This window comes from Hippocampus zosterae, chromosome 1 (genome assembly GCF_025434085.1).
Source record: "Hippocampus zosterae strain Florida chromosome 1, ASM2543408v3, whole genome shotgun sequence".
NCBI lineage: Eukaryota > Metazoa > Chordata > Actinopteri > Syngnathiformes > Syngnathidae > Hippocampus > Hippocampus zosterae.
Window position 1 is genome coordinate 27505754 of NC_067451.1, and position 72089 is coordinate 27577842.

Genomic DNA, 72089 nt, shown 5'->3' on the forward strand with positions numbered 1-72089 from the left:
CTCACTAGTTCACTAGTAAGGTCATTTTGACGCTTACTAGTGAACATGTAAGCCACAAAACCCCCACTAGTTCACTAGTAAGATCATTTTGAGGCTTACTAGTGAACATGTCAGGCCATAAATGTGCCCACAAGTTCACTAGTAAGATCATTTTGAGACTTACTAGTTGACATGTAAGCCACAAAACGTCCACTAGTTCACTAGTAAGATCATTTTGAGGCTTACTAGTGAACATGTAAGCCACAAAAGGCTCACTAGTTCACTAGTAAGGTCATTTTGACGCTTACTAGTGAACATGTAAGCCGCAAAACGCCCACTAGTTCACTAGTAAGATCATTTTGAGGCTTACTAGTTGACGTGTAAGCCGCAAAACGCCCACTAGTTCACTAGTAAGATCATTTTGACGCTTACTAGTGAACATGTAAGGCCATAAATGTGCCCACTAGTTCATTAGTAAGATCATTTTGAGGCTTACTAGTGAACATTTATGCCGCAAAACGCCCACTAGTTCACTAGTAAGATCATTTTGACGCTTACTAGTGAACATGTAAGGCCATAAATGTGCCCACTAGTTCACTCGTAAGATCATTTTGAGGCTTACTAGTTGACATGTAAGCAGCAAAACGCCCACTAGTTCACTTGTAAGATCATTTTGACGCTTACTAGTGAACATGTAAGGCCATAAATGTGCCCACTAGTTCACTCGTAAGATCATTTTGAGGCTTACTAGTTGACATGTAAGCCGCAAAACGCCCACTAGTTCACTAGTAAGATCATTTTGACGCTTACTAGTGAACATGTAAGGCCATAAATGTGCCCACTAGTTCATTAGTAAGATCATTTTGACGCTTACGAGTGAACAGGTAAGGCCATAAATGTGCCCACTAGTTCACTAGTAAGATCATTTTGAGGCTTACTAGTTGACATGTAAGCCACAAAACGCCCACTAGTTCACTAGTAAGATCATTTTGAGGCTTACTAGTGAACATGTAAGCCACAAAACGCCCACTAGTTCACTAGTAAGATCATTTTGAGGCTTACTAGTGAACATGTAAGCCACAAAACGCTCACTAGTTCACTAATAAGGTCATTTTGAGGCTTACTAGTGAACATGTAAGCCGCAAAACGCCCACTAGTTCACTCGTAAGATCATTTTGAGGCTTACTAGTTGACATGTAAGCCGCAAAACGCCCACTAGTTCCCTAGTAAGATCATTTTGATGCTTTCTAGTGAACATGTAAGGCCATAAATGTGCCCACTAGTTCATTAGTAAGATCATTTTGACGCTTACTAGTGAACATGTAAGGCCATAAATGTGCCCACTAGTTCACTAGTAAGGTCATTTTGACACTTACTAGTGAACATGTAAGCTACAAAACGCCTACTAGTTAACTAGTAAGATCATTTTGAGGCTTACTAGTTCACATGTGAGCCGCAAAACGCCCACTAGTTCACTTGTAAGATAATTTTGAGGCTTACTAGTGAACATGTAAGCCACAAAACACTCACTAGTTCACTAGTAAGGTCATTTTGAGGCTTACTAGTGAACATGTAAGCCACAAAACGCTCACTAGTTCACTAGTAAGGTCATTTTGACGCTTACTAGTGAACATGTAAGCCACAAAACCCCCACTAGTTCACTAGTAAGATCATTTTGAGGCTTACTAGTTGACGTGTAAGCCGCAAAACGCCCACTAGTTCAATAGTAAGATCATTTTGACGCTTACTAGTGAACATGTAAGGCCATAAATGTGCCCACTAGTTCACTAGTAAGATCATTTTGAGGCTTGCTAGTGAACATGTAAGCCACAAAACGCCCACTAGTTCACTAGTAAGATCATTTTGATGCTTTCTAGTGAACATGTAAGGCCATAAATGTGCCCACTAGTTCACTAGTAAGATCATTTTGAGACTTACTAGTTGACATGTAAGCCACAAAACGTCCACTAGTTCACTAGTAAGATCATTTTGAGGCTTACTAGTGAACATGTAAGGCACAAAACGCTCACTAGTTCACTAGTAAGGTCATTTTGACGCTTACTAGTGAACATGTAAGCCGCAAAACGCCCACTAGTTCACTCGTAAGATCATTTTGAGGCTTACTAGTTGAAATGTAAGCCGCAAAACGCCCACTAGTTCACTAGTAAGATCATTTTGAGGCTTACTAGTTGACATGTAAGCCGCAAAACGCCCACTAGTTCAATAGTAAGATCATTTTGAGGCTTATTAGTGAACATGTAAGCCGCAAAACGCCCACTAGTTCACTAGTAAGATCATTTTGACGCTTACTAGTGAACATGTAAGGCCATAAATGTGCCCACTAGTTCACTAGTAAGATCATTTTGAGGCTTATTAGTTGACATGTAAGCCACAAAACGCCCACTAGTTCACTAGTGAGATCATTTTGAGGCTTACTAGTGAACATGTAATCCACAAAACGCTCACTAGTGAGGTCATTTTGAGGCTTACTAGTGAACATGTAAGCCACAAAACGCTCACTAGTTCACTAGTAAGATCATTTTGACGCTTACTAGTGAACATGTAAGCCACAAAACGCTCACTAGTTCACTAGTAAGATCATTTTGACGCTTACTAGTGAACATGTAAGCCGCAAAACACCCACTAATTCACTAGTAAGATCATTTTGAGGCTTATTAGTTGACATGTAAGCCGCAAAACGCCGACTAGTTCACTAGTAAGATCATTTTGACGCTTACTAGTGAACATGTAAGGCCATAAATGTGCCCACTAGTTCACTAGTAAGATCATTTTGAGGCTTATTAGTTGACATGTAAGCCACAAAACGCCCACTAGTTCACTAGTAAGATCATTTTGAGGCTTACTAGTGAACATGTAAGCCACAAAACGCTCACTAGTGAGGTCATTTTGAGGCTTACTAGTGAACATGTAAGCCACAAAACGCTCACTAGTTCACTAGTAAGATCATTTTGACGCTTACTAGTGAACATGTAAGCCACAAAACGCCTACTAGTTCAAGTGTAAGGTCATTTTGAGGCTTACTAGTTGACATGTAAGCCGCAAAACGCCCACTAGTTCAATAGTAAGATCATTTTGACGCTTACTAGTGAACATGTAAGGTCATAAATATGCCCACTAGTTGACTAGTAAGATCATTTTGACGCTTACTAGTTGACATGTAAGCGACAAAACGCCCACTAGTTGACTAGTAAGATAATTTCGAGGCTTACTAGTTGACATGTAATCCGCAAAACGCCCACTAGTTCAATAGTAAGATCATTGTGACGCTTACAAGTTTACATGTAAGCCGCAAAACGCCCACTAGTTCACTAGTAAGATCATTTTGAGGCTTACTAGTTAACATGTAAGCCGCAAAACGCCCAGTAGTTCAATAGTAAGATCATTTTGACGCTTACTAGTGAACATGTCAGCCCATAAATGTGCCCACTAGTTCACTAGTAAGATCATTTTGAGGCTTACTAGTGAACATGTAAGCCACAAAACGCTCACTAGTTCACTAGTAAGGTCATTTTGACGCTTACTAGTGAACATGTAAGCCACAAACCCCCCACTAGTTCACTAGTAAGATCATTTTGAGGCTTACTAGTTGACGTGTAAGCCGCAAAACGCCCACTAGTTCACTAGTAAGATCATTTTGACGCTTACTAGTGAACATGTAAGCGACAAAACGCCCACTAGTTGACAGGTAAGATAATTTCGAGGCTTACTAGTTGACATGTAAGCCGCAAAATGCCCACTAGTTCAATAGTAAGATCATTTTGACGCTTACTAGTGAACATGTAAGCCACAAAACCCCCACTAGTTCACTAGTAAGATCATTTTGAGGCTTACTAGTTGACGTGTAAGCCGCAAAACGCCCACTAGTTCAATAGTAAGATCATTTTGACGCTTACTAGTGAACATGTCAGGCCATAAATGTGCCCACTAGTTCACTAGTAAGATCATTTTGAGGCTTGCTAGTGAACATGTAAGCCACAAAACGCCCACTAGTTCACTAGTAAGATCATTTTGATGCTTTCTAGTGAACATGTAAGGCCATAAATGTGCCCACTAGTTCACTAGTAAGATCATTTTGAGACTTACTAGTTGACATGTAAGCCACAAAACGTCCACTAGTTCACTAGTAAGATCATTTTGAGGCTTACTAGTGAACATGTAAGGCACAAAACGCTCACTAGTTCACTAGTAAGGTCATTTTGACGCTTACTAGTGAACATGTAAGCCGCAAAACGCCCACTAGTTCACTCGTAAGATCATTTTGAGGCTTACTAGTTGAAATGTAAGCCGCAAAACGCCCACTAGTTCACTAGTAAGATCATTTTGAGGCTTACTAGTTGACATGTAAGCCGCAAAACGCCCACTAGTTCAATAGTAAGATCATTTTGAGGCTTATTAGTGAACATGTAAGCCGCAAAACGCCCACTAGTTCACTAGTAAGATCATTTTGACGCTTACTAGTGAACATGTAAGGCCATAAATGTGCCCACTAGTTCACTAGTAAGATCATTTTGAGGCTTATTAGTTGACATGTAAGCCACAAAACGCCCACTAGTTCACTATTGAGATCATTTTGAGGCTTACTAGTGAACATGTAATCCACAAAACGCTCACTAGTGAGGTCATTTTGAGGCTTACTAGTGAACATGTAAGCCACAAAACGCTCACTAGTTCACTAGTAAGATCATTTTGACGCTTACTAGTGAACATGTAAGCCACAAAACGCTCACTAGTTCACTAGTAAGATCATTTTGACGCTTACTAGTGAACATGTAAGCCGCAAAACACCCACTAATTCACTAGTAAGATCATTTTGAGGCTTATTAGTTGACATGTAAGCCGCAAAACGCCGACTAGTTCACTAGTAAGATCATTTTGACGCTTACTAGTGAACATGTAAGGCCATAAATGTGCCCACTAGTTCACTAGTAAGATCATTTTGAGGCTTATTAGTTGACATGTAAGCCACAAAACGCCCACTAGTTCACTAGTAAGATCATTTTGAGGCTTACTAGTGAACATGTAAGCCACAAAACGCTCACTAGTGAGGTCATTTTGAGGCTTACTAGTGAACATGTAAGCCACAAAATGCTCACTAGTTCACTAGTAAGATTATTTTGACGCTTACTAGTGAACATGTAAGCCACAAAACGCCTACTAGTTCAAGTGTAAGGTCATTTTGAGGCTTACTAGTTGACATGTAAGCCGCAAAACGCCCACTAGTTCAATAGTAAGATCATTTTGACGCTTACTAGTGAACATGTAAGGTCATAAATGTGCCCACTAGTTGACTAGTAAGATCATTTTGACGCTTACTAGTTGACATGTAAGCGACAAAACGCCCACTAGTTGACTAGTAAGATAATTTCGAGGCTTACTAGTTGACATGTAATCCGCAAAACGCCCACTAGTTCAATAGTAAGATCATTGTGACGCTTACAAGTTTACATGTAAGCCGCAAAACGCCCACTAGTTCACTAGTAAGATCATTTTGAGGCTTACTAGTTAACATGTAAGCCGCAAAACGCCCAGTAGTTCAATAGTAAGATCATTTTGACGCTTACTAGTGAACATGTCAGCCCATAAATGTGCCCACTAGTTCACTAGTAAGATCATTTTGAGGCTTACTAGTGAACATGTAAGCCACAAAACGCTCACTAGTTCACTAGTAAGGTCATTTTGACGCTTACTAGTGAACATGTAAGCCACAAAACGCTCACTAGTTCACTAGTAAGGTCATTTTGACGCTTACTAGTGAACATGTAAGCCACAAACCCCCCACTAGTTCACTAGTAAGATCATTTTGAGGCTTACTAGTTCACGTGTAAGCCGCAAAACGCCCACTAGTTCACTAGTAAGATCATTTTGACGCTTACTAGTGAACATGTAAGCGACAAAACGCCCACTAGTTGACAGGTAAGATAATTTCGAGGCTTACTAGTTGACATGTAAGCCGCAAAATGCCCACTAGTTCAATAGTAAGATCATTTTGAGGCTTACTAGTTGACATGTAAGTCGCAAAACGCCCACTAGTTCACTAGTAAGATCATTTTGAGGCTTACTAGTTGACATGTAATCCGCAAAACGCCCACTAGTTCAATAGTAAGATCATTGTGACGCTTACTAATTTACATGTAAGCCGCAAAATGCCCACTAGTTCACTAGTAAGATCATTTTGAGGCTTACTAGTTGACATGTAAGCCGCAAAACGCCCAGTAGTTCAATAGTAAGATCATTTTGACGCTTACTAGTGAACATGTCAGCCCATAAATGTGCCCACTAGTTCACTAGTAAGATCATTTTGAGGCTTACTAGTGAACATGTAAGCCACAAAACGCTCACTAGTTCACTAGTAAGGTCACTTTGACGCTTACTAGTGAACATGTAAGCCACAAAACGCTCACTAGTTCACTAGTAAGGTCATTTTGACGCTTACTAGTGAACATGTAAGCCACAAAACCCCCACTAGTTCACTAGTAAGATCATTTTGAGGCTTACTAGTTGACGTGTAAGCCGCAAAACGCCCACTAGTTCACTAGTAAGATCATTTTGACGCTTACTAGTGAACATGTAAGGCCATAAATGTGCCCACTAGTTCATTAGTAAGATCATTTTGAGGCTTACTAGTGAACATGTAAGCCTCAAAACGCCCACTAGTTCACTAGTAAGATCATTTTGACGCTTACTAGTGAACATGTAAGCAGCAAAACGCCCACTAGTTCACTTGTAAGATCATTTTGACGCTTACTAGTGAACATGTAAGGCCATAAATGTGCCCACTAGTTCACTCGTAAGATCATTTTGAGGCTTACTAGTTGACATGTAAGCCGCAAAACGCCCACTAGTTCACTAGTAAGATCATTTTGACGCTTACTAGTGAACATGTAAGGCCATAAATGTGCCTACTAGTTCATTAGTAAGATCATTTTGACGCTTACGAGTGAACAGGTAAGGCCATAAATGTGCCCACTAGTTCACTAGTAAGATCATTTTGAGGCTTACTAGTTGACATGTAAGCCACAAAACGCCCACTAGTTCACTAGTAAGATCATTTTGAGGCTTACTAGTGAACATGTAAGCCACAAAACGCCCACTAGTTCACTAGTAAGATCATTTTGAGGCTTACTAGTGAACATGTAAGCCACAAAACGCTCACTAGTTCACTAGTAAGGTCATTTTGAGGCTTACTAGTGAACATGTAAGCCACAAAACGCTCACTAGTTCACTAATAAGGTCATTTTGAGGCTTACTAGTGAACATGTAAGCCGCAAAACGCCCACTAGTTCACTCGTAAGATCATTTTGAGGCTTACTAGTTGACATGTAAGCCGCAAAACGCCCACTAGGTCACTCGTACGATCATTTTGACGCTTACTAGTGAACATGTAAGGCCATAAATGTGCCCACTAGTTCACTAGTAAGATCATTTTGACGCTTACTAGTGAACATGTAAGCCACAAAACGCTCACTAGTTCACTAGTAAGGTCATTTTGAGGCTTACTAGTGAACATGTAAGCCACAAAACGCTCACTAGTTCACTAATAAGGTCATTTTGAGGCTTACTAGTGAACATGTAAGCCGCAAAACGCCCACTAGTTAACTCGTAAGATCATTTTGAGGCTTACTAGTTGACATGTAAGCCGCAAAACGCCCACTAGTTCACTAGTAAGATCATTTTGAGGCTTACTAGTTGACATGTAAACCGCAAAACGCCCACTAGTTCAATAGTAAGATCATTTTGAGGCTTACTAGTGAACATGTAAGCCGCAAATGCCCACTAGTTCACTAGTAAGATCATTTTGACGCTTACTAGTGAACATGTAAGCCGCAAAACGCCCACTAGTTCACTTGTAAGATCATTTTGACGCTTACTAGTGAACATGTAAATAAATAAATGTGCCCACTAGTTCACTAGTAAGATCATTTTGAGGCTTACTAGTTGACATGTAAGCCACAAAACGCCCACTAGTTCACTAGTAAGATCATTTTGAGGCTTACTAGTGAACATGTAAGCCACAAAATGCCCACTAGTTCACTAGTAAGATCATTTTGAGGCTTACTAGTGAACATGTAAGCCACAAAACGCTCACTAGTTCACTAGTGAGGTCAATTTGAGGCTTACTAGTGAACATGTAAGCCACAAAACGCTCACTAGTTCACTAGTAAGATCATTTTGAGGCTTACTAGTTCACATGTAATCCGCAAAACGCCCACTAGTTCACTAGTAAGATCATTTTGAGGCTTATTAGTTGACATGTAAGGCGCAAAAAGCCCACTAGTTCACTAGTAAGATCATTTTGAGGCTTATTAGTTGACATGTAAGCCGCAAAACGCTGAATAGTTCACTAGTAAGATCATTTTGACGCTTACTAGTGAACATGTAAGGCCATAACTGTGCCCACTAGTTCACTAGTAAGATCATTTTGAGGCTTACTAGTTGACATGTAAGCCGCAAAACGCTGAATAGTTCACTAGTAAGATCATTTTGACGCTTACTAGTGAACATGTAAGGCCATAAATGTGCCCACTAGTTCACTAGTAAGATCATTTTGAGGCTTATTAGTTGACATGTAAGCCACAAAACGTCCACTAGTTCACTAGTTAGATCATTTTGAGGCTTATTAGTTGACATGTAAGGCGCAAAATGCCGACTAGTTCACTAGTAAGATCATTTTGACGCTTACTAGTTCACATGTAATCCGCAAAACGCCCACTAGTTCACTAGTAAGATCATTTTGAGGCTTATTAGATGACATGTAAGGCGCAAAATGCCGACTAGTTCACTAGTAAGATCATTTTGACGCTTACTAGTGAACATGTAAGCCGCAAAACGCCCACTAGTTCACTAGTAAGATCATTTTGAGGCTTATTAGTTGACATGTAAGCCGCAAAACGCTGAATAGTTCACTAGTAAGATCATTTTGACGCTTACTAGTGAACATGTAAGGCCATAAATGTGCCCACTAGTTCACTAGTAAGATCATTTTGAGGCTTACTAGTTGACATTTAAGCCACAAAACGCCCACTAGTTCACTAGTAAGATCATTTTGAGGCTTACTAGTGAACATGTAAGCCACAAAACGCTCACTAGTTCACTAGTAAGGTCATTTTGAGGCTTACTAGTGAACATGTAAGCCACAAAACGCTCACTAGTTCACTAGTAAGGTCATTTTGAGGCTTACTAGTGAACATGTAAGCCACAAAACGCTCACTAGTTCACTAATAAGGTCATTTTGAGGCTTACTAGTGAACATGTAAGCCGCAAAACGCCCACTAGTTCACTCGTAAGATCATTTTGAGGCTTACTAGTGAACATGTAAGCCACAAAACGCTCACTAGTTCACTAGTAAGGTCATTTTGAGGCTTACTAGTGAACATGTAAGCCACAAAACGCTCACTAGTTCACTAGTAAGGTCATTTTGAGGCTTACTAGTGAACATGTAAGCCACAAAACGCTCTAGTTCACTAATAAGGTCATTTTGAGGCTTACTAGTGAACATGTAAGCCGCAAAACGCCCACTAGTTCACTCGTAAGATCATTTTGAGGCTTACTAGTTGACATGTAAGCCGCAAAACGCCCACTAGTTCCCTAGTAAGATCATTTTGAGGCTTACTAGTTGACATGTAAGCCGCAAAACGCCCACTAGGTCACTCGTACGATCATTTTGACGCTTACTAGTGAACATGTAAGGCCATAAATGTGCCCACTAGTTCACTAGTAAGATCATTTTGACGCTTACTAGTTGACATGTAAGCCACAAAACGCCCACTAGTTCACTAGTAAGATCATTTTGAGGCTTACTAGTGAACATGTAAGCCACAAAACGCCCACTAGTTCACTAGTAAGATCATTTTGATGCTTACTAGTGAACATGTAAGCCACAAAACGCTCACTAGTTCACTAGTAAGGTCATTTTGAGGCTTACTAGTGAACATGTAAGCCACAAAACGCTCACTAGTTCACTAATAAGGTCATTTTGAGGCTTACTAGTGAACATGTAAACCGCAAAACGCCCACTAGTTAACTCGTAAGATCATTTTGAGGCTTACTAGTTGACATGTAAGCCGCAAAACGCCCACTAGTTCACTAGTAAGATCATTTTGAGGCTTACTAGTTGACATGTAAGCCGCAAAACGCCCACTAGTTCAATAGTAAGATCATTTTGAGGCTTACTAGTGAACATGTAAGCCGCAAATGCCCACTAGTTCACTAGTAAGATCATTTTGACGCTTACTAGTGAACACGTAAGCCGCAAAACGCCCACTAGTTCACTTGTAAGATCATTTTGACGCTTACTAGTGAACATGTAAGTAAATAAATGTGCCCACTAGTTCACTAGTAAGATCATTTTGAGGCTTACTAGTTGACATGTAAGCCACAAAACGCCCACTAGTTCACTAGTAGGATCATTTTGAGGCTTACTAGTGAACATGTAAGCCACAAAATGCCCACTAGTTCACTAGTAAGATCATTTTGAGGCTTACTAGTGAACATGTAAGCCACAAAACGCTCACTAGTTCACTAGTGAGGTCAATTTGAGGCTTACTAGTGAATATGTAAGCCACAAAACGCTCACTAGTTCACTAGTAAGATCATTTTGAGGCTTACTAGTTCACATGTAATCCGCAAAACGCCCACTAGTTCACTAGTAAGATCATTTTCAGGCTTATTAGTTGACATGTAAGGCGCAAAATGCCGACTAATTCACTAGTAAGATCATTTTGACGCTTACTAGTGAACATGTAAGCCGCAAAACGCCCACTAGTTCACTAGTAAGATCATTTTGAGGCTTATTAGTTGACATGTAAGCCGCAAAACGCTGAATAGTTCACTAGTAAGATCATTTTGACGCTTACTAGTGAACATGTAAGGCCATAAATGTGCCCACTAGTTCACTAGTAAGATCATTTTGAGGCTTATTAGTTGACATGTAAGCCACAAAACGCCCACTAGTTCACTAGTTAGATCATTTTGAGGCTTATTAGTTGACATGTAAGGCGCAAAATGCCGACTAGTTCACTAGTAAGATCATTTTGACGCTTACTAGTTCACATGTAATCCGCAAAACGCCCACTAGTTCACTAGTAAGATCATTTTGAGGCTTATTAGTTGACATGTAAGGCGCAAAATGCCGACTAGTTCACTAGTAAGATCATTTTGACGCTTACTAGTTCACATGTAATCCGCAAAACGCCCACTAGTTCACTAGTAAGATCATTTTGAGGCTTACTAGTTGACGTGTAAGCCGCAAAACGCCCACTAGTTCACTAGTAAGATCATTTTGACGCTTACTAGTGAACATGTAAGGCCATAAATGTGCCCACTAGTTCATTAGTAAGATCATTTTGAGGCTTACTAGTGAACATGTAAGCCGCAAAACGCCCACTAGTTCACTAGTAAGATCATTTTGAGGCTTATTAGTTGACATGTAAGGCGCAAAATGCCGACTAGTTCACTAGTAAGATCATTTTGACGCTTACTAGTGAACATGTAAGCCGCAAAACGCCCACTAGTTCACTAGTAAGATCATTTTGAGGCTTATTAGTTGACATGTAAGCCGCAAAACGCTGAATAGTTCACTAGTAAGATCATTTTGACGCTTACTAGTGAACATGTAAGGCCATAAATGTGCCCACTAGTTCACTAGTAAGATCATTTTGAGGCTTATTAGTTGACATGTAAGCCACAAAACGCCCACTAGTTCACTAGTAAGATCATTTTGAGGCTTACTATTGAACATGTAAGCCACAAAACGCTCACTAGTGATGTCATTTTGAGGCTTACTAGTGAACATGTAAGCCACAAAACGCTCACTAGTTCACTAGTAAGATCATTTTGAGGCTTACTAGTTGACATGTAAGCCGCAAAACGCCCACTAGTTCAATAGTAAGATCATTTTGACGCTTACTAGTGAACATGTAAGGCCATAAATGTGCCCACTAGTTCACTAGTAAGATCATTTTGACGCTTACTAGTTGACATGTAAGCCACAAAACGCCCACTAGTTCACTAGTAAGATCATTTTGAGGCTTACTATTGAACATGTAAGCCACAAAACGCTCACTAGTGATGTCATTTTGAGGCTTACTAGTGAACATGTAAGCCACAAAACGCTCACTAGTTCACTAGTAAGATCATTTTGAGGCTTACTAGTTGACATGTAAGTCGCAAAACGCCCACTAGTTCACTAGTAAGATAATTTTGAGGCTTACTAGTTGACATGTAATCCGCAAAACGCCCACTAGTTCAATAGTAAGATCATTGTGACTCTTACTAGTTGACATGTAAGCCGCAAAACGCCCACTAGCTCAATAGTAAGATCATTTTGAGGCTTACTAGTTGACATGTAAGCGACAAAACGCCCACTAGTTCACGAGTAAGATCATTTTGAGGCTTACTAGTTGACATGTAAGCTGCAAAACGCCCAGTAGTTCAATAGTAAGATCATTTTGACGCTTACTAGTGAACATGTCAGCCCATAAATGTGCCCACTAGTTCACTAGTAAGATCATTTTGAGGCTTACTAGTTGACATGTAAGCCACAAAACGCCCACTAGTTCACTAGTAAGATCATTTTGAGGCTTGCTACTGAACATGTAAGCCACAAAACGCTCACTAGTTCACTAGTAAGGTCATTTTGACGCTTTATAGTGAGAGCCATCACTAATTCACTAGTAAGGTCATTTTGACGCTTTATAGTGAGAGCCATCACGGGGATGTTGGGTTGTTCCTCTTCATACCTGCATTTAAAAAAATGAAGTTTTTTCAGATTTCAGCCAGAAATAGATTTACTCCCATTCATGATGTTGACCTGGAGGAGCATGTCAGAAGATTGCACAGCCAATTTCCCAGATCAGGCTCGGAAGCAAGTGTACTGCTACATACTCTTGTCCTTTCATGTATATATCATTATATTCATTGTGAAAGTGTACTTTCTTTATTGTGTTGTTTTATGAACCTGTTGCAGATGATGAGGGCATACCTGCGTGCTGATGGTATTGTAGTACAAAGAAAAAGAGTTCGAGAAATCCTCAACCGTATTGAGCCAGCTGCTGCAGCCCAGAGATGGAGCCAGACTGTGGCTAGAAGAACATACTATGTGCCATTCCCCAATAGTTTATGGCACATAGATGGGCATATGTGTCTCATTCGGTAATAAGGGATCATCTTATATTTGTACTCGTGGGAGCATTAGAAAGCCATGATGTATGGACAGCACAGATTAAATTGAATTTTATCATTTGTATGTCCAAGTTACACAAACTCCAAATTGCCTCCATGTAGTCTTAAGTGCACAGCAATATCATCTCTACTGAGATGATATTTCAAACAAGATATGAAACTTGATTGTTTTCTTGTATTTAATCATTATTCTTTTTGTTTGTTTTACAGGTGGGGGTTTGTGACACATGCTGGCATTGATGGGAATTCCAGGCTAATAACGTACCTCAACTGCAGCACAGACAACACAGCTTTGACAGTGTTGAAATATTTTGTCCAAGCCACCTGCCTGTATGGGTTACCCTCCAGAGTAAGATCCGACCATGGTGGTGAAAACACTGGTTGCTCTTTTAATGAACCTACTGCAGGGACAAGAGCATGCAAGGCACATTACAGGCCAGTCTGTGCACAATCAACGTATCGAACGCCTTTGGAGAGATGTTTTTCATCAGGTTGTGCACTACTTTTACAAGCTGTTCTATTCGTATGAAGATGAACAAATACTGAACCCTGAAGATATCATTCACAAAATGGCACTACATATTGTATACAAGCCAGAAATTGAAAAACGACTGCTTATTCAAATGTGGTTGGAACAACCACAGAATGAGAACAGCAAACAACCGCACTCCAACACAAATTTGGATGGAGGGCATGTTAGCCAACAGTGAGCAGGAAACAACAGCCCTCAACAATGTCTTTGGAGATGATCCTTACAGCCAAGAAAATCTCGAAGCTGGCTTGGCAAGACACGGCATACAGTTCAACCAGTTTCAAGGAAACAGTGAGGGTCTTGAACAACCAGTGACTATATCACAGCAACTTAACCTGAGCCCAGAGCACCTGCAATATATTCAAAATGCAATCAATGAAACAACAGACTTGAGGGAAAAATACCTGGTGTGTGCAAGAACGATTCAAAATATTATTGAAGGGAGATAAACACACCTCTACACCTTTCCAAAGCCCAAGGAGTCGCCTATTGCCTGGGAGAGCATCTGCTCTAAGTCGTTCTCCACTGTAACTCCTCTCGGCAGGTACAAACACAACATGCAGGTAGACGCGTAGGGCAAACGTTGCATGCCCTCAGCCTGGTCATAAAAATCGATGCAGATGTTGTCGCGGAAACCCAGGACAGGAACTTCATCTGCCCCAGTGATGAAGACGAGAAGGTCTTCAAATCTGATTTCAACCATTTTGTCTGCCATTGGACACAAAAAAGTCAATCAAACATAACATCTGGACAGTATTTCACCATCTTCTCGTGTAACAAATTTAGGGTATATGAACATAATCTAAGGAAAAAGATTTGCATTTCATTAAAAGTTTCTAACAACCCTTTCTTGTGTCAATTACATTGTCTTCAAGTGGTAAAACATCAGACTATAGCACTTTGATCAGTCCGTCAAAGTAGTGAACATTTTAAGTGTGCCATTTTGTTTGTGCAAGGTATTTAATAATTTCTGCAACAAAGGCTTGATTAAGTTACCCTCAATCATATTCAAAACAATTTCCCAGCTGTAGAGGGTATCCTCCTCTGTCTGCCGATTATTGGTTCCTCTGTCACTGTAATTATAAGTGAGAATGGCTTTGAAGGCTGCCTTTGACATAGGTTCCTGCATGTTGGTGAACAGGGGCAAGAAAGCGATCCAGTTTTTCTTGACTAGGTCCCACAACTTTCCGTATGCATTCATTCCCTCCGTGAACTGGTGTATCATCTTGGCCGTTCAATAATGCAACAGTGAGAACATATGCAGAGTGTATTAGTCTGTAACAGTTTTGAATCCCTGATATACATTTGGAGTTTTTCATAAAACGCATAATTGGGCCCAAATTCATACGACCGTAGGGTATGTAGTCATAATTATGTTTTTACAATAGCTTTCCATTTTTAGCAGTCATGACCAGGTCAGAAAGGGGAAAACCCCTATACGCATACCTTTTCATGATTTAATTTCATCTGTTTCTTGTTTCAGCAATGAGAAACACATTTCTAACTGATATTCAGCTGGGACCTCTGTCATTTGTAAGAGCAACATTATTTTTGTCCTGAGAATTAGAAACACTAGTATTGCCGATTCTGCAAAACCGGAAATGTTGGAAAAAGCAAGCATTCGTGATAATTTTTTACTCTTCTAGATGGTACTCTTGATTTGAAGATAAACACTAGTGCAGTGGAAATTTAATATATTTCCACTGCATCTTCATGTAGTTCCTGATTGGTTTGTGTGCGCCTATTTGGTAGGCGGAACTACCTAATAGGCGCACACAAACCAATCTGGGGCTACATTTAGATCGTGAGTGCCATATAGAGGAGTCAAAAAAATAATTACTTCATGAAGATTAATTTGTCCATCACGATTTGTTGTTGATTCAAAACTAACATTTCAAAATATAAGTTAGTCAAGGCAGGGTCTGATTGAAATCTACATATTTACATCACCTCAGTGACACTATTTCGTAGCAGTTAAAAGTTGAAATGTTTCTTTCCTTTGCATGTTTTTACCTGAGATAGATGTAATGCTTGACAACATACGCATAGATGTTTGGCATGTCTTCAACTTTGGCACTAAATATTCCTGGGATGCCACACTCAGAAATCCAGTCCCCCAAGTCACGTTGGAGTGCTATCAGGTCCTCATTTGTCTTGCACTGTTGAATCTGACAGACAGGAGTGGGAACAATGCAGCCGAGTCACAGACTGAACTTTCTTTTCATAGAAATAAACAGTAACTGGTAGCAGTTTGACTCTTTACAAATACATCTTTAAATGACAATCATGATGTACCCTTTTGACTTTGCTTTGCACATCTGGGTCAGTCAGCACATGCCAGTCAAACTGCTCCAGTGTTGGCTCCTGGCTGCACATCAACTGGAAGAGGCAAGGATCCAGGGTCTTAATGCATGCACCACCATGAGCAATTGACCAAGCGATAATGTTGCCACCTTTCAAATATTTTTGCTGGTCTAGAGCCGTTTGGTCATAAGTAAGAAAGACCTGGCCAGCCTTTCCTTCAAAAATTCTGAGGGAGGTCTGTACCTCTATCATCAGGAGTCTAGGATAAAAGTCAAAAGAAAAGGGTTTCTTTCAGCCATTCATTCATCTTATGAATTGCTTTGTAGGCGTGCTGGAGCTCATCCCAGCTGTCTTTGTGCGGTAGGCGATGTACACCCTGAACTGGTCGTCAACCAATCGCAAGCTACACTGAGACGAACAACCATTCGCACCTGCTTACAATTTGGAGCAGTCAACTGGCTGGCAACCAGTTTAGGGTGATGTGTGCATTGCGCCTGAAGACAGCAGGGATAAGCTCCAGCACCCCTGTGTTGAAAATGGAAAATTAAAACCGGCATTCATACCTGAAAAACTCCCGCTGTGGTCCCCCCATATCATCTGCATCTTCTCCTACAAACTCTATGTGTGGTGACTGCATCCAACAGAAAGTCACTCTGTAGATTGCTTTAATGGTACTCTCCAGAAGCTTACTCCTTCTGATACAGATGGTGGATACCAGATTGCCAGAAATGTGATCCTCGTGAAAATTCCTCAAAATAGTGGCAAGATCCACTTCTTCCTAATGTATATTAGAATTGAATGGCAAAACAATGGCAGAGAGAGGCAACAAATTACTTCCACTTATGAATATTTAAAATGCAGTGTCATAAACAACTCCTGGAAAAAAAACATTTTGGCCTATGTTATGTTTAAAAGAGCTCTAACTTACTGATGGAGGACTGTCATTTTCATAAGCAACTGCCATGAGGTCATCATCTGACCTCTCTTCTTCAGAATCATCAATAAAAAAGTCATCCACACGAGTCCTAAAAATCAGATTACCCAAATCATAATTACATACTGGAACTCCAGACTCTCAAACCATTTGCATCATAGATGTGCTGCATTTTGATTTATCTACAGATGTATTGTGATTTAATTCATGCATGTGGTTCTCCTTAATTTCTTATTCATTCACATTGGTGTCCGTAGAGTAAAATCATTTATTTGCTTTCTGTATTTTCCATAGTTTTGCTGGAGAAAAAGCTTCTTATAGGACAAAACTTTCTCCAGAGTGTTAATAAGAAAGGGCTGTTGAACTATCTGTCAATATACAGGGCACAGCACAAGTGTTGAGGACAGAACAGAAATTGAATAGAATTCCGTGTCACATATGGTACACGTTTCTAAACCTACAAAATACCTGTTCATTGATTCCAAGTGTGTCACTGTGTAAAATACCATCAAAAGTACAAATGGTGCATGTTATAATGTGAAAACATGAACATGTCTGCAGTCATATTTTCAGAACATATGACAGATTATCTATAATCTCCATGTGGGGATATACCTCTGGGGTCCCTGCATTGAGCCGCTGTGCAGAATCCAAACTTGACTCTAAACTTGGCTCCTGTTGGAACGAGTTAGACTTATATCCAGCTGTCTTTTTTGACGTGAACACAGAGAGGGTGCCTTTTAATCTCCAATTGTAACCATTTAGCTCACAATTGCCTCCAGTCTGAATTATTAAATATAAACTACAACATTGTGGACAAACACCGGTGAGCTCTACCAGAGGCCAGGAAGCTTGAGGGTTCTGCGCAGTATCCTTGCTGTTCCCAGCACTGCACATTTCTGGACTGAGGTCACCACCCCGAGTGCTCCGACTACCACAGGCACGACTGTCACCTTTACCTTCCAGGCTCTCTCCAGCTCCTCTCTGAGCCCTTGGTATTTCTCGAGTTTCTCATGTTCCTTCTTCCTGATGTTTCCATCACTTGGGACCGCTACATCCACTACAAGGGCTTTCCTCTGCCCTTTATCTATGATCACGATAGCTGGTTGGTTCGCCATTACCATCTTGTCAGTCTGTATCTGGAAGTCCCACAGGATCTTCGCTCTGTCATTCTCCACCACCTTCGGAGGTGTTTCCCATTTTGACCTTGGGGTTTCCAGTCCATACTCCGCACAGATGTTTCGGTAGACTATGCCAGCCACCTGGTTATGGCGTTCCATGTAGGCTTTCCCTGCCAGCATCTTACACCCTGCAGTTATGTGTTGGATCGTCTCAGGTGCCTCTTTGCACAACCTACACCTTGGGTCTTGTCTGGTGTGGTATATCTGGGCCTCGATGGCTCTGGTGCTCAGGGCCTGCTCCTGAGCAGCCAGGATGAGTGCCTCTGTGCTGTCCTTCAGGCCAGCCCTCTCTAGCCACTGATAGGACTTCTTGAGATCAGCCACTTCAGTTATGGTCCGGTGGTACATCCCGTGTAGGGGCTTGTCCTCCCATGATGGTCCCTCTTCCAGCGCCTCATCTTCTGTTCCCCATTGTCTGAGACATTCTCTGAGTACGTCATCCGTTGGAGCCTTCTCCTTGATGTATTCATGGAGCTTGGATGTTTCATCCTGGACAGTGGCTCTCACACTCACTAGTCCCCGGCCTCCTTCCTTTCGGTTTGCGTACAGTGTCAGGGTGCTGGATTTAGGATGGAACCCTCCATGCATGGTTAGGAGCTTTCGGGTCTTAACGTCCGTGGTCTGAATCTCCTCCTTTGGCCACCTTATTATTCCTGGAGGGTATCTGATCACTGGCAGGGCATAGCTGTTTATTGCCCGGGTCTTATTCTTGCCATTGAGCTGGCTTCTTAGGACTTGCCTCACTCGCTGGAGGTATTTGGCCGTAGCCGCTTTCCATGCTGCCAGTTCGAGGTTGCCATTGGCTTGTGGTATACCAAGGTACTTGTAGCTGTCCTCAATGTCTGCTATTGTTCCTTCAGGGAGTGAGACCCCTTCAGTGCGGACTACCTTTCCTCTCTTAGTCACCATCCGACTACATTTCTCAAGCCCGAATGACATCCCGATGTCGCTGCTGTAGATCCTGGTTGTGTGGATCAGTGAATCTATGTCCCTTTCGCTCTTAGCATACAGCTTTATGTCATCCATGTACAGGAGGTGACTGATTGTAGCTCCATTTCTGAGGCGGTATCCATAGCCTGTCTTGGTGATTACTTGGCTTAGGGGGTTCAGTCCTATGCAGAACAGCAGTGGGGAGAGTGCATCACCTTGGTATATGCCACATTTGATGGACACTTGGGTAAGTGGCTTGCCATTGGCTTCAATTGTGGTTTTCCACATCCTCATCGAGTTCGCAACGAAGGCTCTTCACGTCCTGTTCACCTTATACAACTCCAAGCATTCAGTGATCCATGTATGTGGGATCGAGTCATAGACTTTCTTGTAATCAATCCAAGCTGTGCACAGGTTGGTATGTCGGGACCTGCAGTCGTGTGCGACTGTTCTGTCAACCAGGAGCTGATGTTTGGCTCCTCTGGTATCTCTACCAATGCCCTTCTGCACTTCGTTCATGTATTGATCCATGTGTCCACTTATCTTAGCCGCAATGATGCCTGACATGAGCTTCCATGTTGTGGAGAGACAGGTTATTGGCCGATAGTTGGATGGGGTTGCACCCTTCGAGGGATCCTTCATGATGATGATATATATATATTACTATACTGTACTATACTGTATATATCACAGGGCACTGTACAGACCAACTCTTTGTTAACAATCAATTAACAAGTCATTTTTTCCATCATAGACGGACAGATAAAACAATCAAATTATATATTATGGGCCAACGGTAGATATTTTCTGTGGTGTAATCTCACTACAGTTCAATTATAAATTACAGTTTACAGTGTGTTTTATCTACTCATGAGATTTTTTGTTGTTGTTGTTGTCAGATTCCACATGAAACAATACATTGCCATGTGTTTTTGTTCCTGTGCTATCTTGGGACACATTTTCTGCAAAATCTGTGTTGTTGCTGTTCCAAAAATGCTTGCAGTCTGTTGAGAAACTCAACCTCAGACAAGAAACCTGTCTAGATTAGGTGAATCGGAGCCAGCTGTTATGCAGTCCGATTACTGCATATTCATAAAAGTCCTATATTTTGCACTGCAAAATGTCACATTTCCATTCAATCAAGAGCTATGAAATCTGAAATACTGAAATGAATCTCACCTGTTGCTTTTGTATGGCTGGGTTTTGCATTGGAGATCATGTGGGAGGTTCAGGGACATCCAGAGGGAGCCACTGCTCCTTTCACTGAAGAGGAATCTTGGATGCATCATTGTTGCCTCATGGAGGAGCTGTTCCACTCCAGTCACATCTAAGTGGATAGGAGTCTCAGCCTGAAAATCTGATGGTATACCACAATTAAATACGGAGACGGTAAGGCCTTGTGTTGATTTGCTGAATCTGCTCTCACATTGGTCTAAGCATGATCTGGCACAGGCATTGAAAGACTCCTGACATTCTGTGAGAAAGTTCAGCCATCCATTTTCCGATCCGGGAAGGGTCGCGAGGGTTGCTCAAGCCTATCCCATCTGTCTTCGGGCAGTTGGCAGGGGACACCCTGAACCGGTTGCCAGCCAATCACAGGGCACACACAGACGAACAACAATCTGCACTCACACGACACCCAGGAACAATTTAGACTCAGCAGGGGTGTCAAACTCAGGTCCTGGCGGGCCGCTGTCCTGCATGTTTTCCAAGTCTCCCCGTTGCAACACACCTGATTCAAATGAACAAGTTCAATGTCAGAGCTTGCTGATGATCTGATCATTCGACACCTGTGATTTACAGTGTTCAATCAGTCTGCCATCCATGTTTGTGGAATGTAGGAGGAAACCGGAATATCCAGAGAAAATCCACGCAGTCCCATGGAGAATATGCAAACTCCACACAGAGAGGCCGGAGCTGGAATTGAACCTAGTAGGTTCATTAACCTGTGAGGTCAATGCGCAAACCACTGGACCGCCGGGCCGCCTTATGTGAGAAAGTGTATGTCAAAAATACTACACAAGGCTTGGGAGTGAAAAAGGATGAGGAAGAACGAAAGCTGTATTGAGGGAGACAATCCAGCCCCCAAACGTGAGTTAAAAATAGACAATTAGAAGTATCGGAGGGTCAAGTTGGACACCCTGGTAAGCTTCATACCTTTAGATTTATTGTCACATTACTATCCTCATTTCATTGTAAGCGTCTTTCTATTTCATGTTTACACGTTGTTCGTCTGCTTCTTCTTTACCCAAATCAGTGTTGGTGACGCCAATGCCATGAAAGGGGAAAGACTGTGTTTGTCTTTATCGGAAGGGCTTTTGCAGTCTTTTGTAACCACCACACACCCTTTTAATTTGTATGTGTACTGTTTGAATAGGTGTGCCAGTGATGTGTTCAGAACTGAAAGTTATAAACCAAAGTCTACTGGATAAGATTATGGAGACAATATATAAATGCCCTCATTCACATTTCTTGTCTTGTTTCCAATTGTTAATGTCACAGTATTCTAATTTGCAAATAACCTTGATAGTGTCTCATTTTATACCGAGGTTACCAAGAGGTTTGGGTGTAAAAACATGTCGAGATGGAGATTTCAAAATAAGACCCATAAACATTCACAACACCCCTGTGTTATTATGTATACATCCATCCATCCATCCATTTTCTGATTCGCTTTATCTTCACCAGGGTCGCGGGGCGTGCTGGAGCCTATCCCAGCCATCTCCGGGTAGTAGGCGGGGGACACCCTGAACCGGTTGCCTGGGACCTAAGGACAATTTAGAGTGTTCAATCAGCCTGCCATGCATGTTTTTGCAATGTGGAAGGAAACAGGAGTACCCAGTACGATTGGCTGGGAACCAGTTCAGGGTGTACTACTGCCTGAAGACAGCTGGGATAGGCTCCGGCCAGCACGCTCTGTCACCCTTGTGAGGATAAGCGGACCAAAAAAGTGATGGATAGTCCCCCCCCCCAAAAAAATAAATAAATCTAGAAACCATGTAAAAGCTGTCATTGTGTTGACATTTACAAAGAAGAAGTAACCCAAAGATGACATGACCAGATAATTATGGCGAAACAATTCATTGTCGTAAGTGCTGTGCTTTTGTTTTGAAACAAAATGGTGGCTTGTGAATGAAGCCAGTGTGCATCGGTGCGAACTCTATTTGTATGAAGCTCTTTATTTGGGAGGGCTTAAATGGGGACAGCTCATTAGGGAGGTCCTCTGAAAAGGGAATCATCAGAATGCTTGAATGATGATACATACTGGACTTGGGCAAGCTCCCATTGGGTTTGACCAGTTCAGCCATTTTGTTGGTTGGCCACACTGGACACTGTAGATCCAATATGGAACCTTGCCCCGCAGTCCTGCCCATCTCTCACGACTTCCCTCCCACATATGTGTGAGAGAGAGCAACAGTGGAAAACTTGATCACATGTCAAGTTTTACATTTCCTGAGTTGCTTTTGGTTGTTTTGATTGCCTCTGTGCCCATGGAGGAGGACTGCTGACACATCATTGGCTCTTGTATGTGTTAATCATTTATATTTATAGAGACAGTTATCACTTGAAGGAACAAGTGCCAAAGGTCTCCTCATAACATTGGAGGGAGAAAAGCCTTCTGTGTGTGTCGCCGGGTAAGTGGATTCCGGCATTTTAAAATCAAATGTCATTTTGTGTTTTTGATGATGTTCTAATCTATAAACATGTGATATATTCAGAAAGTCGCAAAAAATAAAGATAATGAAATCATTATTCACTGTCAAGAATGATTATGTAGATTTTATTTAGTAATATATCCAACTCGTTATTCAGTTCCCAAAGATGAATGTACAGTAAAAGATTTAACCCTTGAAATTCAATGAATGTCGCAAGCAATTTGCGAATTTTTTAAGAACAACTTAAGTTTAATGGCAGGTTTCAACGGCATACCCACTTTACCATCAATTCATGGATAACGCTAATCTCAAGTCTCTTTTCGCACCAACCCAGTGATGACACAACAGCTTTAATAAACTGGTTGCAATGGCCAGACATGCTTTCTGTCCATCTTAAAGTCCCATAAATCCGTGAGGGCAGAGTTTTTTGACAATTAGGTGTTGAATGAATATTTTCAAGATCATTATGTTTGTACTTCTAGGGACAGACAACCATTCACTCTCACACTCACACCACCATAGTCAGGTGACTGTACCAATACACAGTGACGTATTTCATATACCGTATTACGTAACGATACAATCTTGTAGAATACACATAATCTCAGTGAGGTGTCACAAGACGTCTATTTGAATACAGTATGAAGCATTTAGAATGTGGGAGCAATTAAACTGAGTTAGTAATGGTATGAAATACAACTCTCTTATAAACCCTCAGCAGATGTATTGTATTACAGTACATATGGCACAATGCATCAATATTGTGTCATATGTACTGGCCCATGTAATAATGTATTGTTTTTAAGTAAAGTAACTCGTAGGTGTGTCGGTTAACCACTGATGCAAACAGTGGCACTTAATCTAATTTCTTATTCCATGCGGATGAGGCGACTCATGCCAGTTGCCAAAGTATGTCAGTTAGCGCTGTTTTAGCCATGTTATTAAAAAAAAAATAAAAATCAAGAACATTTAAAACATTGGAAAACAGTGCATTGCTGTAGCCTCACAATTCAGCGCTGTTTTATTCTCTCTCTTTATTCTCTCTTTATTTTCAGCAATTAGCTGCAAACACGTGTCATGATTGAGAAATTAATCTCTGAAATGACTTTCCAGGGTCAAGTAATCCAAAAAAATAAAGTAATTTTTGCCTTTGACCGATATTAAAAATTAGCCAGAGGAGGATTATTATTTTCATTTTATTTTCGCAGCCATGGAGTGGATCCCTGCAGCTTTTCTGCTGTTGTGTGTTGTCAACCTAATTCATGGTATGTATTGGTTTATTCACTTCATTATCATGAGAACTCTACTGTAACTATGCAAAAGTAATGAGAATTTTGTGTGTGTTTTTTTTTAAATAGCACAGAACAAGCCTACAATTCACACTGTAGTCGCGAACGTGTGTGAAGACACTCCTCTTGGTAGGTTTTCCACCACTTGGTTCCGTTTAACCTCATTGCTGCTCTACTAACTACAAACTGTTAACCACAACATCTCCACAGGTGCTCATGCATTCAGAATAGATGCAACAGATAAAGATAACGACCCTCTGATGTATTCACTCTATGGGGAAAATGCCACATACTTCAGTGTGGACAATATGACCGGAGATGTGACTGTTGCAAGGAAGCTTGACAGAGAGGTTTTTATTTTTTATTTTTAAATATGATCATGCTTCCAATTAAATTGGGTTCAAGAATACCAGGCACTTTCTCTTTTTCTTCTAGGTTTATAATTTATTGACACTTGGAATTTCAGTTTCAGACGGAAACGGATTTGTGAGTAAATTTGAACACTTTTTTGTGATCAGTCCGATATGACATTAATGGAGTGTTTTGCACACTGTTTCAGGCAAGGAAAAATATGACAGTAATTTTGAATGAAGCCAATGACAACAGACCCATATTTCAAGGGTCTAAGTTTGACATCGAGGTGAAAGAGGTTTGTCGGACATTTTTTATTGAGTTGTCTTAATTCATCTTTTGATGACAATCAAAAATAATGAAAATGAGTACCTATATGTATTAGTGCGCATGCCTGCACCTGTCTGACTTCTCGAATACTCTAATTACATTGCATGAATGAATTATGTTCCCCAATCATAAGTTTTGTAAGTCGGGATGCTGTTATTTTATTACATTCTTAAAGCCATCGTAAATCATTGTTAAAAAAAAAAGTTCAGCATTTTTAGGTGATAATTCCTTCTCTTTTACCGTCTTTCTTAGAGTACGAGAACAGGTACAAGTCTGTTTAGAGTGCAGGCCACTGACGAAGACATTTTACAAGCTGGTCAGATCAAATACAGCATTGCTGATGTGAGTACCATCGCTAATCTGCAATTTGTCAATCATAATAATATAATTCTACAGTTTCCTATAAATATTTTGGTAAGTTATAAAATTCACTTTATTTTCCAGGTTTTCCCGAGTAATGGATTGAGTCTATTTAGCATTGCTCCTGAAACTGGTGATGTCACATTGACTGGGGCACTAAATTACACTGGACTGAGTAGTTATTATCGGATGAAGATAAATGCAACTGTGAGTCATTGATTTTATCGGTTTTCTGTTATTCTAAAACATGTCATTTCATTAACTGTGTTAGCGTTTATATGTAAATTTACATTTCCTTTTGAAAACACTCAGGGCTCTCTTTTGATTTACTAACAAAAATCCGGGTGAGCACGTGGTGTAAATCTGGCAGGCAACGTTAGTCCAGGTGTTGTTAATTTCGTAGATGCGCGCATGCTGGCGTATTTAAAAAAAAAAAAAAAAAAAAAAAGGTCTGGCTGCGCCGTTATAGGAGTGAACATAACCAACTCCATTCGCCGCCAACCAAAATGTCTCTTCCTATTCCTTTTAAATGAGTAGCACTCACATCTCTCAATTATCTTCAATGTTCAGTAATTGAAGATGTAATCAAGTTTTTCCCTTTTAAAAAGAATCAACACCTTTGCGTTTCACAATTCTTTAACATTTTTGGGGGGGTGTGGGGGGAAAGTGTGGTGGTGAATAATTTGACTTTACCAGCCAAGAAATATCTGCATTACTTGAAGAAGCAATGCAGCAAAATTTAAACAGAATTGTGACTTTCTACATTTTCCATTACAGGATGGTGGGGGCCAGTGTTTTTACAGTGAGATTAATTATCACTCAAACATTGTTTTTTACTTTATTACTGTTTTGGATGTTGCGGATCTCGACCCCAAATTCTTGGGCCTTCCCTACATCGGGAGTGTTGACGAAAACTCTGCGGTGGTGAGTTCCTGCTCATCAGCATGTGCCTTGAGCAAAGGAGCCATGTTTTCTGCAGTATTATATTTTATAGCCAAAGGCATTTTGAATTCTAACTTGAAAATGTATTTGATCTTTGATAGGACCATTCTATTTATACCGTGACAGCCATAGACCAAGACACAGAAATTAATGACAGGATCATCTACAGCATTGAAGGTGAGGTTTAAGAAAGTCTTATTGTTTACCTTTAATGAAGAAGAGTGAAATACAGTAATAGTCAAAAGTTTAGAAACACTCTCCAATTTAGTTTTTTCCCCAGATATTTAAATATTTCCTCAATTGTACGTTAATATTTAAATTAACGAGATTATGAAGAAATGTTGATATTCACTTAAAAAAACAGAATAGGTTTTATAATCAAGATTCTTCAAAGTAGGCACCTTTTGCCCAGTTAACAGCTTTGCACATCATGGCATTTTCGCCATCATCTTTTCATGTGGTCGATGCTTCATGACCTTGAATCATTTTCACTTCACAGCAGTGCATTATCAAGAGTTGATTGCTTGAATTTCTTGTCCTCTTCATATGTTTGAGCCAATTTGAATTTGAAGGTGCTTCCAAACTCTTGACTGATACTGTATGTCAATCCACCCCCCAAACCCCCAACGAATGACAGATTCCAAAGGCCTCTTTAAAATCTCTAGCAATGATGGCGTTATTTCTGTGGCATCTGAAATCGACAGAGAAGAAATTGGTGACCATGTCAAAATGATTATCAAGGTATGTGATGTTTAAAGTTATTAGTAACATGATAAAATTGACCAGACCACTAGTCATCATTCTTGATGAAGTAATTTATTGTATGTCCACATGTTTTGTGACTTTAGGCCACTGAGTCCCAGCCCAACATACATGGGGAGTACGCTAGCACCACAGCGTCAATACAGATCAACATCAATGACATCAATGACAACAAACCAGAGTTTTACAAGTGCGAAGGCTCGGGAGAGCTGCAAACTTGTGAACAAGAGAGTCAATTTGAAGTGGACGTAGCTGAGCACTCACTGGGAGGTGTGCCTATTAAAATGATGGTCAAGGACAAAGACAAGGTGACAACTTCCTAAGGGTTCCGTCTCTCAGAATTGTGCTGATGGTGAAATAAAACCCTATTTTGTCATTTCATAGATTAAAAGCATTAGACTAACCCTGAAGGGAGCTGACAAGGACGTGTTGTCTGTTGAGCCCCAATTTTCGATGGCCGACACCGTTGTTCAACTTGTGGTCAAAGAGCCACAAAAACTAGATTACGAAGAAACGCAGCGTATGGTTGTAGAGGTAAGACGTGTACAAAAGGCACAAACAGTGACGAGGACGAGGTGATGACATTGGAGCATTCGACTTTGTAGGTGCTTTGATCTCTCAGCGATGCCGCATCACTCGGAGCCACGTCATCGCTTGTCAGTCTGTGGTCCTTGCGCAAAGAATTTCAGAAAAAAGATGTGCTGGGACTGACATGAATTAGAAATGATTTCAATGTGCATCCTTTTGGAATAAGCTGCACGTTTTTTTCTAGAAATGTGAATCAGCTGAGTAAATCTATGTTAAATGATGTGCGAAATTTGACTGCTATACATTGTTACCCATTTTGCTACTTTCGTTGCCCTTATTACAATATTTTGTAAGAGTAATATGTAAAAAAATACAATTTTAAGTTAAAAAAAGTCAGTACATTCGAACCTAGCAAGAGGAGCCCAATATGATCCTTCGATTTTAGAAAAATGTCCCCCTATGAATGCAGTCCTTATCGAGTCAAACAATTGCTTGTAAAGCGTGCTAATGCTACAGCCAATAATTTCTTAATAGTCATGCAAGTGGAAGAAAAACTATAATAAATACAGAATAAAAAAAAAAAAATTAAATTACTTAGCCTTTTCTTCTGTGGGGGATCACAAAACAGCGCAATTCTTTTTCTGTACTGTTTATCATCACGAAGCAAACAAACAAAAAAAAAAAACGAGAATCATCCTCTTTGGCACTTTTAAATGCTCCCCTTTGACAAATGTATATATTTTTTTGTACGGTATTTGGGGTGAAATAAGGCGTGGACTGTGTCTTTCCATAGGTGATTGCCAGCGATCCAGAAGAAATTACTTTTGTCTCGACAGCTACAGTCACGATTATGATACAAGATATCAATGACAACAATCCCAAGTTCCCGAAGGATTCCTACTTAAACTTGAATGTGACCGAGCACTCTGAAGTTGACACCGTCGTGGCCACAATCACCGTAAGTCTTCCGAGTTGCAACTCAATTGGAATCTTCAGCTAAAATACTGCAGGTGCAGTGTGCAGTATGGTTGGAAAAAAAAAGAGCATGTCTACTTCCAGGCAGATGATCCTGACACGATGGACAAAGACAACATCACCTACATGCTTCTCCCAGAAAGCATGTACGTCTCCATCACACTTCAGCTACTTGAGTGAAAACGTCTAATTTTGACGGAGGCACGCAATGAACCAAGCTGTATCTGTGTTTCAGACGAACTTATTTTGACGTGGAACCAAAGACTGGTGTGATTTACGTGAAAAACAAGACGCTCCTGGATCGCGAAACCCGACCTTTGCACTCTGCCACTCTTCAAGCCAAAGATTCGGATGGCAAGCCTGCCACCGCACTACTGCAGTTCATAGTGACGGACATCAACGACCAGCCTCCAGCCATCAACAAAGAATATTATCAGGAGTTTGTAAAAGAGGGTTCACAGCTCGAACTTCAAGTCGAAGTAAGTAACAATTGTTTATTGAGTTTCTTTAAGAGAGTATTTCTTCAGATCGAGGGTTTTAGTCAAACAAAACCCACTCGGTTTCTTTGATGTATGCATCTGTTTGTGTATTCAAATTTCCTTGGGAGGTTTGGAAAATATAAAAAGATCAGCCGTGCTCCTGGAGTTGGTTATTGTTGTTGAATTTACTTGGGCACAAAAGGCCAGTTACGATGATCCTCAGGATATCAAGCAATATCACAATACCACAGCAGATGATGTTGTTGTGAAGAAAAATCTATCTTCCTGGACGGATGCTTTGGACATACTGTAGAGTATGTGCTCCGTTCCAACCATTAGACCGGCAAACATTCGCCAACGGGGGAGGTAAGGCTGCTGACAAACATTCCCATCCAGCAGCACATATGCTTCGCAAAAAAAAAAAAAAAAAATAATAATAATAATCACCAATATCATCCCAGTACCGAATGGCCCACGGGCCAGGCCCTGGCCCGGTGCTTGCGAACCTCTGTGCTCAATAAATAAATCCTATAAAGCATTTGTATCTTGTATCTTTAAAAGATAGGCAGAACACTCTTCACATTCTGGCAATAAAATATGATTTCATTGTGTTTGGACACGTGCGTGGTTTTAGTAGAGTGTACTGTAGTGACCCTTTCCTCCTCTGTCAGGGAAGTGTACAGTTTTTGAGTGGTATATAGAGCACTCATCCTAATTCTTCAGTCTCCTTCTGTGAGAGTGATCTGCTCCAACTAAATTTCCTGTTCCATCCTGAAGATTTTTTTGTCCATTTTTCTACACTTAAAATAGGCGACTGATGCAGATGAGCCAGGCACGTTGAACAGTCAAATTGTATTCGCAATACTGCCAAGCAAGTACAGCGAATACTTCAGCATGGACCCCAACACCGGAGTGCTGAGGAACCAGGTTGAACTGGACCGTGAGGAGTTGGATGCTGAGCTGAAGGGCAAGATCGAGCTCAACGTGACTGCCACAGACATGGGCACGCCTGCCTTGTCAACCGTGGTCAACGTGATCATCAATGTGGAGGTATGGCTGCAGCAGGTTGATTTGGAAGGCTGTGTTGGGCTGCAAAAACTCATTCGCATCAAATATTCCTCATCTCGTATCCCAGGATGTCAATGACAACCCACCAGAGTTTAAGAACTCCTCATATAAATTCAGTGTAAAAGAGGGGGAAAAAGGTCGGTATGTAGCCTTATAAATATAGAGTGTTTACTGCAGTTTCTAAGTGGTGCGCCATTTTCTGCAACCAGGTGCGTATGTGGGGAAGGTCCTGGCTCAAGATTTGGACCAAACAACCGACTTCAACCGCATAGCTCTTCGAATCATCTCTGGAAGTTTTGACAGTTTCGCCATTGTCACCTCTTTGGAAGAGCAAGTTTACCTGGGAAACATCACAGTGGACCTGGGCGTCGATCTGGACTATGAGGGCGCTCGGCAAAAATACACGCTGCAGGTAGAAGCCACAGATCTGGGACTGAAAAAAGCAGTGGCGACGGTGGAGGTGGATGTGTTGGACGTGAACGATGAAAGGCCTGAGTTCTTGCCATCAAAGCCTGTGAAAGTGAAAGAAAACACGACTTTGACTGAAGCCATTGGGAAATTTGAGGCGAGGGATCAGGACGGAAACCACTCTCTGACCTACGAGATGGAGTCCCTCAAATGCCGATGCAATGGCTCTTTGTCACCTTGTGACTGGTTTGTCCTGGAGCCGACGGGAGACGTGCTGGTCAATCCAGGACGCACGCTGGATTATGAAATGTGCGACCGGGCGGTGATGGAGGCTCAGGTCATAGACGAGTACACTGAAAAAGGGGAGAATTACAGTCTCGTTGCAGGTCTGCTCACTTCAAGCCCATACATACTCACACAGAAATGTATCCTTGGTCTCAGGGCAGTGAGAACGTGAATCATTTTTTTTTTCTTCTCATCGCCCTGGTTTGGGAATTCGGGTTTTCCCCCCAGCTTGTTCACGACACATTTTGGCGGGCATGTTTCCTCATTTGTTGTCCGAGAACATTTGCGTGATTGGTTCGGAATTTGAAGTTGTAATGGTTAATACGCTCGCACGGAAATGCCATCCCGTTATTTTATTTTTTGTAGAAGCAACAGCTGACAAAAAATAACAACAAAAAAACAAACACACAAAAAAAGGATCAGCTGTCTGCTTTTCTACAACACGTCTTGCAAGGAATACAAAAATATGCTAGGAGCGTGAAGAACAAACCTCGTTCTTGTCCTCACCCCTTGAAAACAACACATTCCTTCGTGGAGTATGTATAGGCCTTCACACTAACAGCACGTTTCATCGATTGTAAATAGCACAGATTTAACGTTGTTTGCAACATTTCAGGACAAATGGAGATCAACATTGAAGACATCAATGACAATGCCCCACATTTCATCATCTCAGATTCTATCTTTGGTGGGTTCTTTCGTTTTTTGTCTTTTTGTTGTCCACCTTTTTAAAATGTACTACTTTTACATATAATTCTTATGCACCACACACAGAAATAGACATGAAGTAGCCAGTTATGTCATTCTGTTTGTTGTAACTGCATCAGCACTATGGCCAGAGTAGTACTCAGCGCGCCTGACTTTGGTGACACTCGCCTGTCTGTGTCCTTTTCATCACTGGCAACTAGTCCAAGGTGTAGCCTGCCTTTCGAGGAAAGTCAGCCATTAAAGGCTATGCTTCGGCTTCCTATGACCTTGAAAAGGACAAATGGAAAAGCAAATGGATGGTCGGATGTATTGCATCAGCAAGGACTGAAAAGCTAATCAAAGGCGGTACAGGAAGGCGGAATTTAAACAGAAATGCATGCTGCGTCATGCTAGGCTCCAAAAAGAGAGAGTCGAGAGAATAGAACAATGTAAAATTTTATAATGATCCGGGATTCCATTTTCTCAGTCGGCATATATTCTTAAAACTCCACTCTGGCTTGCGTTTTTTTATTCTTCTGAATTTAGAAACGGTACATGTCCAAATTTTCTGCTGGCGACTGTCAGGCCATGACAAGCAGCACTTGTATGTTTTTAATAGTAGACGGCACCCTGTAGTTAATATCAGTAAACTCTTACTTTACTTACTCAAGCATCATCTAAAAATCACCATCTTGATTCAAAGTAAGTTCTTCTCTCTTTAGCTGTGGTCTCAGAAACTGCAAGCAAGGGGACATCAGTCGGGGGAGTCACTGTGAGTACAAAAAAGAACGTATAGTATATATCAAGCCCAAAAATGCAATGTGACTGTTCAACGTATCGTTGCCCACAGGCAATGGACCGGGATACAGAAATTCATGCACTGCTTGAGTTTCAAGTGAGTGAGGTGAAATTTGAGGACGCCAACAAAAACACGAGCATCACGAGGTCTCTGTTTGAGGCGGTTACCACGCAGCAAAAGGACATTTACATTGGGATTATTCAGTGAGTGCAAAGTCAGCAGCTTTTCTGCATGGCTCTTCACTGAGCATGTTTGGGTCTTGTCACCGACTGTACATCTTCTTACCTCCTGCCTACAGAACCACCGAGGGCCTTGATGTCACTTTGAAGGGGAAATATTTGGTCACAGTGTCTGCAACGGACTCCGGCGGCCTCTCCACCCACACTACACTGGAGGTGAGTGAATGACTCCTTTATCACAGATAAGGAAAATATGCCCGAATATGTACGAAACAGACTTCAGCATTCCTAAACTTCCATGTCAACATTGCAGATTTTCACCGTTGACAAGTCTTACAGAGTCGAACTTCAATTTAGAAATACTCGTGACGAGGTTGTAAAAAATCAACCTGCCATAATCAGGTATGTGGACATTATTTGTAGTTCACCATGTTTCTCTTTCTAAACCAAAAGGTGGTACCAGATGTCATCTCTCATAGGCAACTGCCTTCTTTTGTATAGGGGTATATTTGAAGTAAAAACACCTTTTCCCCCCCTAAAGCCAACCGCTTTGTCTCTCTCCAGAACACTTACAGCTGCCACCAAAGCTGTCGTTGAGGTCGTTGCCATTAGGGATGGCGCTACTGAAGAATCCAGGTGAATTATTATTGTTTTACACCATCTGAAAATGACTCGGCTCTAACATTCCAGGCTCGTGGGGACAATGCTGCAAAGTGAGAGATGATTTCACCCAGTAGGGGGTGCAAGTGTTCTTTTTTACAACCGTATTGTTCGCGTTTGAAGTCCAACATAGTTTTTTGATAGAAATCATTTTTTTTTCCTCACAGGGCTTCAGTTGGTGCAGTAATGGTGGCATATTTTCTCTTTTCCAATGGGACTGCTCTCACTAAATCTGAAGTGGAGTTGATGATTTCTGGACCCCAGCACGCTCATCTGTTGGACCAGTTAGGCCTCATGTACATTGTAAGTATTCAATGTGTGTCTCTTGACTTTTTTGCTCATGTTTCTTTCATCCTAGATTCACCGGACAGAATATAGCATAAGAGTAAACCCCTCTCCGTTGCGTGTTCAGGGTTTGAGGTTTCACTATTTCACAGATTTAGTAATTTATTAAAAAATAATTAAAGTAATTTTTTTATTACTTTAAAGTAATTTAAAAAAAAATTGGTGGCCACTAATCAAAACGGGACCAGAAAATGTTCATTTGTGGCCTTAAATGAGGTATCGCCGATGCACAAAATAGTTGCGTGCGCCGCTGTATATACAGTCATGAAAGGAATGAAGAGAGCAGCTTATTTTCTTTTGTTTCTTTGAAACAACAAAGCGAATGAGGGAAAAGTGGTTCAGATTACACAACTGTCCTTTTTTTTTATGTTTGTGTGAACTGTTTTGTTAAGCACTTTGTTACAGCTGCAGCTGTTGTGAAAGCGCTATGTAAATCAGGATGTATTGTATTGTAATAACACTATTTTCGTGTAACTAGTGTGTATTGGGTGTACTGCAATTCCACTTAGGACTACGAGATCGTGGCACAGTCACAGTTTGAGACCATGAAAGAAGAACCAAATCGGACACATTGTATTGCAGCCCAGCTTAGTTTGGGTGAAAAAAAGGAGTCAATGTCATCCACTGTAATTCTATTTTTAAGTTTACAGAAAGCGACAGCTGCAGGTTCATGTTATAATGTATGTATTTGTGGATAGTTATTGTGTGCCCTGCGATTGGTTGGCAACCGGTTCAGGGTGTCCCCCACCTACTGCACAAAGACAGTTGGGATAGGCTCCAGCAGCCCCCGTGACCCTTGTGAGGATAAGCCGAACGAAAAATGAATGGATTTCAAAAGTGTTATTGTAAGTGGGTGTTACATTTTGTGGGGGTGGTCTGGAAGTTAGGTCAGCCGAAGCCTATCCCAGTTGACTTTGGGTGAAGGTAGGGCGTACCCTTCAGACTTTTTGCCAGTCAATTGCAGGGCACATATGAAAAAAAAAAATCACGCTCACGTGAACAATTACAATTTAGTCTTCAGTTGTCCTGACGTGCCTGCTATTTAAATGGTGGAGGAAGCCATGGAACCCACAGAAAACCCATGTTAGTAGTAGTAGTTAACATTGAACTAATGAGAGAATGCTGTGCTTTGTCTCAGACTGACTCATCAACAAAACCTCCAGAGACTGACCCTCTACAATTCATCTCGCTTGGCATCATGGCTGGTCTCATAATTGTGCTTATTGTCCTCATCACTTCACTAGTATGCACTCGCAGAAAGTAAGTACACTTTGGAAGACTAATCGCTGTTCATTGATTTGTGGGTCTGCAACCTGCACTCATCAACTATCTTCACACTCCAGCTACAGGAGGAAGCTGAAGGCAGCAAAAGCCATGAACTCCGCAACCATGGTGGCGTCTGACAACCTGAAAAGTGGCCCCGTGGTGCCAGGGACCAACAAGTACACCATGGAGGGGTCAGATGACAACACCATCATTCATAACTCAGCCAGCGCCTGTGAAAATGTGCTTTCTTCCCTAACTCCATGCCATCATTTGACACTTTATAAGGGCAAACCCAGTTCTAAATCTCAACATTGACACAGCCATGGTGCTCGACCTGGATGGGGAGAGCTCAGATGTTGACAAAGTCAGGTAAACTGAAAACTGTTTCCACAAAGTCACTTGGTAACATTGAATTGTTCCTAAAATCTGGACATGTTGAAGAATTAAGATTCAAGTGGAATGAACCAAAATGATTGATTAATTTAATGACGTTATCGATGGGGACGTGTGTCAACTGACATTATTTCTCAAAAGACGAATGTTACATGTGCTTTTCTCCCTCCACTCATTTCCCAACCCAAGCCTTGACTCCCTGGACTACAGCGATGACATGAACACATCCGGGAAGGATACAAAACCTGTTATGGTAAAAAACACACGACCCACCTCATTTTGTTTATTTGTAGTAATATAGCGGCCTAATTCTTGAGTTGCTCCTCATCAGCGAAAAATCCAGGAAGAAGTGGAACCGGAGGACAACGGGCCCCCTGAGTACATTGAACCTCTGGGCACGGCTTTGGCCCAGCGCAGCCAAGAAAAAGGTTCGGAGAGTCACACAGTGGGTGTCAGCAACCCTGCATTCAGCACAACAGACCTGTGATATGTGATATCACCTCCCAACCAAATTGACAATCAAACACAACCATGTTGGTGTCGAAGAGGTGTGATGAAATCTTGCGTAAGATGTTCACGTTGAAATGGTGGACTGACTATTGTGAGGGTTTCTTTTCAGCACAACTCAAGGAAAAACCAAAAATGTCACGATGTCGCATTGGCATTTACCGAAATATCCTTGTTTTGAATCATTTTAACTCGTGATTGTCAAACAGTTCAACAACTGATTAGACTTTAACTCCCATTTTAAGGAAAGCCTCTCATTCATCCACGGCTCAGTTTGAAGTTTGCACCTCAATCACTGTTTTTTATTATTCTTATTTTTAAATCCATTGTGTTACATAAAAGGCTAAATCATCAAACCCTTGTCACTGTCCAAATAAATACGCTAATAACTGTAACTACTCATCATTCTACTGCCATAAGATGCTTTACGAGAGTATCAGAGAAGCAGATTTTTTAGCTCAACTTCGATCAGCTCCCATATGGGAATCTGGATTTGTATGACACGCCATTTGAATCAAACATTCTACTAACATTCTACTCCTTTGGTACACTTGCAAAAAGTATCACATGTACACAAAATCTTGTTTTGTCACAATATTCCTTTCAAATGTCATCACACTCTCATGAAACAGAAAGCACGGGAAAAAGGCATGTTTTGTGCAGACTGTCATCTTTATTTTGATCACTGTCATAAAGCAGTTTGTTTTGCTTTCAAATGAACCGTGTCATCAGTTCGAGCAACACCGATGCAGCTGATGCTACCCTTTCACATAAAAAAGGTGTATTGCATTGCCTCAGTGGAGGACGCGAGATTGTACTTCTGTCAAAATGTGTAAATATACTTCGTTTGCTGGTGTTTACATTGACTTCATGCAGCGTCAGCTCATTACTAAAAGCGTTGAAAAAAGTCACATCGAAATGAATGTATAACAGTGCAATAAATGAATAAACAAATACCTCCAACGTAGATGTGACAAATTGTCTGCACAGCAATGCCACAGACCATCAACTCTGAAACCAACTTTACGTCAACGATGAGAGAATGGCTTGGAGATAAGATGGCTTTATTTTTAATCACAACTAAATAAGAAGTAATAGCAAAAAAATGGCTGTGAGTACGACCCACATAGCTGAAGTCATAACTTCTGATCATGATTGTGCTTCTGTGCTCGGATTAGTGCATTTATCCACATTTCCACAAAACCAACAACTCCAAAATCAATGCCGAATAGAAAAGCAGAGTACGAGACACTACACAAAAAAAGCCTGCGCTGACATTAGGGACTCCGTTCATACAACAGTAAGATTTGAAGTTGACATTCTACACAAAACTTGCCCTCATTTAACAGCTCGAAAGAATCTAAGTGACCTCTAGGTCGTTACTCTGCTCCGGCACCATCCACACAGCTGGTTAGACGGGGCACTTTGCTCACATGGTTTCATGTTCAATTTTGAACTGCTTTACGAATAAAACTTGCTATATACAGTAAATGGACAGTAAAAAGAATCAAAGGAGAGCATTTACCAGTGGTTCTTAACCTGGGTTCGGTTGAACCCCAGAGGTTCAGTGAATCAGTGTTAGGGGATCGACAGAGCCTCTGCCATGGAGGTTAAGACACACCCGACTCAACATATCAATTAGTTATGACACACCCGCTTGGCCATCAGTGGCTGATTCATTTTGTACACAGTTAAAAAACATATACTTGATACTTATACGAATTGTGTTGACTTTTTTCCATTTTTAATAAATGATTTTTTTAATGTCTCGAATTTGTAAAAAAAAAAAACAAAAACATTTTTATTCTTCACAAATGAAGGGTTCGGTGTATGAACTGGTTGGGTTCGGTACCTCTAACAAGGTTAAGAACCACTGGCAGACATTTTGGGAGAAGAGCAATGGCAACAATAACATTAAAATACAGTGTGACCTCCTCTTGTGAACACGGCAAAGGTGTCATGGTAATAGTTAATATTCCTGCTGTGAAAATGTAATTCCCTCCATGAGACGAATAAAGAATATTTCTGTCTGTCTGTCTGTCTGTCTGTCTGTCTGTCTGTCTGTCTGTCTATCTATCTATCTATCTATCTATCTATCTATCTATCTATCTATCTATCTATCTATCTATCTATCTATCTATCTATCTATCTATCTATCTATCTATCTATCTATCTATTCATCCTTCCGTCCATCCATCCATCCATCCATCTATCTAATGGACCTTATTGTGACATGGTCTGGGTGATCAGTACTTAAAACTCGAGAAAAATATACTGTAAATACACAAGTAACTTTTTAACTGAGGAGATGCGAATGTACTTTGTTCACTAAGTAGCATCTACAGCATGCCACTAATAAAAATGACTCGCATGAAAATGCTGCTTGAAACTTGCCAACAAATAACAAACATACTACTTTTACTGCATTCAAAACATTAGTTCACAGTAATTCACAACAAACAATTGAGCATACATTAATTGTACAGTACCTACCAACAGAGGCACCGTGAAGCTCAAGATGTGTTCCTGCACTGCCTGCCGACAGACACGTGTACCGTTCGGGGCTGCAGGAAGCTGGAGCCTATCCCGGCTGACTTTTTTGTTGCCGATGGAATTTTTTGTCCATTACTTGTTTGTTGAGTGTCGTCAAAGGGTAAGTTAAGTTAGCAGTTAACATCGCTTTACAATTGTACAATAGCTAAAAAATGGTACTTGGAAAAACAATTAAATAAAATCACATAAAGAACGAATTAAGGTTTCGTGTTGGCTACAGTTACAGCCTGGTTGCGGCAAAGCTGGAGCAAGTAGAGGCTGACTATCTTCTGTCAAAGTGAGTTATAAAATCTACAATAGGTGTTTGATCCATGAATCGGCTCTTTACGTTTGCAAGCAAAGCCACTTATTTTTCTCTCTGTCAGTCTTCCGGTCTCTCTCTCTCTTTTTCTCACAACCTGTTGATGACAGCGGCCATTTTCCTTTGAGAACGTCCTATTTGAAGCCTCCCAATGGCAGGCACGATTGAATTAATCAATTGCTAGATGTCGTCTTGGTCTCTTGAGGTCAAACAGTTAACGGCCTGATGAAGAGGAGTGTTTAAATGCCAATTTTAATTGAACCAGAAAATGTATCGGTCAGTTCGTGGACCAAACACCTGTTCTGAATGCATTTTCCTGTTTAGCTCCTTGTTAGAAAACAGCAAGTTCTCCACAAGGGATGGAAATATTGAACGGTGGGACAGAAGTTTCGAGAAGGTCAAATACGTTTACCTGTAAAGAATGTAGCAGATGTTAGGTCTCTCCAGAAATATCTCCCGAAAGCTGAATACTGTATCGCAAACTTTTTCTGAGTAGTGTGTGTTGTGGAACCATTTTGGAGCAATCGAACAGCCTGAAAGTGAGCCAACATCATGGAATGGATTATGTTCAACTTTGGAGGTTCCACTTCTTCATCACATGAAAGAAAGTCTAAAGTCATGAGGCATCGCGCGGTGCTCTGCCAACCTCGGCCTCAAAAGTCAACTGGAAGAGGCTCCAGCTCAATCAAGACCCTGGACACGGTAGGTGGTAGTAAATGGATGGACAGACGGATCGGCATTAACCAGTCACTCTGTGGTGTGCGCCCGAGAGCAGCAATGCGGCTGCTGCATGTTCTCCATCAAGAGGCGAAATGGGTTTCTTCTGTTACGGCCCACGTTGACATCCCGCTCGCTCGTCTTCGCTGCCCGACACCTGCTCGACCCTCCTCGGGCTGTGTCATAGGCCAGTGGTGTGGCCGAGGGGTTGAGGGGCGGAGGGGGAGGTAACGTGGGCTGCCTCTTCTGCTTCTTCACCTGTTTCTCCAGGTGCTTCTGGATGGCCGAGCCCAACACGGCCACTTCCACCACCGCTCCGTACACCTCCCACGTCATGCCCTTCTCGTCCCAGCTCACCTCCTGCACCACCTCCTCACTCTTCTCCTTGCAGTCATTTTCCTCTTCGGCTTCTTCCACCACATTTTCCACCGTCACCTCTTTTTTTTCCTCAACTTTAACTTGACTTGCCTGGTCCGCCTTCTGATCCTCTTCGTCCTCATCGTTCTTTTTCACCGTGCTGGCTTCTTTTCCGATCTCAGGAAAAGTGGTCACGGTGGGTGTCCTCGGCGTCATAGGTGCCGTCGCAGTCGAGCGATGCTGCACTTGCTGACCCACTTGTATCTCTGCATCTGTCGTCCGGGCCACCGTTCTTTCGCAGTCACTTGGAAAGTGGAAAGCGTGATCGCCCTCAGGAGGGGTCATAGGGCTGGTGGCTGCAGATTGACACTGCACCACTTCCAGACTTACTTGCGTGCGGATGTTGTGGCAGCCGTCTGGAGCTGGAGACTCCGGGACAGGCGGCTTTGACATTTCCTTTTCCTCGCGGCGAACGTGTTGGATGTCAGGTTTTAGAGGTGTTTGGTTGGTGCAAACCGATGTCTTGCTTGTTTGCATTTTGCTTTGAGTAGACTTTGCGTTTGATTCCTGATAAGGATCGGCAGCTTTTGTTGAGGCATTTTCCTCCCTCTTGAAATCTTTGTTGTCCCTTTCTTCATTTTCTGTCTTGGTTATCTCTAGGGGATGAAAAGATGACTCCTGGCATTCTCTCTCTTCCATCTTGTCATTATCATACTGAGTCACCAAGATGGTAATATCTTGGTCCATGCTCCCCATCCGTTTTTGCTTGCACTGTTGATTGCCATCCTCCACTCGCGACTCTGGAGAACAGGCGGCAGTTTCTGTAGAAGACTTGATGATTGCGTCAGACTCGGCTTCTGCTGGACTTTTTGTTGTGGGAGTAATCTTTTGTGTCCCACTAACATCTCTCCCAGCGAGTGCTGGGAAAGCTGTGGTCGAGGGCGTCTCTGGAGTCATGGGAGATGTGGCTACGGAGCAAAACTCCACTTGCTGACCCACCTGCATTTGAGCATCAGCTTCAGATCTCCGAAAGGAGTTTGGGAAGATGAAAGAATGAGCGCCCTCGGGTGGGGTCATGGGGCTCGTGGCAGCTGAGTGACATTGGACCACCTCTAGACTGACCTGCGTACGCATATGGTGCTGCCCAAAAGGTGCGGGGGAATTTGGGTCACAGGGGTCCCCAGTTGACGGCAAAGAAAACAAGACTTTGTCTTCAGGCACGTTGTCCATGTCTTGAGTGGCAACACCTTCATAGTCGGGGGACCCATCCACGGCGGTTGTTCTGTCACTCTCAGGTTGTTGTTCCAAACGGACAGCTTCAATCTGCTCCCTGTCTTTCATGCTTATAAAATCTGAGCGTAGACTATTATCACAAACCTTTCCTGATTTTGCATCCTCTGGTTTCTTCACATATTTCTGACCATCATTGCCACTGCTGACATCATGCAGTAGTTCTATATGATCGCCCCCGCGACCTGTTGATTCTTGAGAGGTGCTCATTAGAGGTCCTTCAAGCATGGGGTCCGCATCTGCACACTCACCATTCTCTTTCCCAAAACCTCTCGTTTCATCCTTGAGACTTCCCATTTTGTTCTGTGGAAGATGTTCCTGCAGGGGAAAAAAAACACAGTGCTGATCGATATTGTTGGTTCTAACCAGCACATTATGTAATCAGACAAACATCTGTTTTACATTGTTTTCTTTGCACTGTTAAATACACAAAAATCATTAAATAGGACACTTTGAACTGAGATGAACACATACAGTATATTTTGTCCTACATTTCGGCACACTAAAGTGGTTGCTTGTTTTTTGCACAACGTCCTGTGATTGTCTGTCTTATTTCATATGCTTCAGTGAAATGAATAGCATCGATACATTCAACCAAGAGAATACATAAGAGCAACATGGATCAAATCAGACTATACAAAAATAAAAATACCAAACACGACGTGATAAAACAAAGAGCAGTAAAATTTACCTGAGCAGTCGCTTCAGTCTAAGGGAGCCTCTGCAAGACAATCTGTCACATTGCAGTCAAGCATGATCCAAACTTCAAGTTGATGGACACTCTATTTAAGGTGTTCGATTTTCCTGCTTTTGACTAATCCTGAGAGCTGTGGCTACAGGTTTGTCTGTAGAAGAATCTGTCTGAGGCAATCGTAGCTCCTGAAGCTGTGGCTGCTGCGCCTGTTGAAAAACTTCACATTTCCAGTTTCCCTGGAAACCACACTCGGGTTCTTGTGGTGAGTGGTAACGTAATGTGTATATGTGTGTGTGTGTGTGTGTGTGTGTGTGTGTGCGTGTCAGAGGCGGTGGGGGGGGGGGGGGGTCCTATGTTTGGCTCTCATCTACTCATCAATTCAGAGTAATAACGTCTCATTCCGGGGTTGGTGGTTTCAACAATGGGCTGAGAATGGCAATGAATGAGCTGATGAAGGGAAAATGCATAATGTACTAGATGGATGTGTCAAATTAACATTGGGCTGCATGCACGTTTCGGCAAAAAGTACATCTGAGGCAAACTCACTGCGAAAAGATGACAAATACATTTTCTCTGCAAATCTAATATTGGTTTCAACAGACTGGTTACAAGATGGATAGGAAGCAGGGTCTTGTGAAATATCGACATTGAATTTGCTGTGTTGCACAGAAAAGGAGGTTAGAGCATGAAGGAGGCTGAAGGAAGCCACCCACACAAACACTTGCACACCACTTGGTCTTTTATACACCATCCATGCGCTCCTATTTAAGACCTTAAAAGCGTCACTTCATGTGCTCATTGAGTGTATAGGTACGTGTTTACGTTTTCCTCATTTGCAGGGCTTCAATTTCCGAATGGTCAACAATAGTACGTTGCAGCTCGGCTCGAACACGGTGTGCTGACTGAAGTATTCTCAACACTAATTCAGAGGACTCCACCAATCCCTGGGCCCCGCGAAGTTCTGTTGCTTAGCAACCTCATAGTGTGATGGAAGGAGGTGTGTTGCCGAGGGCCAAGGTAAACCGACACACTCTTACGAGGCTACCAAAGGCCGTCTTATCAGCAAGTGTTGCTGATCACGATTGACTGTCGTGAGGACTATCCACAGTGTTGTCTCTACACATAGAAAAGAGGAAAGTTTTGATTTTTATTTCCAAAAATACTCACAAATACAAAATGTATCATGGTTAGAAACAGGTAGAATCAGGAGAGAGGGGCAGCATTCATTTTTTTTGAATGTTAGTTAAGTGTTGTTTCCAATGATCCCATTTCAACGAAGTTACTTGTGGAAAACCTGTCGAAGACGATGATGATGGTGATGAGTTGGCTTCAGGTTTAGCAAGACGAATGAGGAGATCATTTGGTCTCCCGTTTCTGTCCTAACTCCTTGATGGTTTCTGTGGCCTTGTCAGCAGCTTTGCCTATGGCTGCTTGGCTCTGTTTGCTGGCCCCTTGAGCAACTGCATGCATTTCGAGAATCAGAGAAAACATTTTGGATCAGGTCAGCATGTTATCAGCACTCACTAGTTAAAAGTATGATGCACACTTGATCATATCCACTGACATCCAATACAAACAGTTGAACTTTCAAATTTCTTTTGTTTGGATATGACATTGTCAAAGTTACTTTTGCAAAGGGGTGAAACATTTCTGAGAAAAAAAATTAGGTTGTCTAAATTTATTCCAGTTTATTGAGACTTTTAAAAGCTTCATTCAATGAAACAGAATGTATGAAAGTCAATAATCAATCTAAGTAAATAAACATATTTTCTATAACCGCCTCTGTCCTTTCCAGATCTTTATATATATTCTTAGACCTCACAGATAAACTTTCTTACAGTGAGTCAAATATGCAACTAAAACCAATAATTATTAATATCCTGGCCTGAATCAAAGCATACTGAGGTGTATAGTGTTGTTTTACATTTATTTTTTTATCAACAAAACTGCAATTTACAAAAGATTAATTTTTCTCACGCAAAGCCACACAGTGTACTGCTGCCTTGTGGCTTGCTTTTCACGACCTCGTTTTCCGTCGCTCTAAAATGCAATCATCAAAATAAATACGAAATAAATGGGTTTGCACGTAGGCGGCACGGTGTTGACAGGTGAGCACGTTGGCCTCACAGCGCAGAGGTGCCGGGTTTGATTCCGGCTCCGGCCTTCCTGTGTAGAGTTGGCAAGTTGTCCCCATGACTGCGTGGGTTTTCTCCGGGTACTCCGGTTTCCTCCCACATTCCAAAAACATGCATGGCAGATGAATGCAACACTCGAGATTGTCCCTAGGTGTGATTGTGAGTACGGATGGTTGTTCTTCTATGTGTGCTCTGCGATTGGCTGGCAACCGGTTCAGGGTGTACCCGACCTACTACTTGAAGGCAGCTGGGATTGTCTGCAGCACGCCCGCCACCCTGGTGAGGATAAGAGAATTGGAGGGATGGTTTGCACATCTATTTTATTCACTTAACCCCTGAAATAAATTCCACTTTCCAAATTCCAGATTAAAATTTATAGAAATGCTCCTCTTTTTTATTTCAACTTTCTCAAACTGTGGCTATTTTCTGAGCACTCTCGACACTCCATAGACACTACACCACGCACCAGTGGTTTACAACATACAGTATTTGCGGCCTGCTTTCCTTTTTTTTTTGCAGCCCGAGGCATGTACTGTACTAAAAATAACTTCACTTGGCTCGCAATGATTTTAATTTTTTTTAAGGGGTAGAGGTAGGCATTAGTTTTTCAAAATAACATTATGCAGACAATCTGAGTGCTTGCTTGATTATTTCACTGTATATGAAGCACAGCAATACCATTTCATATTAGTCCGTGCGTCTTTCTATTTTTTCGTATGCAATTCTTGGAGGAAAAAGATTGAATACCCCTGCAAATTGCAATACCATATTCTAACCACGTGTGTGTGCAGTCAGTGAGAAGAAAGATGGTTGAAGTGCACACAGTACCTGCATTGGCTGTTTCTTTGGATGAGTCTGCCACCTGCTGCACAGCTTCCTGGGCTGCCTGCACTGAGACCACGCAATGTTGCTTCGTGAAATGAATTCTTGAAAACATACCAGTGTCCTTGTCGTATGTGAGTGGTGTATTTACCTGCAGTTTCCGTAACCCCTTTGACTGGGGAGTGGCTGCTGCCTTTCAGGCCCTCAAAGGATTTCTTCAACGAGGCCATGGCTCCACTCCTGGTTCCTGCGGGGTCCACTACATGGGTCTGAGTAGACTGCAGCCCGAACTGCTGTTTAATACCCTTGGTTTGAGCCAGACACTGGTGAGCCTGCACGTTCCAGTTGGATTAACCCGGACAAAAACACCTGAAAAAAGCCCGGCCAGACTGGCATCCTGGCAGCTGTGCCAGGAGCCATCGCAGCAAATTCTAAACATCCTGCCCCGTCTGATAAGAGCAAGCAAAAAAGACAACCCCGGTTTTGTAACTGAACTAATCTGATGAGAAATGAAAAAGTGATCAATTATGACAAATTCTATTTTTTTCCACTTTTTTATTTACAGGGATTTGCATGTCTGGCTTAACACATAAACCTTTTATTGACAAGTCCTGCAATTTAAAGCACATTTTTGAGATGACAACCATCATGATTTCAAGACATAATATATTGACTTTAAGTTGTTAAAATTGTCAGTACACACAAACATGTATACGGTCCATGTCCAACAGTTTACTGGAATGATTTCACGAGCAATTTGAAACAAATTACAGAGTAAAAAATTAATTCTCACTTTTAAAAACATTCAAAAAACGTTCCAAAAGGAACTGGAAAAACAAACCAAAAAAAAAAAGAACAAACAGGCATTGTCGACAATTAAAAGAGGAGATCATTGTATTAACATCTGCTTGCAACTTGGACTTGGACTTTTTTCTGCTCCCAATAACTCATTGGAAGTTGATGAACATCTATTACACATTTCTAAGTACAGATACACACAAAATACACATTCACAAGCCCTGCTTCTGGTCTCATTTCATTGGGAGGGAATCAAGGAAATGAGACAGTGAAGGACGATCCTACATCTCAATAAATATCGACACCCAACACATTACATTAATAACATTTACAATATAGAATCATAAAAGATTTGTCTTGAAGGAAGAACATTTTTCAATGGGAATTCTTGTCTTTTTTGGAGAGGTATTTTTGGGGGAAACAGGAGAATAATTGGAATAATATTTGTCCTTTATTAGAAATATTATTGTGCTGCTGGTTGAATGGTGGCTCACACTGATGCTTTTATGCTTCTGGCTCGTAGTCTTGGCTTTCCTGTGGGGTGAACAAACATGACGTGTCATGAATTGTCCGAAACAATCATTGACTCGGAGTTCCAAGAAAAGAAAGGAGGTCATAACATGATATCAGAGTCAGACTGCTACAGACTTGCAGTGGAGTGTGATTTGTCAAACTTAACAGCAGTGGCATCACTCAAAAGAGCAAAACTTGTCCTTAATTGTATCCTTGATTGTAATTTGAATTTTATTAATAGATGACCCATCCATTTTCTAATCCGCGCATGCTCAGAAGGATCACCCTGAACAGGTTGCCAGCCAATCGCAGGGCACACGGAGACAAACAAACCATTCATACTCACAATCTCACCTCAGGACAATTTAGAGTGAACTATTAACATGCCGATTCGCTGGCAACCGGTTCAGGGTGTCCCCCGCCTACTGTCCAAATACAGCTTGGATCGGCTCCAGCACCCCCTGCGGCCCTAGTGAGGATAAAGCGGTTCGGAATATGGATGGTTGGATAGTAACATGCCAAGCATGTTTTTGGAATGTGGGAGGAAACCGCAGTATCTGGAGGAAACCCACACATGCACGGGGAGAACAAACAAACTCCACACAGAAAGGCCGCAGCCAGAATCAAACTTTCGTAAACACACATTTTACCGCGCCACCATCTCACAAGTTCATACAGACATGTAACTGCCACATGTTGAGACTCAGATGTCTAGTTATTATGCCATCATGGTCTAGTACAATAGCTAAATCAAAATGTGGCATCAAGACCGATAAGGTAATAAGCAAGTATGCTACCGTGTTGGGCACATTTGAAGTCCCCATGTCTCCTTAACTATGAATGGTAGTAAGATAAAAGTCATGCCATTTTAAAGATCCTGTAATTCCATTAAGTTTTTCATAAGGCTATTGATTTTTTCATTTCTTTTCAGACCCATTAATGGCACTCAACCAGAAAAGGTGTTTTGTGCGCTTGAATTTGCAAAAACTGAATTGTGGACTGCTGTTCAAGAAGCATTTCGCAGAAAATTCGGAAAGGAACCACCAGAGAGGAAGTCCATAGTGAGATGGCATGGTAAATTCATAACGGATGGGTATACCCAGCTAAAAGAACGGGACGAAGAACAGAAGCTGTTGCAACCATTGACAATGCAATGCTGGGTCGCGTTTGGCAAGAATTTGACTATCGGCTTAATGTGTGTCGTGTGACTTTTGGAACATCCTGTATTTACTGCCATTTCAGGTTGGGATCAGTATTTTCAAGCATCCACAAAAATCAATACCAAAATCAGATTTGGTTCCTTTGATCCAGGCTCTTAATGTAAAAGAATTAAAGTAGTGACGTCACAGAATTCTTCAAAACAAAATGACTTCATGGGCATGCTACGTTCTGAGCAACGTGGCATCATGGAGAAAAGCAAGGACGTTAAAGGCATTCCAATTCGCCAGCATCCCATTAGTTCAGGAGCGGACAAACTTTAGTGCTCAGGGACCACATTTTATCTTGAAATCGGACAGGATGGCCATAGATAGACGTTTTGGGGATGATGAAATGTGCATGGGAACAAAATACTTTTATTTGAAAGGATTCATTCAACTATTAATTTTTTTAATTAAATGTAAAATGTTAATGTAATGCAATATTTAAAAAAATCAATCAAAACATGATATAAGAGGATAATTAATGAATAAAAATAAAGACAATATTGCATTCTTATGAGATCCATGTTAGCCTTTTGGCATTTAGCATGACAATACAATATTTCATCATTCACATGCGATTTGGGGGAGGGGTGATTTCAATATTCTTGGGATTGCAGTTTTTAATGGCTCTTTATGCAGCTAAATAAAGCACCCAAATATGACATAATTTCGAAGAACAACGAATTAAATCCCACTCATTGGTTTCAAACAGGTTTTGTGGCCCAGCATGTCTAAATCTGAATGATGACGTCAGTGCACAAATCGCACGTAGTTCAATGTCCCTGTGCAGCCTATAGAGGGCAGCACCAGGCTGAAAAAACAGCTTCAAGGACGAGTCGTGAGCTCATCCACAGCATCATTTTAACTGCCTCACTTCTGCCGCTCACAAGAAGACAGTCTTAAATTCACAAGCTCTGCCTATGTGTGATGCTCCTTGGTCTTCATTAAAATTAACTGAATGGTTTTCCATCAACCCAGCCACAGCGAGGTTTCAAGCAAATTCTTCCTGCACCACAATCCACATTTACAGCAATGCAAGGAGACCTTGGTGTTTCCCACAATGCACTATGGCTGTGGACGTCATCACCACACCCGTGCAGACCATGAGCGTGTGCACTGCTGAGAGTAGCGCGATGGGGGAGGGGAAGGACACGCAAGAGGAGGAATGAGAGAACATGGATGGCATGAGCCGCTGCCTGGCAGAAATGTGAATGATGAAAAATGCAGTTTTGCTCATTTGACTGACTGGTGCAGTAATGTGGTAGAAAGGAAAGGGCAATGGAAACACAAGGAAACAAGCAATCTGTTAGGATGCAACATAAGAGCTGCAGTAGAGCATTTTGCCTTTTAAGAGATACCCCGTAATAATATTTTTTTCTTGAAAGATATAATTGAACAAAACTGTGAGTGTAGCTTGCAGCAATGTGTCGTGAGTCACACTCGAGGGTGTTTAAAATATCATCATGTGCAGCTGAATGAGGTAACTCAAACATAAACGCCTCTCAGGATAATTGTAATCAACAATCAATTCAAACAGCGTGACTCAGGAAGAAGTAGATGCACGGGTGGAACAACGTCATGCTCTCAGACCACCCCACTGGCCGCCCACTTGTCTAGGTGAAGACTTTGACAAACATGATTCTGTGTTACAGATATTTAAATCTGCCTCACTGCCGTTTCCACACGGTCACATTACATTGAGGCACGTTGATGCTCTGCCATGCATTTAAATAAGTGTTAACAGTATTAAGTCAAGCATTTATCAACACACATATACCAACACATGGACTCAAAATACAAGCAGGGACACATGTTTAGAAGTGTGAAAAAAAAGAGATTGTTGTGTCATTGTGCTTCTTTGATATGTTCTTGGCAATCTCTAAAATGTCGCCAGCCATTGGTGACAAATGATCATATGCTGATGTCTGTGAGTTAGCGAATCAGTGCTTGTGGTACACTCTGAGATATTACACTAAAGTAAAGCAATGGTAAAGTAAAAGGCATTATCTAGTCATTTAAAATCAGCGAAATGTTGCTTCTTACTTAGATTGTTCCCTGCTTGTTTTTTGAATGTTTTTAGCAACGTTCTTGATATGTGTGCATTTTATTTCATTAAAACTTGACTGCGGGTGGTATGATAAACAATGACGTCTGTGCCATTTGCGCTTGAGTGCCAAGGCAGATGTGGGTGGTCATGTGTGAACTTATACATGTAGGCTACATTTCCGGTATACCAGGGGTCCCCAACCGCCGGTCCGCGGGGCATTGGTGCCCCCGCGGACAACAATAAGAACTTGCATTAATTCCGTTGTATTTATTTTGGAATACGAAAAGATATTTTATTTTGAAAAATTACCTGATTCTCCGTTACATCCGTCTGTGTCACTCTTGACGCACCATCAAACCACACTTCTCCGTCACGTGACTGATTACGCTAAAAACAAAACGCCGGAGCTTGCTGAATGAGTAATGGCGGCCTTAAAAGTACGTTTGAGACAACAACTCTGCCGGTGTTCTGGATTCAAGTTATGGCTGAATACTTTGAGATCGCCAAAATGGCACTGTCGCTATTTCCGACATGCTACACGTGTGAGGCGGGGGTTTTGTGCGGCAACGGCGACGAAAACAAAATTACGAAGTCGACTCGACATACAGCACACACTTCAGGTGTCATTGTCTCCTATTACCCCGAGATGAGACTGCCCGGTTGAAGAAAATCAAGCTCGGGGCTCACACTGATTCAGCATTGTGGTGAGTTGACATTTTCATGCACATTGAATTTGCGTTGTATCGTATTTTGAAGGCATTAAACATTACCCTAGCGACCAGAGTGTTGCGGCAAGATTAGACGCTCCTCGTGTTTATTATTATCTCTCGAAAACACCACAGTGCTCACGCAGCTCATACCATATTATTTTGTTATATTAATTCGCCACACCTTAAATGCCGGTCCGTGAAAATAGTGTCTGACATAAACCGGTTCGTGGGGCAAAAAAGGTTGGGGACCCCTGCAGTATACGTTTGTATACTCAACCGCATGAGATATAGGGGGAAATGAAAAAAAAAGGTGTCTGTGTGCATGTTTTTATATATCTTTTTTGTGTCAGTGTACAGGGCACCCTAAGCATCCTATCAGTTGTTTAAAAAAAAACATTATAAAAAAGTAGGTCAGCTTTAAATTACCTTAGCGCATGACCTGCATGGAGCAGAGGAAGTTGTTAGCGGTCAGCAGCCTGTAAGGGCAGCTAGCGATTAGAGCTGTTGACATAAAACTATATTTTGTTTGTTCACTTTCACACTGATGGCATTGTAAACGAATCAGAAGCGGAAGTGTTTTAAAATGGTGTATGCGAGCGACAACAGTGATGTTTCCGCACTACAAGCTACAAAGGTACGTGCAGGTAAATGTGCATATTGGAGCCGATGAATATGGCCGGGGCAATTAGTGGACTCACCCCTGACTGTAAAACTAAATGTTTTCGTGTTTCCAAAAAAACATGCAAACAAAAAAATACAAAGAACTCCATTGTGTGATACACAAGTGCGAGTGTGTGTTTGCAAGCTGATCACCTGCTGGGTGTCATCATATGTCTCTCCTTCTGGCTCCAGCATTCCCTCTGACTGGCCCTCCATGGCCTCCTGCCCATATTCCTCAGGCTGCATGTCACAGAGAGAAAACAAATATAAAGGATGAAAAGATGAAGTACTATGAAGACATGCACAGAGAAACACACATGTGAAGAGGTGCACCTGCACAATTGTTTAGGGATGAACGATGTGGAAAATAATAAATTCCGACCCCACCCCATTGCGTTTGCGACTTGATGTGATCTTTTTTTTTTTTAATGTTCTTATTTCATGTATTTTTTTTCAACAAATAAAAGTCATAAATTAATCAGTAGTTCGGTTAAAGGTCCCAAATATATCAAACAAAATTGTTTTGGTATAATAAGCTTGGATTATGCTAAAATAAAGTAAATAGACCATGAATTATTATGATAGACAGTTTACACAGGGGTGGGCAATTATTTTCCCGGGGGGGGCAAATGAGAAGCAGAAAATATTGTGGAGAGCCGAAAAGTTAGAAACAGAAATAGAAAATAAAGATAAAGAATATTTTTTTATCCTGGACTTAAATTATCCTCAGAAGAGGATAGTTCAAGCATGTTTTTTTCCCCTCTCCCCACCCAGCGTTTTCCTTTCTGAAGTCTGATTGTAATTTCCCCATTGTGGGACAAATAAAGGATATCTTAATGTCTTTGTATGCCAGTAATAATGTAACATTCTCCTCCACCGTCACACTCAGCACCGGTTCTCCTCAAGGATGTATACTGAGCCCCGTGTTGTTCACGCTCTACACATTTGACTGCTCTCCGACTCTTATTAGCGGTCCAGTTTGCGGAAAGTTTTTAACATGATAACAATCAAACCATTCTATGAAATGTCCATTTACTTGAGCCACAAGCAATTCACTCTGAGTATGGAAATTGCCAGAATCTGACTGAGTAAGAATCGCTTCCTTGTTTTTCAAAGTCTCCTAGAATTGAGTCTTTCCGACTACTGAATGTTTCGTACTTTGTTACCCGCTTCGTTTAATCAGATACATATCACTTTCCCTTCCATGGTCATTACTCTCTCCCTCTTTCTTCGTCTTCCCCTCCCTCCATGTGCTCTGCAACTTGAAGTAACTGCGCCACCTGGTGTTGAAATACCTGTCATTACAAGTCCAAACAAAATGAATGCAATCAAATTAATTGTGCACCAATCTTCGGCGGGCCGGATTAAAAAGACCAACGGGTCGGATCCGGCCCGCGAGCCGTAGTTTGCCCACCCCTGGTTTACAGTCTACTTCTAAATCATTATATTTGTAGTGGCAGAATTGAGAGTACAGATTTGTTCTGTTTAAATGCAAGTGTGTGTAATGTTTTGCGGGGATTAACTCATTTTATCACGGCTCCCTTAAACCGAAGAGCCCTCTCCCAATGCCAGGAAAACAACTTTAATCTGTTGTGTATTACCTGTGGTGTACCACAGGTAATACAGGTGGAGTATTCACTTAAGTGACCTTTTTTTCCCTCTCCCTACCCAGCGTTTTTCCTTTCTGAATTCTGTAATTTCCCCATTGCGGGACAAATAAAGGATAAAGGATATCTTAATGCTGACACAATAAATTATTAACAGAGTATCAACTATTTCCTTTCTCGGGAGTTTGCGCATCAAAGTCTGTGCGACAATGAGACCTGAATACAAAGCTAGTGGGTCACCACTCTTATTTTTAAACCTCTTCTAATCAAGTCAATTAGGTCGGAGAACAGGCCGTAATCCTCTGTGCTCAATCTCACTGCGAGGGAGCCACCGCAGAGACTCCCCGAGTTAAAACCGAAGAACTATCTTTTTGAACGTCACCTTATATGGAACGCTTGCAGATTCTAATGACCTCTAAGAGATAAGTTGAAAATGTGTCTGCTAAAGATGCAGTTTTGTAAAAGGTTCCATTCGTGATCCTGCTGGTTACAATATACAACTGCACTGCAACATACTGAGAGGTCTCATAATTTGGATGTTTCGTGACGCAACTGGGACAAAAACTTCCCAGTGTGCCGTATAAATATAATTACACGCTTTATTTTACTTTTACAGCACTGGTATAAGCATGTGTTTACCTTACTACACAGATACAACTGAAAGACAATAAAGGGAGCATTTTCTGCTTTTGCTACGTTGGTCTGAAATGAGGAATCTCATTCCATGTGCAGACGTTCGTGATGTTGGGCTTCTGATTTGCAGACGTGACTGCTATGAATGAAGTTTGCACGCAACATTTTGCCCTGGTGCAAAAAATGAGCAGCAGGGTTGCTCCCCCACAGCCCTGAACAAGCCAGTAAGGTATACTATCTTGGCGAGGCAGTGCAGACGGTGAGAATGAAGGCTTAGAAAAAGTCGAGGAGCACGGTTTCACTCACAGCCCTACAGATCTCAACAATATGTCAATACGTGACAGAGCTCACGCACGGAGAGGTCATTTCGGGTGAACAGCATGATCCCGAACATGAATCGAGTCCAGATGTGGGTCAGAATCGAAGACAGAAGGTCGTATAATGAGAATTTTATTCTTCAGAGAAATAATATCATAGGCAGTGGGTGTTTATTTACTCAGGCAGCTCCACCACATTAAGCACTATTTTTTGGACACTACTCAGCTGCTGTGTTCTTACCGCATGAAATAGATCCTATCTAAAAGCATTCTGTCCAACTACTGGCTGACTTTCTTGTTAGCCGCGTTCACTTCAGCAGTGCACATCGCATCTTCTATCCTTTTTTTTAAACTGTAGAACACATGTCAGCTTAACAGATGTTATGTCTGCTGTGCAGGTGGTTTGGTAAATGGGTCTACCAGGGCACATTTCAGATTTAGTAAAAGAGATGAAAAGACCCCTTTAAGAGGTAACACTTACATTCAACTAAATAAGGCTCCCAATTAATATGGAGCATCGAGAGTACAGTACAATACTTTTATGTCAATTTGTGTGCTCAATTGCGCTTTCGACTTCAGTGCAAAAAGTGCAGCTGAATTCAATAGACTTGCATGACTTCAATTCTCGTGACGACAGCATGAACAGCATCTTACTGTTAATGTAAAATTATTCATAAACAACAGAAAGCACATTGTTTCATCATATTGTAGAGAGCAAACGGTGGCATAATGTACATACATTCATGTCAGATGGGAATTCATCCTTCTTCAAAAGGCCAGTGGCGGCAGCAATGTTCTCCATCGCTCCAGTGGTCTTCTCAGCCACTACGCACACGCACACACACACAAACACACACGCACACACGCACACACACGCGCACACACACACACGCACACACGCACACACACACACACACGCGCACACACACGCACACGCGCACACACACGCACACGCGTGCACACACACACACACACACACACACACACACACACACACACACACACAGAGCACTTTCAGAAGAGAATCTTTTTGAAAGTTAAAATATATGCACAGGATGAAGATTCCCAGTGCACATGTCACAATTCTTTCTTTTTTGGCTTTGAGCAGAGTATTGAATCGAATCCGGGCAACTGGAATAATATTCTAAATAAGAACTCACCTGTGCCGACACTGTCTTTGGCTTTGTTACCTGGTTTACAAAAAAAAGAGAAATAGAAAAAGTTTATACACGGACAACCATTTAATTGGACTGTAAAAGCACCTTTGTTTTGTGGTCCTGGCTAGGTATTTCACTTGTACTTTAGAGAAAGAAATGGTGCAGTAGTGCAATGCACAAGCCAAGAGGATGAACAGTCCATCACATACATGATAATCACAGTAGACATTTGAAATATTCTCAATCTCAGCTGTGAGGAGCTGTGAAGAGAAGCATGGATATTGTAGCTCAATTTAAAACTGGCAGGGAGTCGCATTGGATACACATTTAAAGTAGGTTAACCTGCAGTAGCAGGGTCAAAAATGCTTCTGAACATTTGAGCAAGGTGTAGAATCATATCAGGAGGGATTAGGCCTGTAATCCATTTGGCCCATTGAAACCGACAGTCCAGGGGGATTGGGGGGGTTTCCTCCTGACCACTCGAAAAAAAAATTCTCTTAAAGATGAGCGAAAGGCCTACCTGGCTTATACCAGGCCACCTCAGAATAACGAGCTCATGTCACCAGCATTACAGAATGACACATTTATGCAAAGGCTAAGTGTAAATGTGATGATTATATTGTCTGGTCCAAAATTGCATCACTTAGCCTCAACCTGAACCCAAAACAGTCAGTCGTGGCTGACTGTCATTTCCTGATGCATAATGATGATAGCCAATAGGGCAATGTATAAAAATGTTAGCACTGGATTTAGTTTAAAGATGACTTTTCACAGAAATGTAAGCATCTCTGCTTGTGTAACACCCAGAATGGAATAAACGGCTCCCCAGACATGAAAGGCAAGCAGGAAATATGCCAAAGATGTGGTGCACTAATAAAAAACTCTTTCAGGGTGGAGTTTTCTTTCGTCTTGTATTTTGCTCGACTTTACACAGAAAAAATTGAGTGCAACGGGACATTTGCACTGTTGTGAGATGGAATGAGCCTTTTCCTGAACAATCGTGGCAACATCCCTCATTAGCCTGAACATCGTGGCATTCGGAGTGCAGTATGCCATGCTTGCCATTGCGTAAACAGAAACTGCAAGCTCTCCCCTTGTGGATGATGAAGTTGGCGTGCTTGTGGCATGAGCAATCAGAGAATGGCTTGCACACCTAATCATGTTTCCAGGTATGAAAATAATGACAGGGAGCTATTACAATATTTTTAAGATGATAATGAATATAATCCATTCAATGAATCGATTTCGAGAATGATTCAGAGGGATTGTCCCAAGCTGCTGTCATCTTCATGAATGACATTCCATGGCATCCACCACACGTCCACGCAGCATCATTTTTTTTTTTTGCCTGTAGCTCCATCAAATACACCAAAATCACATTACACCACAGACGCCATGAGTTGGATGCGGTTTTAGCGAATGTAAAATTTTGTCGACTTTTTGTAACCAAATTTGCAGATATGCTAGGGGGCACACAAGGAAGGGCCTGTCAGGTGTAGCGTGACTACCAAATTCACAAACACGCTTAACTAGTCCACTGCAATGTCACGAAAATGTTTTTACAACCGAGCACAAGGGTGCCAGCGTAACAAAATAGGGCCCGTGGCGTTAAACTGTTTTTCACCATGGGAGAGAATTTTTAAACATGAGATAAGACTGATGCATGACAGTGCCACCTGGTATTAGAAACAATGAACAGCTCCTGAGGTGACACGGTAGGCCATTAAAACCTTGTTCCAACTAGCGGCAGGAGTTTATGGTTGTTGTACTCCTGTCATTAATAGCTGTGTGTGAAAGTACTGGGGCATGTGATGCTTTGTTTCATAGATTTGTAAAGACTCCCACATAGCTCATGTCTCCAAACTGGCCAAATACAAAGGTACCGGGGAACAATTAATTCAAGAGACTTAATCAACTTTATTGCTTGTTTAAAATACAACCACAGCATTGTTCAATTGTTTGACCTTTTGGAAACTCTCATCCATCTGCACTTTACTCCACTGGGCTATTTGGCCAATCTACTGCCGTATGTGCACCAAGGTCGTGCATGTGATCTCACAGGGCTCTGGAACTGGGTAGCATCCACATGCATTATTGGTCCCTGAGGACAGTTGAAAGCCAGCAAAGGAGAAGCCCAATGATGAAGCTTTCGAACAAATAGAAGATTCATAGCAAACCTAAATCGAGGAAATGCATCCATGTGAAAACAACAAGCCTGTGGCTGCGCTGGAAGAACTACTACTACAGCCCCCCAAAAATGTGTTCTAATTTGTGCATAACAAGACAACTGTGCAGGATCTAAAAAAGAGCCAAAATGCAGTTTGACTGCTGCCTGACATGTTTGCTGCTCATGAGGAGTGACAGGCACACAGCAATTGGATTTCAGGTAAGATCTCATTGTGCATACATCTGACAACTTTTTTCTCCACAATACACCTACACAGTGTGACCATATAAGTGGTGACAACCACCAGGGATTTCCATTTTGGGTTTTCTAGCAAAGCAAGATTATACAGATATACCTAACGCTGTGTAATGCAGGACTTGACCAATTTTTAGTCACTCAACAAGGTAGCAATCAAACCTCCAGGGCACTCAGGAGACGCTGGTTGCATTTTAAGGATTAACTTCAGCTTTTTCTTTGACTTTGTGAACAAATGAACCTAAAACAGTGTGCAAAACATGTCTTTTTGTCCTGGATGCTCAGTGTAATATGGCGAAGTCAGCATCTAAGAAATGTACATGGAAACGTATGTTTTGTTTTCTCTCCAATGTATCTGATCCGCACATCTCCCAAACATCCACCCAATTTTAGCTCGCTTGTTTCTCACTACAGCAACTACATGGAATGAAAAGGTGGGTACACAAGTTACACTTCTGACACGTTACTATTTGCAACTGAACTTTGACGCATACTGTACTTTACATGTGTGTTCCTGCTTTAAAATGATAATAAATATTCTGACAATTCACAACATAAAATAAAAACTCACACAAAACCTGTAGTTTGGGACACTCCGCTATTGTGCCACCCTAATGTCCGTTAATAAATAATGCGTAACCACTGATAGGGGCATTGCAACTTACAAAATGAGAAACCATAAGTGAGATGGAATTGTGACATGCAATCTGCAGTGATGTGGTCTTGTAGGAAACAAGATATATATGTCACAAAATATTGTATGTGTTAGATACTGTATGTCATACAATATGTACAGTATACTCTACATTCATTTTGCTCCCTCATTAGCTTTGCCTGCACATGAAGCGCACAAACGTGGCACATGATGCCCCACCCCCAGCCCATCTCATGCTTTTCGTTCTATCAAGTGAGGCGAGAGGTCATAAGGATATTCAGAGCATCGTATCAGCAACGACTACTCCTCACCTAAGTGCACTACATCTCGCAACAACTGATATTGACGCTATTTAGTAGCTGGTTGTTAAAACCTCTTTAATTAATCGCACAGTGGATCGACCAGCATACTTTTAGACACGGGCATTGATCATTTGTCTGGTTGAATTAATAATTGACTTTGGCAGTAACAACATTCCAGCCAGTGGATCCATCTTTTACATTCACGTTTACATACTGTGTTTTGAACCTAAATTGAAAATTGGGTCCAGAATTACAACAAGGCCGTGTGACTAATAGTTCTTTGTCACGCTGTATATCAATTTCGCTTGCAGTGGTTGTCAGTCCCAGATTTGGGATCATCTTACCTACAAACATAACTCCCTCTTTAGTCTTCTCGGCCGCCACAGCAACTCCTTCCTTGGTCTTCTCTGCAGCCACAGCCACACCCTCCTTGGCTTTGGACAAACCCTTCATGAACACGTCCATCTTGGGGGAGCAACTGTGTGCAAGTCAACACGTAGTAGTCAATCACCGGGCACAGCCACGCAAAGACGCTCATGTTGATAAAGAGGAGAATGAAACAGTTCAATATATGCAATGGAACATGCAGCGGGTCCAGACTAGGAGCTGGGGAAATGGGAGCTGCACCGCCCCCTGTGGTGAATCTCGACAGGTGCAGTCCGGCCAACAGGCTTGTAGGGAAAAATAGCCTCTGTCTTCACTCACGCATCAGGGCCCTTTTCAGAAACCTCCCCCAGGCATTAAATATTCAAAGCGAAAATATTTCAATGAAATGGTTAATTGTGGAGGGGTCATTAATTATTGCTCACTTGTAATGCCACGGGCAGTATTGGGGTGATGCCTGCCTGCATGGAAACCCGGGCTTTTTTTTTTGGAGGACTGCACAGCATATTCATGGAGGTGAGATTTATACTGGGGGATGGGACCACTGCCATATCTACACGCATCGCGGTACTAACACGTACATGGGGAGTAACACCATAAGTGTGACCGATTTTCGCACAAAATGAACATGCAGTTTAAATTTAAACCGGACGCCATTGCTTGTACAACAGAATAATTATTTGATGGCGCGCAGCAATTTTATTTAGCGATTGAGGGCATTTTCAATCGCAACAAACAGCAAAGCATCCAGAATCAAAAGTACTTTATTCGATGTTTTTACGCCAATTCTATAAGCCGTCTCCAAATGGTGGTGGCTGCTGAACAGTAACGCGGAGAAATACCACTTGCAAGCCAATTAACGAATATAAAAGGTCTCCCTACCTATTTACAAATAGCCTCGACTTGTCCGCTTCGTGGTCGATCGAGTAGAACTCTCGTCTTTTTGAGTGCAGAGATATCTTCAAGAATTACTACGGTGGGCCTTCCTCACGATGATCTCCACCAACAGTGCGGCTGAAATCGTCACGTACCCCTTCCTTCCCCTCCCTTCCACTCCTACACGCCTCCACCCCCACCGCCAGCCTCCTCCACCATATTGATCACCCCCCGGCTCGATGTCACCTGGTACGGCGAGCAGAAAGGCTTGAAACAGGTCGACATCACGATATATTGTATTTATTTGGAGGCTATTTATTTTTGTATTTATTTTTTGTAATGGCAACAGCCTGACAAAATGCACAGAAAACAAAGAAAAAAATGAGCCGGTCGTGATGGTTATATGAAAAGAAGAAAATAACCAATCGCTGTTTCGAGTGCAGTTGCATGTGTAAAAGCCATTCAAGTCTGTACAAATAAATCCAGTTTGACCGTTGAAGGTATTCGATGATTACTACACCAAAATAATGCTTGAAATCTAATGTCAAACGCACCACAGGGGATTTAGACAAATTCTCTCCAACACAGTCTCGCTGCATAGTATTTATTCTCACAACCCAGCCTTGCAGCAATGCTATCTGCCTTGGGCAAACTGTAATCCTGTTGGTCCATTTCTTGTGTGCAGATGCTGCTGGTGGATATTTTCATGAACATGAAGGCTGCATAGCATATTGACTTTTTCCCATGTAAGATAATTTGAGCTATGAGGGCCTAGCAAGGTAATTGTTATTACAAATAGACTACATTGCATATGAAAATGAGTAGATGTTTTCTTTCATTTAGCCACAACTTCCCAGTACTCTCCACCATCCATTTTTAAATCTTCTTCTCCTCACAAGGGTTGCGGGCGTGCTGGAGCCAATCCCAGCTGTCTTCGGGCAGTAGGCGGGGTACACGCTTAACTGGTTGCCACTCAACCGCAGGGCACTATAGACGAACAACTATCTGCACTCACACTCACACCTAAGAACAATTTACAGTGCTCCATTAATTTGCCATACATGTTTTTGGAATGTGGGAGGAAACCGGAGTACAAGGATAAAACCCACGCAGGCATGGGGAGAAAATGGAAACTCCACACAGGAAGGTCGGAGCTGGAATCCAACCCTAACCCTCTGCACTGTGAGGCCGGCGTGTTTAACAGTCTTCCACCGTGCCGCCTACTCTCCACTGCTAACCCCAAAAATATAGTATATTTTAAGAGGGTTTTTTTGGTGTTTTTGTTAATGCAGAAAAATACAAAATGCGGTGTTTATGGTTAACCACATGCAACTTATTCTAGAAATGTGGTTATGATGATGTGGTTATGCATATGCACCTTATTCTGGAATTTTCTGTATTAAAAATAACATTTTTAAAGGATGCTATGCTGAAATGCTAGTTGTGGAGTACTGGGAGGCTGTGGATAAATAAAACACCGAACTACCTACGTACCTACCTACCAATCTACTTAAGACGTGAAAATATCGGTAACTAATCATGATGCGTAGTTTTTATGTGAATAACGTTGTAATAAGTCAGTGGAGTCACTATGTGACCTTCACGTTGATGCGTTTAAAAGACTATAAGGAGAAAGTAAAAACTATGTGGGTCTGTGCTAAACCTGCACGTTACAAGCTGACCCCCACCCAAGTCGATTCCACACCCTGCTCTCTGACGTGATACAGTGACGTGGTACCCTGTGTCACTGGGGGAATGGAGGGGGTTGATCGTGAATTGATCCCCCACATTTCTCCTGGATATTAGGAAATCCCATCTCGCTAACTCTCCTTGAACCTCACCCGCCCACCCCTGTTTTGTCGTTCGTAAATTGTGCTGCCGCCATGTTGGCCTACATTCAAGTCATACTGACAAACGACGGTGTCAGGAGTAACACGCGTTTTACTTTGAGAGCGTCAACCATGGTTTTAATAACCCGAATAATCCTTGTCGTGGTTTTAAGAATCATGCTGTATTCTGTAGTCGCGTCGACAGTTGAACACCCTTGCTCTCTCCATGGTGCTGAACAAGATATTAGTTACCCACGCGGATGTGTTGCGAAAGACAGAAAAGGGATACCCGTTGGAAAGAATACAGTACAATAAATACCATTTAGCCATTTGACTTTGCAGACACATTTCATCGGAAGAACGGTATACTGTAGTCATGGATTTCTGAAGCAATTGTGAGCCGATGTTGCCCCCTTGTGGTCAAGTATATTAATGCTCGTCTTGTGTTGAAAAGCAAGGGCCAACAGTATAGTCCATCCATCCATCCATTTTCCGATCCGCTTATCCTCACAAGGGTCGCGGGGGGTGCTGGAGACTATGCCGGCTGTCTTCGTGCAGTACCCTGAATCGGTTGCCAGACAATCGCATGGCACACAGACAAACAACCATCCACACTCACACCAAGGGACAATTTGGAGTGCTCAATCAGCCTGCCATGCTTGTTTTTGGAATGTGGGAGGAAAACAGAGTACCTGGAGAAAACCCACACAGGCCCGGGGAGAACACGCAAACTCCACACAGGGAGGCCGGAGATGGAATACCTCTGCACTGTGAGGTCGACGTGCTAACCACTGGAACACCGGGGCCGCCCAACAGTATAGCCATAATAACGAATTACAAATATTTTGTTTATGCAATTAAGTAGATTTTTTCACGTAAATCTGTACTTGTGCACGATTAGTTTTTTTAAACTTCCTTTTACTTTTACTCCCCACATTTTAAGACATAACTGTATTTTGTCCTTACCTGACACCTGAGGAATTTTATCAATCTCAATGGATGACGATGCAGTGTAAAAAAAAAAAAAAGATAAACCCTGAACTGGTTGCCAGCCAATCGCAGGGCACACATGGACGAAGACTCTCAATTATCCCTCGGTGTGATTGTGAGTGTGAATGGTTGTTCGTCTCTGCATGCCCTACGATTGGCTGGCAATCAGTTCAGGGTGTCCCCGCCTACTGCCCGAAGACAGCTGGGATAGGCTCCAGCATGCCCGCGACCTTTGTGAGGAAACCCCTTCCAGAAAATGGATCAATAGATTTTAACAAAGCCCGCCTCTCAAAAGCCCGAGGTCAAAGCTTTTCTCAGCAGATTCTTTGTTTAACTCAGGAGCTTGTAGTATGCTCTTAATAAGTGTCCAGCCATTGAGGACATCTTCAGGCTTTGCGGTCCATTTAACAAAGACTTCCTTTAGCACACTACATTCGCTGGCACAACACTTCTGATGAAAATGGCTGCATATGTCAATTTAAAAAGGAGGAAAATGGAATCATATTAGCGCTTCAGAATTGAACTTTCAACAGATAATGTTTTCTACAGTTCATTGCAGAATGGTGTCCAGTTGTTTAAGTGCAAATGTTCGCATTGCAGTTCCAAAGAGTTCAAGAAACATAACAATCCAGCATTCAGGTCACCCTGAAAAGTAGGAATTCCGATGAGTCAGTCAGAAAAATGGACTTAAACCACCTGAATATGCAATGAGGAGGCTCCACATTCCGCTCCTTTGAGTTCATAGGCTAAATTGTTCATCTTTTCTACCCAGGAAAAGGCAAAGGGGATTTCCAAAATTAGTTGCTTAGATTAAAAATCTGTCACTATCTGAATATTTTAGCTCATATCTCATTTTAAAATTGTACTATTTCAAATGAATTAACATATTGCGTCCTATTATTGAACGTTTTAAAAAGTTTAAAATCGTTCGGTTTCAGCTGTGGCCCTTGGTGTGCAGTGGGCTCGAGGTCAACGAGTTCAGTATTGAACTTTCTTGACACTTCGGGGCCACCATCATTCCTGCTGGTGTTTGTTTGGGAAGGGCGTGCCACATTATACTTGCTTTTTGACATTGTGCATTAATTGACAGAATTATTACATCAGTCTGAGAAGGAAAATAATTCATAGATATACATGCCTGACTAGAGACACTGTGCAATCAATCGAGTAAATTAAAATTTTATTTATTTTATTTATTATTAGTTTCCCCTCGACGATATCAACAAGTGCACGGGAAACAGATGAAAAAGTTAATTGTGCAAAAGTAGCCATCGTGGTTTTCAGGTGTGGCATCCGTCCATCTGAAAGGTACAGAGAGAATGGAAGTGTTGTATGAATGGTAAATTAAAACGGTCGGCACACACTCCATTTCCCTTTCACATTCTGATTTAACAGCCTCAGCTTGAGGCATTTTCTCTCCACTTCGAGCGAATTGGCCTTTATCTGCTAAGGCGCTTTTAGAACCCATGCTCCCGCGGGAGGCTTCCCTTTTACAGACTCATTGAGTCTCAGAGAGTCACATTATATAATCCCAATCAATCTGTGTTATCAAACCTTGACATGGCCGCACAACTGCTTTGATTTACACCGACTGGACTGCAAGTCGTTTCCAAACCACGAGGTGGAGATGAAATGAAGTCTAACGTGTATGTGAGACCTTGAATCGTTGACAAGCCCCAATGTTGTTTTGCGTGAAGATTATACAAACCTGCCGTGTATTTTAAAAGAGCAAGAGAATGCGTCGCACTGGACTCACTGCCTCTAGATGGCAGCACAGACTGCATCTTCCGCAGAGGCCATTGCTATTCACCTCACACACTAACTACATATACCCGTGTACCCAAGATACCCACGCATTGGAATTAACACACGCACGCACACACACACACACACACACACACACACACACACACACACACACACACACACACACACACACACACACACACACACACACACACACACACACGCACACACACACACACACACACAGGGACTAAAAAAACAACTTATGAATGTTTGTGCCCACAGACAGCTTAACTAATTGCTATGACATAATTGTAATATTGCTTCCCGTATGTCACATTGTTCATCTGTGTAGCTTGTTTTACGTTCGTCTCCTCTGTGTGGAGGTCAATCATTGGGGAAAATGCCCTCACACAGATTCATTGAATTAAGGCTGCATGCATAAAGAAGATGGAGAATATCTGCAAGCACTTTGTGTGTACTATTTGCATAATTCCTTTCATTTAGGTTCATCTTTTTATTATCCCCAAAGGGTATTTTAATCTACGGACTATAGACGAGCATGCCGTAAGTATAATAGATACAGCCGATTACTAAAACAAATATGTTAACAACATATGTTTCATAAATTAACACTCATTATCTTCAGTGCGTGTGGAAAAGACATTCAGTGCCTCCCTCAGGACAAAAAGCAAACGTGATAAACAAAAAGGCAGAGGAATTTAAGCCGCATCAAAAGATGATTTCATCTATTTTGTATGCTGTATTCGTCATACATCCGTTACTGTGTTGGATGAGGTGGCCTGCCCATGTTAGGACATGCTTTTCAAGATGATGATGACCTCTTTGTAATTGCACCTCCAAGAAAGCTAGTGATTGTGTGTGTGTGTGTGTGTGTGTGTGTGTGTGTGTGTGTGTGTGTGTGTGTGTGTGTGTGTGTGTGCGTGTGTGTGTGTGTGTGTGTGTGTGTGAAAGAGTGACCATGATTCTTTGATTTGTCAATTTTCGGCAGTTACATTAAGCCAACTTGTCTGGCTTCTTGCCGGCACAATTGCTTGCTATTAATGGTTATGCATAATTGCATTACATAATATGGTGTCCTGTCTTTTGGAGAAGTCAAAGAGCTGCCACAGACTTAAAAGCAGTCTCCTTCAGCCAAGCAAACAAACAACACCCCCCCGCCCGCCATCATAAATAGAGGTCATCTCAGGTATCTGTCAACTCGGAGCCGTATTAATGGTGCTTTTGTAACTGTTCCTGCACTCTAATATATTTGGCCAGCTAATTAGAAGACTTTAAGCCCAAGGAGATTTGATTCATTTATAGGGTTTTATCAGACTGCTGCTAATTTATACCCAGCAGTTATACAATGTCATCAGTGACAGACAGATAAATCAGTCTGGGGAGAGCAAGGGAAGGAAAGAGGGAGGGCGGAGAAGGCAGATTGAACGTTTGCCATGAGTGAGTCTGCCCGTGGCTTCCCCACCAGATGGTAGTGCAGCATCACTTAGGAGCTTTTCTTCACCACGAGAGGAAATGGTGCAGGAGGACGAGGTGTCTGAAGGCGGCACATTCTGACGTGGCGAGTTTAATGGGATATTAGGCTTGTGTCTTACCTCTTCCATTATTTCACAAGGCAGCACATTCCCCTTCCCCCCTTTACCAAAAGACAGAAGCACAAATGACAGCAATATATCTTTCAACATTACCCATATGGTGTACCCAGGGGGATGATTCAAAGTGGGGCACACTGACTTGTATTTATGGGCGTACGGCTGCACTTTTGAATCCAGTCACTCATGACAACGAATCCGGCATCAAGAAGAATCATCCTTTTCAAGCTTCAACGTACATTCTGACAGAAAAGCACGCAGTACAATGGGGTGCAGAGCCTTCAGTCGCTCTGCCCCCAAACTGTGGAACTCACTTCCTCCCAACATTCGTAATATTGACTCTCTTTCCTTATTCAAAACCCAGCTCAAAACCCACCTATTCAGACTTGCCTACCCGCCTTAAATCTTTCTTTCTTTATTTATTATTTTATCTGTGTTTTACTATTGGTCTTGGCTGTACAGTGTCCTTGAGTGTTGTGAAAGGCACTTACAAATGTGATGTATTATTATTATTATATTGGATGGCTACAAATGTGTTCACACTCTGCAATATTCCTGAAGAAATCTGCGAGGAAGTTTGACATGCCACAGCAAAAGGAGGCAGAACAGAAAGCGGCTGTACATAACAATGCTGCATTCTCTGTGGTCATGCACCAAAATGGAAGAGGAAGGGGTGCCATGCGCTTGTGACGGAAGTGTCAGATTCACCACATAGAGAAGAGAAGAGGCTTGTCACTTATGTTCTAATCAAATATCAGCTCAACTTCTGATGTAGCGGTGGATCCTTTGAAGTTGCACAAAAAGTCTCTGGTCGCACAAGAGCCCTGCAGACGGAGAAACCTAGGAAATGAAAAAAAAAAGATGTGATTGGATTGGAAACCCGGTAAGCTAATGAGTTTGTGCTTTTATCTCCTCAATTTCTGCAGGCTTTTGTGGTAAGGGCTTTTGAGGCATCTCTGCCAGCTCCCCTAATCATGTTTTCATTGTACGCCTGTGAATGTAACACTTCTTTTTTTTTTGTGTGTGTGTGAAACTTGGGGGAATCCAACCAGCAACTTTTCCCCACAAGAGCAACAAGAAGCCAAGGAAAACGGATCGGAATTATGGATATTTTCCCAGGGAACTTAAAATGACAAAGAAATGACAGTCAGTGAATGAACGTTGCGTTAAAAGACTGGAAACACATTTCCCGATTGCATCTGAGCTGCAGCACGACATAACAAGCCAGCGCACTTGTTAAAAGTTGTTCTGCTCATTCATACCTACTTGCCCTCTTTCCAGTCAGTCGAGTGGGATTGGATTCGAGACCTCGCTGAGCTTTTAGTAACGTTGACAAAGTGTGGAATGTATTGAATGACATTTCACAAATATGACGTGTGACGAGAAGGAGTGAGATCATTGAAGAGGTTGACGTTATCTTTCTTTCTCCCTTCTTCTCTTCCAAGCCTGCGTCTTGGCATGCTGCGCAGCGATGTGAGAAAGTCACTCTCCAAACAAAGAGAGACTTTACACTTGGGAGTTATTCAAATTATTGGCAGGGCAATGACCACAGCGCTTATTTGAGCTTAAGATGCTGGCTGTTGAGATTTGCTGGGAGCAAATCCAGAGGCTGGTCGTATCTTCGGGCACGTCCAATCCGATCCATTCAACCATTAATGCCTGAGAGTAGACTAGAGGAAACATTACAGCCCTCGGAGAGACCAGGGTCCCTTTCCTCCTCCAGACTCACTGATTCTTTTGCCAGGCCTGACGGTACACTCTTACACATGACAAGACAGTACAGTACAGTGCTCCATCCCAAGAGATTTTCCTCCTCCCCCTCTTCCTCCTATTCGTCCACATTCAGTACTGTGCAAATGTGGCCACTATTAGATTTGCAGTTTTAGGAAATTACATAATAACCACACATAACTACAATGTTATTCCATCACGACCGAACTGTTCTGCATTTGTGTTTTGTTTGCCCCGTTCTCATGCTGGACCCCAACTTTAGCTTTGAGCCATGAAACACCACTGCAGGAATCCGATTTTTATCACAGAACTTAACAGCAGGCCATGACTTGCATACACTCTTAAGAAGGCTGGCTCGAAAGCAGGGGGTGTCCAATCCAGGCCCAGAAAGTAAAAACGTTGCCACAGTTTGGTTTTAAGTGTTTCCACTCAACTGGCAGAAAGACAAGATCTTAGTTGCCCGCCCAAATCCAATCTTTAACCCAGTCTTCTGGATCAAAGTAATCAACTCAAGCTTGGGTGGTGTCCCGTGGTGTCGTCTACCTTTTGCCTCATGTTCGCTGGGAAAGGCTCACAGAATTAACATTGTCGAAAATGGATGATCGTGTGAATCAACAGCGCCTTTGCTGGTTGCACCCTATTGGTGCCCTCCATTTTGTCTTCAAGAGACAATTAATCAAAAATTAATTCCACACAACCGCAGCAATTTGTAACAAAATCAATTACTCAACTCGTTATCCACTAAACTTGTTACATGCATTTTTAAAATTTTCATTTAATAATCAAAACTTGACGTGCCTGAATGAAAGTCATGAATGTCTTTTCAAGTGTGAATTCCTGTGCTGTGCTGTCCTCCAGAAATGAAATACAAAGAGACCATCCACCTCCCTGCGTAATTCACACAGGAACATATACACACAAACACAATTCTATGAGGCTCAAGGTTGTCGTGGTCATTGAATATATAACCACTGATGCCATTGATCAAAAAAGCCAATTCCACTTCTCTTATTACCTTAGAGGTCAAAACAATTGTCAAATGACTTTTTGAAGTGAACTCACTTGGTAAACAGACCTTGCATTCTTTAAAAAACCTTGGAGATTATCAAGGCCCAGTCCAACAATTTGTGGAGTTTGCCCTAAACACCTTGCTGGTGAACTTGCTCTCACATGGATTAAAGTCAATGGGAAAGACAGCATGAAACCCACAATCGCCCCCTCCAGCCCCTCTTACGCTTTAATCACATTGCAGCTCAGTGGCTGACTACTTGCTCAATCTCTCCTGCCGAAGGCACTGTGTGTCCTGATCAATATCTTGGTCTCACTCCAATAGTCCACATATGCCAGACACTTAAAACCCGCAGCCACCCTGGTGGCCATTTTAATCGGGGTATCTTTGAACGTTGATAGATGTGGCATAGCATGAAGTCCACCTCATCAATATTGATGCTTGGATTTGCTTTGTGGTTTTACTGTAGCTGCTTCAACCTGACCTCTTCTGTCAGGGCGGTGGATGTTCACCATGTGTTTCATCATAAGCGCCAGCCCTCCTACACCGATAGGTAAATGTGCCTGAGAAGATCAGTGAAGTCTTGAGGACGTCTTGTGTGGTGGACAGTTAAGTGTTGGGAAAAGGCTTTAACAAAAAGCACAGCCACCCCACTGCATGTGGTGAGATGGTGGGCTAGCAGTGGCGGATGCTGCTCTGTCAAGGAAGGGAAGCTCAATTTCGGCCTACATCATAAAATGTGTCCCTTGTAGCGCATATTTAGTCAATGACATTGTCCGCACACACATGTATTTGATCGCTTACTTTTTGACATTTTAGGGGAAGCTGAGCTTCCCTTGTAGTCTTAGAGCAATCGCTTCTGTGGGCGAGGTCACTAAAGATGACAACTGTCCAGTTGGACTCAATGATCAATGAGGGCACACCAAGGTTATCATTGTTATAAAACTCAGATTGAAAAAAAAAAAAAATTCTGTTTGAGAAGTACGGCAGAATAAAAATGAGTGCTTGAAAAACAACAACAACTGAAAATCCATTTTATGTTCATAAAGCGGATTGGTTTCTAGGTTTCCCAGCTTTCATTCTCGCCATGATATATATATATATATATATATATATATATATATATAAACTCAATTAAAAACAAAACAAAAAGGCAGAACTAGCAATAATGAACAATCCCAAACTTTATAATGACACACAGAGCAAAAGGATACATAATGAATGTTTACAGCCATGTGCAACAGAACTCAAAAGCACGTCAAAAACAAGTCAGAAAGCATTTTTATCTGTTGGTATTGAGACAGTGTTTCGACTCTGCTGCTTGCTGGGAGGTCACATGGAGTGCAAACAGGTATTTTTAAGGTCCTTTTCTTCCACCTTGTAAATTATGCCTTAGGTTTTTCGATGTCAGTCCTCTGAAGACAAAAAAATGCCTGCGCATGAATAGATGCTCCAAATGAATACATAATGAGGTACACACATTAATTTGTGGAGTTAAAAAAGCAGAAAATCTACCACAACTTAGTTTTTCTGATTCTGTTTTTTTTTTGACAAGGGTCTGTGCAAAGGCTGAGTACTACATTATGCAACCCATCATAATAGCATTTTGGTGAGGAAACTATTAAATAAAGTATTTGACAGTAAATGAAATGGAAATAGTCTACACTCTTTACCGTTGGCTTTGAGCCGAATTCATCTGTGCTTATACAGTACAGTTCTTTGAAAATGTAATATACAGTACATAGAAATTGGCAATGTGGTAAGATATACATTTTACAAATAAACTACATATTCAGAATCGTGAAAACGTCATCGGCCTAATCACGTATGACGTCTTCATTTGAGATCAGACATTTCCAAACAGACGATCTTTAGATGTGTTTCGATTTCTTTTGTGTGTACCCTATGTATGCTAAAGGTCTTGCTACTACATCCGATGCACTCTTGCCCTAACATGTCCCATTTGTCTGAAAGGCGAGCATTTCATGGGTATGGGGCTATTATCTGATAATTTGTTTAAGTGCATGATTGTCCACCAAGTAATCCAGATGCAGTTCCCGATAGTGTTCACTCGCCTGACGTAAGTGTCGAGCTGTGTGGGCTCACTTCTCACCGAGCCAACATGAATATAAGTCGTCGTCTGTGCGTGTGTGTATCTTTGGTGAAGTCTGCTTTTTGCAGGACTTTTGTGTATCATGATATTGAACGGGTAAGTTGACGGCTGAGGGCACACGCTTTAGTCTCTTACAGGAAATGTAGCAGCTATAACCTACGACCGTCTTTTGACAATTCCACAGTCGTGTCGCATTGGTTTCGAGTGGACAGTGGGGATGGTGCCTTTGGATTGGCAGACAAGGGTGGTGGTTGCCCTCTTTGAGAAGGCTGGGGGGAGGGATGGAGATGGTTTCTCCGGCACAGGTATGATGGTGGCAGCTTTGAAGCATAAAGGGACAACAGCTTGCTCCACAGAGGAGTTAAAGATATCTGTCAAGACGTCCTTAAGCTCCTCAGCGCAGTCCTTCAGCACCCAGCCAGGGATGTTATCTGGATCTGCTGCTTTGCGGATGCTGATCATGAGAGAGACTCTTTGGAGGAGCACTGTTGATTACCTACCCATTCACTGTACAGTACACTTTTGTTTGAAAAACTTGATACCTGAAATTGCAACTACTGCTCACAAATAAAATGACCATGGCAGAAGAGTCTGCAAATACAGAAGTGACATCATTCCTTCCAACAAAGTCATTTTTACAACGTGATACAATCTGATACTATTTCAAACGGTGTACTGGCAGCCATTATCTGTTCAGTATAAAAGTGGCTTTCAATATTGATACAAGCCATATCGATCAAAATAACACAGCAAGATAAGAAGTAGCGTAGCCGTAGGGTGGAATGTTAGCAGACACCATAAGATAACAAGTGTTTATTTACTTGGAGTCGGCAGTAATTCACTCGCAACCAAACAGTCGCAGTGCTGAGAAAAATCTTCCAACTGAAGCACTCCTGATAATGTAGTTACACATTATAACACCGATTCCCCGGCTAAGATTAAAGTGAACAGAATAAATAACAAGAGCAATGATCTGCGCACCAAGTGGAACATTATTTCTGTCCTTGAAACATTTCATCAGCCAACAGTAGAACCTAAGAACAAAAACGATGAGGAAAAAATATATATAATTATTACGGCCAGGGAACAGACAGATCCAAGGTTGTAACGGTAACACTCAGCCAAAACCTCAGCCAATAGATTATCTCTCACAGTAGGTGGGCATGCGCTGCATGAGAGCGCTTTTTTCATTAAGAGAAATCCAAAATGACAAGCGGTAAGTAAATGAGGATCTGGTTGCGAGCCCAAACGCTCCGGATTTAATTTGACAAGCCGCCATCCTTCTCCTCGCTGTTGAATGCTACCGTAGTCGCATCTGTATGTGTCTCTCATGGTGAATGGTGACATTTTACGCCAGCATTCAAGGGGTGTGAAGCTGATCTTTGCGCAGGGGGACATTTCTGGCTCTGCGTGGTTCCAAGTCGGAACTGAAGGCCTTAATTGATGTGTGATTGACAGTCATTAGTCATCACAGTATCTCTGGGTGATTTTCAGCCTGAAAAGCTTCCGATCCAACAGATGGCAACATTGCTCCTCCATCATTACAGCAGAATTGGCCATGTGCCAGTTAGGTATGAGCGCCTCGACAAACCCTCCAAAGTAAAAACAGCCATCAAATGCAAGTGTGGGCGATGATGATGTGACTAATTGTTGCCATAGTGATCTGGTCTTTGAGATAACGTCTGACGGTGGATGCAGAGGAACAAGATGAGAGGGAGTTGGAGAAAGTGAAGGGGAGGACAAAGGGAGGAGGAAAGCGGGCACTAATGCCTCATGTGGGAGAAGAGAAATGAGTGAAGTGACCCTTTAATGTAAGGTCAATTCAATGTCCCGCAGTCAATTCAGCGATGTAAATACCTTTCCATTCATTTAGTCAAGAACTGGCCTTCGTCCTTTGAGACTATCAGTTTTCATTCCACAATTACTGGTGTACAAAATGGATTTTAAGCGAGCAAAGGTCACCGTGTTCAAGGTTACAACCGTTCAGACTGTGCTGCGGCGCTCGCCTGCTGCTCTCCGTACCATAAAGGAGTCACAGATGACAGATAAAAAGAGCGTGACTCAAAACTTCACTTAAATGTACCAAAGTAGATCCATGTAAGCTACGCCTGTTGTGCGAGTGCTGAATCTCTGCTGGTGTTTGTTTGGGTGCAGAGTCAGTGTTTGCAGTGTTTACATTATGCTGGCAGACGCCTGGCCACAGACTGGTGCCTCAGCCCTTCCTTTTGTTTCATAGGACAATGAACAGTGCCAGTAAAAACAAAGCATCGAGAGCGAGGACGGGGGGAAAAAAAGAGAGAGCGAGTACCAGGGCATAAAAAGGAAGAGGCTCTTCGTTTCAACAGCATAACATCATCCTGCCTCTTTGTTGAAAATCTGACTAATCCAGTTTTCCCCAGTGGTCAAGGTCAGCTCTTTAATAAGACAGATACAGATCGCCACAGGGTTCATATTTCCCCTTGGCGCTATCTAAGAGCCCCCAGGTACTGTTGTGTTATGTATTATCGCTTAGGAGCCGCCGGTGGTGAGGCAAAGTCTGCCAAGGTGTGGCTTGTCACAGCACTATGTGTCATATGA

At 41.9% G+C, this 72089-nt stretch overlaps 3 protein-coding genes across 6 annotated transcripts; 1 reads left to right on the forward strand and 2 right to left on the reverse strand.

Moving 5' to 3' along the window:
- Nucleotides 1-20245: 20245 nt before the first annotated feature.
- Nucleotides 20246-37569, forward strand: cdhr2 (cadherin related family member 2). 3 transcript variants are annotated; one of them, XM_052073217.1, is made up of 32 exons: nucleotides 20246-20449; nucleotides 22613-22695; nucleotides 23925-23981; nucleotides 24075-24134; nucleotides 24216-24355; nucleotides 24441-24491; nucleotides 24565-24654; nucleotides 24939-25028; nucleotides 25131-25253; nucleotides 25824-25970; nucleotides 26090-26165; nucleotides 26626-26729; nucleotides 26837-27058; nucleotides 27135-27284; nucleotides 28072-28236; nucleotides 28338-28399; nucleotides 28489-28732; nucleotides 29543-29782; nucleotides 29868-29937; nucleotides 30010-30594; nucleotides 31110-31181; nucleotides 31903-31952; nucleotides 32031-32182; nucleotides 32278-32374; nucleotides 32472-32560; nucleotides 32723-32794; nucleotides 32986-33121; nucleotides 34302-34423; nucleotides 34507-34620; nucleotides 34715-34798; nucleotides 35012-35075; nucleotides 35154-37569. In XM_052073217.1, the coding sequence occupies exons 3-32, from the start codon at nucleotides 23927-23929 to the stop codon at nucleotides 35307-35309; spliced, it is 3882 nt and encodes a 1293-aa protein (XP_051929177.1). In that variant the 5' UTR covers nucleotides 20246-20449; nucleotides 22613-22695; nucleotides 23925-23926; the 3' UTR covers nucleotides 35310-37569. The 3 variants fall into 3 exon arrangements, with proteins under 3 accessions (XP_051929177.1, XP_051929197.1, XP_051929188.1); XM_052073237.1 differs by lacking the exon at nucleotides 20246-20449 and adding an exon at nucleotides 23199-23242 and having other exon boundaries at nucleotides 22645-22695; XM_052073228.1 differs by lacking the exons at nucleotides 20246-20449; nucleotides 22613-22695 and adding exons at nucleotides 22846-23102; nucleotides 23138-23242.
- A 148-nt stretch (nucleotides 37570-37717) lies between these two features.
- On the reverse strand, nucleotides 37718-41494 carry LOC127606292 (G protein-regulated inducer of neurite outgrowth 1). Its single transcript, XM_052074478.1, has 2 exons — nucleotides 41239-41494; nucleotides 37718-40865 (listed from the first exon to the last, which is right to left on the reverse strand). Exon 2 carries the CDS (start codon nucleotides 40842-40844, stop codon nucleotides 38931-38933), a length of 1914 nt encoding a protein of 637 aa, XP_051930438.1. The 5' UTR covers nucleotides 40845-40865; nucleotides 41239-41494; the 3' UTR covers nucleotides 37718-38930.
- A 3918-nt stretch (nucleotides 41495-45412) lies between these two features.
- sncb (synuclein, beta) lies at nucleotides 45413-58659 on the reverse strand. Of its 2 annotated transcripts, XM_052076981.1 has the most exons (7): nucleotides 58488-58659; nucleotides 57566-57699; nucleotides 53846-53875; nucleotides 53425-53510; nucleotides 50282-50368; nucleotides 49895-49944; nucleotides 45413-45530 (listed from the first exon to the last, which is right to left on the reverse strand). In XM_052076981.1, the coding sequence occupies exons 2-6, from the start codon at nucleotides 57684-57686 to the stop codon at nucleotides 49930-49932; spliced, it is 339 nt and encodes a 112-aa protein (XP_051932941.1). In that variant the 5' UTR covers nucleotides 57687-57699; nucleotides 58488-58659; the 3' UTR covers nucleotides 45413-45530; nucleotides 49895-49929. The 2 variants fall into 2 exon arrangements, with proteins under 2 accessions (XP_051932941.1, XP_051932932.1); XM_052076972.1 differs by lacking the exon at nucleotides 49895-49944 and having other exon boundaries at nucleotides 58488-58657.
- Nucleotides 58660-72089: the final 13430 nt, after the last annotated feature.

Bases quoted from the DNA above. Each gene is read 5' to 3' on its own strand.
- cdhr2 (XM_052073217.1), top strand. From the start codon at position 23,927: ATGGAGTGGATCCCTGCAGCTTTTCTGCTGTTGTGTGTTGTCAACCTA. The intron at 32,795-32,985 runs GTGAATTATTAT...TTTTCCTCACAG, and splicing joins GGCGCTACTGAAGAATCCAG to GGCTTCAGTTGGTGCAGTAA. The intron at 33,122-34,301 runs GTAAGTATTCAA...GCTTTGTCTCAG, and splicing joins AGTTAGGCCTCATGTACATT to ACTGACTCATCAACAAAACC.
- LOC127606292 (XM_052074478.1), bottom strand. From the start codon at position 40,844: ATGGGAAGTCTCAAGGATGAAACGAGAGGTTTTGGGAAAGAGAATGGT.
- sncb (XM_052076972.1), bottom strand. From the start codon at position 57,686: ATGGACGTGTTCATGAAGGGTTTGTCCAAAGCCAAGGAGGGTGTGGCT. The intron at 53,876-57,565 runs GTAAGATGATCC...TTTGTAAACCAG, and splicing joins AGAGGGAGTTATGTTTGTAG to GTAACAAAGCCAAAGACAGT. The intron at 45,531-50,281 runs GTGATCAGCTTG...TTCACCCCACAG, and splicing joins CATATGATGACACCCAGCAG to GAAAGCCAAGACTACGAGCC.